Here is a 53789-nt window from a genome sequence, read left to right as displayed (position 1 = left end):
AACGTCATTGTCTTCATCCTCTCCTTTTTCTCTCTTCATCCCAGGTGCGTGGTTTTTCTTATGCTTACCGTTTAAACTTTCTTTAGTTTTTTATCGATTATCTTGTCGTTCAACTAATTAAAATTTTTTTTGTGTTGTGTTTTAGTGCAGTTTTGATCCACTCTTTCGGTAACATAGTGCAACATTCTCCCTTTGCTAGTTTCCTCACTAAAAGAGTGGCGATCTTTTGAGTTTTCTAGTTCTTCCGACCCAAAATGGAACTTGGGTCCTTGTCTACTTCTCGACATCGTAATTTTTTTCTGTTGCGGTTGAATAATTGGAAGTAGCCCTGGACCCAAGTTCGGTTTTGGGTTGAAAGCACTAGAAGATTCAAAAGACGCAAGCTTTTTTTGTGGGGAAACTAGCGAGAGGAGAGTGTTGCACAATGCTACCGAAAGTCTGGATCAAAACTGCGCTAAAACACAAAGTCGTTGTTAGACGTCGGTTAAATCCATGCCCGACGTCTATAACAACATAGACGTCGGTTAGTGTCATTTTAAACCTCTTTATATATTCAAGTTGACGTCGGTTTAATCATAGGTGGACGTCTATATAGAGTAATTCGACGTCGGTGTGAGTATAAGCAGACGTCTATGTAGATGTCGGTGGATATCGTTAACTGACGTTTATATGGACGTCGGTTCTGACGAATTTCGACGTCCCATAGACGTCACCCGTTTAGACGTCGGTTGTGAAAGTGACGTTAAAAGCCCAAATTAACCAATGTTAAACAGCGTTTTTGCACTAGTGATTCTTTCAATAGATAAAAGAAAAAACATACTTCCACACAATTAAAAATCATTTTAATTAATTAATATTTAATTGTTTAAACTAAACACTATAATTCACTCATTTAAAATTTTATTTACAATTATTTATAACTAATACCAGTAAAGAGATTCTTTATATTGATCGAAAAACATAAAATATCTATAGTGTTACTTAAATAACTAATTAAATTGGTGTTTAATTTTAATAAATGTAATTTTGAAATTTTACCTTGTTAATTCATTAAAAATTATTTTATATATTTTAAAAATAATTATCAATTACATAAAAAAATCACAGTTGAATGAGAATTTCAAGAAAATCAACAGAAACAAAAATATTCTAATTATAAATTTAAAATAATATATTAAAATATGAACTGAGTAAATTTGTTTCAATTATAACTTTGAAAACAAATATTAATTTCATTATTGGCATTAATCTTTGCATAAATAATTAATTTGATCATTATTAATTAATTTGTATCATCATTAATTAAATTTTTTATTATTAATTAATCAATAAAATAATAATAGTTATAATAATGTTTAAAAAATTAATAACGTAGTTTTTTTTACTGTATTTTATACATGGTTTGTACTCAAACACAACTGATTTTATCAATATTATAATATTTAAGAATCTACTAAAAATGAACTGTAGTTATTTTAATAAAAACATTCTAAGTACTCTTATTATGTAATTATAATATCATAAAAATAATAAAAAACATTTTTTTTCTGATATCATTTTATAACTTCAATAAAGAATATTTTGAACTTTAATAATTATTGTAATAATTAATATTTTAGTCATATTTTACTCTACTTTTTATTATTAAATGTAGACATTGTGTTTTCAGTAATAATAATATAAAATAATTACTATTATATTATTGTTAAAAAAAAAAAAAAAAAAGTTCTTGGACAAAGGTATGTCCCTACTACCTAACATTTCTCTTGGAAGTAAAGTCTGGTTTTGACTATGGATCTGAACCCACTAATTACCAAACCCCATTTCCGTTAACTCTAATTAATCCATTATTTCATTTCATTGTGTTTTCTTTTACTACCAAATCACACTCACCACTCTACACAAAACATTCCATATCATAACTCTGCATCTCATTCTTCTTCCTCACAACCATAATCCTTCTCCTTCCGCACTTTCTTACTTTGCTACTCTTTTCCGTTTCAACTTCCTTTCCTGCTTCGCTTCTTTCTCTCTCTCTTTCTACCCTAAGCCACTAAATCGATCTAAATTTTTTCAAATCGTAAACCCTTTTTGCTCAATTCACTTAATTCTCCCCCCTGCTGCGCTGTCGGCTCGTGGGTGAGTAAAGTTGTCGTTTTTGTCTTCTGGGTATGGCTGGTTCTGTTGTTTCAATGTCTTCTTCTTCTTCTTATTGCCGTTGATGTAATTTCTGTGTTGTCTAATTCCCGTTCTTATTGATGTTTTGAAATTGGGGATGCTTCTTTTTTGTTTCGGACTGGATTTGGTTTTTCAGGTTTTGAAGCAAAGACGAAGATGGGTGAGGGCGAGCGTTTCCAGCTGGGAACTGTGGGCGCGTTGACTCTTTCAGTGGTCTCATCTGTGTCCATTGTGATTTGCAATAAGGCGCTGATGAGTTCATTGCATTTTATCTTCGGTATATTATCTTCCCTCTTGATTGTTGCAAGCTTGTACCCTTGTTTTGTTTTATATTTTTTCCACTTTTTTTGTGTTTTGTGTCTTTCATTTCTTCCTTTTCTAACCTACTTGTTCCATCAGTATTTGTGAGATTTCATGTGTGCTATTACAACTGAAGATTCATAATTTTAACCCTTCCCTTTCTTTCCCTTCCCTTCCTCTTGCCTCTTTTGTTGGAACTTGGAACTTGGAACTTGGAACTTGATCCATTATACTTGCTGCCACTCCCTGTGATGTAGTCTGCCAGCGATCTAGACTGTGTACTCACCTAGGGTGTGTCTGGTTGGCTGTTTAGGCAGAAATTTTGTAATGAAAATTACGCCATACTTGCTTCTTTCAACATGAGAATGTGGAAAGGGAAATGTTTTTCGTTATCACTTTTGGTTGACAATCATTTTCAACCAACTCAACTGCCCATGCCCTTAGAGAAACTAGAAGTGTTAGTTGGAGATTGGATTTGTCGAATTTTACAATTTGTCATGTTGCCTTTATGTCTAGAATTTAGTTTCCTAGATACTATATCCGGGAATTGACATGATCTTTTGGATTGTTGATATCCCTTCTTTTTCTAAATTAAATATTGCCACTTTGGACGTATCTATTGTTGTCTGTATTGACTAGGCGTTACCAAGTTAAGTATTTTGTTTTCTTTACTTCTTTTTCTGCAATCTATACAGCTGCTTAGTAATGTGAATAATATATGTGTTGCCTGGTAAAAATTATAATAATTGATTTGGTTTTCTGGAAGTACCTAAACATTGCATGTTACTTATCATTATTGTGCTTTTTAATGTACCTGTTTTCTTTCCTGTTGACAAAGAAGGTGAACTTATCTCCTCTGAAATTTGGTGTATGATGATGGTTTAGGTTATTTCCATCAAGTGCAAATTTGAGCTTTCATGTTTACACTTCGATGTATTTTCTGAGGTTTACACGTTTTTTAAATTTGTCCTTTTTGATATGTAGCTACAACTTTGACCAGCTGGCATCTGCTTGTAACATTTTGTTCCCTTCATGTGGCTCTCAAAATGAGATTCTTTGAGCATAAACCTTTTGAGCAGAAAGCTGTAATGGGATTTGGGATTTTAAATGGGATCTCAATTGGACTTTTAAATTTGAGCCTGGGGTTTAATTCTGTTGGCTTCTATCAGGTAGGTTTGTTATGGTTCTGTTTTTCTCACTTGATTATTGTTGACTCTGAACATCTCTGTGATATTCTTTTTCAGATGACTAAGCTGGCCATCATTCCTTGTACTGTACTGTTGGAGACCCTTTTTCTTGGGAAGAGATTCAGGTTCCATTTAGCTTCTTGTCAGTACTATGATTTTTTATGTTTGATTGTTGATATGTATACTAAAAAATGTTACTTATGTAATGGTCAATGAAAGAATTGATTCATTTACTAACCTTCTTTTTTGTCTTATTTGTTGTCTCTCTCTCACGCACACACACATACACACTTACTCAATCTTCTGACCTCAAGTTTGTTTGTATCTAATTGTTATGCACATTTAACCATTTGAGCTTACCTGCCTTTATTATTTTCAATAAATAAATTCATTGTTCTCTTTTCATTGTTATTGCAGTAGGAGAATTCAATTTGCCCTTACTATCCTCCTTCTGGGTGTCGGGATTGCTACTGTCACAGATTTGCAGCTCAATGCTCTTGGCTCCTTCTTATCTTTCCTTGCAGTGATTACAACTTGTGTTGCTCAGATTGTATCCTTTAAATAATTTCATTTGCATTAATGCTAATTATTTTTGCAATATTGTCTGATCAATTGTGATATATTGAATAGAAGAATACACACTGGGGACTTATTTTTGAACCTTTTCAACTTTGGCATATATTTTTATATACTCTATTTTAGCTTATTCTGTATTTTCCTTTGTCACTTATAGCGGTTATCCTCTGCCCGATGTGTACATGAGGTGGTTGAAGAACTAATCGTACCCCTAACTTCATTTTATTTTTTGGGTTTTCTTGTTTAAATTGCGCAAGGCTTCACATGCAGAGCCTCATTTTTGGCCTAGGAGCCCCTGTGTCCCTTGACTTTGGACAAGTGCATTTTCTTTATGTAGAGGCTTTCATTTATGTTATTTGAAGATAGTTAGGAGTAAAATCTAAGTTTTTATTGCGCTTGAAAGCTTTACATAGATGATTGTTTGATTTATTTTCCTGGGATATCAGTGTTTTATCTGGTGCAGTCCTTAATTAGTTGCTTTTAGATGACAAATACTATCCAAAAGAAGTTCAAGGTTTCTTCCACCCAGCTTCTCTATCAATCATGTCCATATCAAGCAGCAACCCTGTTAATCTGCGGTCCATACCTGGATAAACTTTTAACCAACCAAAATGTATTTGGTTTCAAGTATACAACACAAGTAACGGTAAGAGTTAAATTATTAAACAAGTCTTCCAAGATCCTACTCCTCTTTTTAACGTGTTATCAACTGCTTCTTTCTGCCTTGCAGGTTTTCATTATCCTTTCCTGCCTTATCTCCATATCAGTCAATTTTAGTACATTCCTTGTTATTGGAAAGACATCTCCTGTGACCTATCAGGTTCTTGGACACCTGAAGACATGCCTTGTTTTGGCATTTGGTTATATACTACTCCAAGACCCATTTAGCTGGAGAAACATATTGGGAATTATGATAGCCATGGTGGGGATGGTTTTATATTCTTACTACTGCACACTTGAGAACCAGCAAAAAACCGTTGAATCTTCATCACAAGCATCCCAGGTTTGTTCGGAGAACTTTGCAATTTGCACTGTAACAATCATTTCTAGAAGTACATTCTGTGACTATTTCTTCTTAACTTTTTCAGACAAGGGAAGGTGAATCGGATCCTCTGATCAATGTGGAAAATGGAAGTGCAGTTGTGAGTGATACAATTGGACAGAGACAGTTGTCCCCTGTATGGAGCAAGAGCAAAGACTAGTATGTTTAATGGGCTTTCGTTATAGCATTGTCAAAAACAGTTATAGTCCTTATAGAGGGTTAACACCCGTGATCCATTTGGAATTAGGAACTGGAATTGCTGCCAAATACATGTCCCTGTCATTTTTCTCAGTAGCTATAGTCTAATATTTTCAGAACCGTTTGCCGACCAACAATATTAGGGAGGGGAACAAGTACATGGTCATCTCGGAATTCTATTGGCCAAAAGATTTGCCGTATAGTATCATACATTTTCTGCTGATGTTTTCACATCATGTTACATTATAATTTCATATAGATATCCAAACTTTTTTCTTTGCCTGAATAACGTATAAACAGCTACTGGTTATTATTATTTTTTTATTCAGAGTTTTTCCCGTGTGTTTTTTATATGTACTGATGGTATTGCTATACCAAAAAGTAGTCATTTCTTCCAGTCTTTATTGTATTATTTATTTTTTGAAGCTGAACTTATTTGAAGCATGACGGCCACATTATACTCCTGCCCTTTATCTGTTTTTTGTATATTGTAATATAAATTGAATCTTATGCTCTTTTAAGGATAATACCAAGAAAAAATTATTTCTGATTTCCCTGTTGATTTTGCTTCCCATGTTGACTACTTCAGTTAAAGCGTGTGGCAGATACGGTTACGAGTGAATGAAATGAGGAAGCATCTACTTAAAAAGAAACAAAAGAAAAAGGAAAGTAAAATAATTAGGGTCTAGGAGTAGGAACATACTTTGCTAAGCATATATTTGGGTAAATACGTGTTTATCTTGTTAATGTAAGGAAATACTTTTCACTTTTGTAAAATACCGTACTGACATTCAACCTTACTGTACTGACATTCAACGTTGATTAAGGTTCATCAAATCTATTCTGTGAAAACCGACTCAATGTCACCAGGACTCATCAAATATCTTATAAGCTGGAAATTTCGGTATCCACATTTTACTTATGCAACAATGTTATATATAGAAACTAACAAATTATCAATTCGCCTATTTATTGCAAGAAAATAAATAGATCTTCCGCTTGAAAGACAATCAATGGCAGCTGAGGGGGTAAAACATTATTCTAACTTTTGAATACATTGTCAACAACGCTTGAACTAAGAGCATTTACATTATTTATTTTTGTACCGTATGACTCGGACGACAGTATATTTATCTCACATCAAGTTAATCGAACGGGTCTGGAAAGTAAGAAGTAGCCAGCAATGATTGAATGCGGCTGAACTAACAGAGGAGATCGGATGGCCAGTGGCAAAGACGTCCAGCCTTAGTCAAAGAGTAGGTTTTTACCGCAAGGATTAAGGTAAATAGTAATTAGGATATTGGGTTAAGATTGGGATACAATTAAGGTTTCACTAATCTCAAGCTCATGACAAAAACTATAAATACAAGTCAAAGGTAAGAGGTAGGTGATTATATTTACCGTGTATTTATTACAGCAACGTTTATCTATCATGCAAACAATTTACTGACTTAAGCATCAGAGAACCTTTGACAGGTACACCTCCGGACGATAAAGTGAAGATAAGGATCAAAAGTGCAGCTACCGAGTGGAGTCTTAGGAGAAATTGTGCAGGTGTTTGAAGTGACTCGACCTCACACCCGAAACATTTTGACACCCACCGTGGGGTCGAGTAACTTGTCTTAAACCCTATGGTGACCACATAGGCAAGCGAGCAAGTAAGGGACGAACGGGGCAAGGCTTCCCAAGAGGAAAGGACGGAGCAAAACACGGTGCCAGATGAGTCCTAGCGGCCGGTCGAGACAAAGTAAGAGAGAGTGGGACAAAAACCGTCTCAGTCGAAAGTGCCACTAATGGTAGACAACCAGTGGTGAAGATCAAGAATACGTCTGGCATGTTGTCGTTCATCCAGGCCATTATGAATGTTCATATATCTTAGCAGTTTATTCTACTGCAATTTAAGATATACGACGGGATGACCGACCCAAAAAGACAACATCAAAGCATTCACAAACTGCATGGCGTTCCACACCGGCAACGATGTCATCTGGTGTCGAGCTTTCTCCTTGTTGTTGGAAGGAGAAACTCTTGTGTGGTTCAATTTGCTACCTCCCAATTCTATTGAGAACTTCAAGAGTCTCAAGCGTCTGTTCGGCCGTTAGTTTGCGAGCAGTTAAACCCAGGACTTAACCGTTTCGAGCTTGTTAACCTTAAACAAGGGAAAGAAGAATTGTTGAGGACGTTTATCGACCGTTACCCGAAGGTTTTACGGGGGGTAAAGGGCCTTAACCCTGAGTTAGCCCTCCAGCATGTCTTACCGGCCCTCAAGCCGGGGCCCTTCAAAGACAGTGTCTGTCGTCGGGCCCCCAAAACGATGGAAGAATTGAGAGAGCGGGCGACCGATGAGATAAGGGTGGAGGAGATGAAGGTAGCATAGAAAAAAAAGGCCAGAGTGCGAAGGAAGGAGAGAATGATGGTAAGAGGAAGGGTGCAGCTTGACAAGTAAGGAGGGTTCAAGCAAATGGAGCCACCAAGGGGGTCGCGTTTTCAGTAGTACACCACGCCGAACGCCCCCCGCACCAAGATACTACAAGAGGCGTCAAGTGAAGATTTAATTACAACGCCAAAGCGACGTCCAACGTCGCCTAGGGCAAATGGTAAAAAGCACTGCCTATACCACAAGAACATGACCCACACCAACAAAGAGTGTGTGACCCTAAAGGACAAAATTGAGGAGCTGATTCGAGCAGGTCAGCTTAAGAAGTATGTAAGGGTCGAGAGTTCGGTCGAACAATCACAACGGTCTCAGTGCAGTCCGCGACGAAGAAGTCCAAAGAGGCGGGAGTGTCGGGGTCGTCCGCGATACGAAGTGAGCGATTGTCCCCAGACTTAGTGAAAGAGGAGTCAAAGTCGTAATGGGAGCAATGATCAGCCGTTGCGCAGTCATATCAACATGATTTCCGGTGGGTTCGCCGAAGGAGAGTCATCATTGTCGACTAGGAAGCAGCATGTTCAGGCCCTCAAATCGGTCCATGTCGTGGATAGGTTCAAAAGGACCATGCCTCTAATTACCTTCAGAGATGAAGATTTTCATGTCCCCGACTCAGAGCAGGATTTCTGATGGTCATCATGGCGGAGATTGCTAGGTACGGGGTAAGCAAGGTACTGGTAGACCAAGACAACTCCGTCAACATCCTATACTGGAAAACCTTCCAGCGGATGGACTTGACGGAGGATGTCATTGTGTCGTACAACGAGTAAATCATCGAATTTGGGGGAGAACGCGTGGATACAAAGGGGTACGTTGACCTCTGCACATGCTTGGGAATCGAACCAGACAACGAGGAGAAGAAAGTGCGTTATATGTTGGTGGAAGCCAAGACATCTTACAATGTACTCCTCGACCGACCGTGCCTGAACGCCTTCGGAGCCATTGTGTCAACCCCCATCTCACTATGAAGTACCCATCTGAGAGGGGGACGGTCTGTACCGTCAGGGCGGACTTAAAGACGACTCGAGAATGTTATGACGCAGGCCAGAAGTTGTCCACCCACTCGGCCAGAAGAAAGGTGACTCGGTCGGAGGTAGCTATGGCGGATCTTGACCCCCGAAAAAACACAAAAGACTGAGTGGAACCTCTAGGGGAGCTAAAGCCAGTCCAGGTGGGGAAAGACGACTCTCAAGTCACCACAATGGCCAGAGGGTTACAGAGGGAGATCGAACAAGAGCTACGGTCGGTTCTTTAGCGCAATCGAGACCTCTTTGCCTGGACGGCCGTTGACATGTCGGGGATCACCCTTCCGTTATGTCCCATAAATTGTCACTTTTCAAGGAGGCGCAGGTCGTCGCCTAGAAGAAGAGGAGGATGGGGAACGAGAAGAGAAAGACTATACAAGTGGAGGTCGCCAAGCTGAAGGAGGCTGGATTTGTGAGCGAAGTGACATATATCACTTGGCTTGCCAATGTGGTTATGGTAAAAAGGGCCAGCGGAAATGTGCATTGATTACATTGACTTGAACAAGGCCTGCTCGAAGGATGCTCACTCGCTACCTAGCACGATGGTTTAGTCGATGGAGCGTCCGACCACAAAATGTTGAGCTTTTTGGATGCTTACTTAGGCTACAACAAATCTCCATGTACGGTCCGGACCGGGCGAAGGCAGATTTCATCACAAAGAAGGCCAACTATTGCTATGAGGTTATGTCGTTCGGTATAAAGAATGTTGGGGCAACCTACCAACATCTAATGGACAAGATTTTTGCATATTAGAATGGTCAATGTATGGATGTTAATAATGATTGAAAACACCGTTATTTTATACTTAATTTTTATACCAAAACCACCCTTTATGACTTATAAACTAGCTTGAAATAATGTTTTTGCTTAAATTATGAGAATAAGAGAGTTGAAGGTGAATTGTTGGTTTTATGCTTGGTTTTCCTTGTTTTGACAAGAATTAAGATGAATTGGATAAAGAAGTTGAAGTGGCAAGGAGTTGGACTCAGGAAAAGCTGGAAAAGTAGCACAAAGAAGAGTCGCAGAAGGCACATGGGCACCCTTTTTGGGGCGCTGAGTGTCAGGATCTTCTGTTCCACGCCTAAGCACCACCGCTGAGCGCCAATCAAGTGTCGTAGCCACCGCCTAGGCACCCTTTTGGGGCGCTGAGCGCCAGGATCTTCTGCTTCACACTTGAGTGCCAATCAAGTGTCGTAGCCACTGCCTGGGCGCCCTTTTGGGGCACTGAGCATCGACGACGTGAGCTTGGACTTGTTTTATGTTATTTTTATGAATTATTTAAGGATTTGGAGGACCTATAGAGGTATCTTTGGACAAAAAGAGGCGCATAAACACTCCTTTCACTCCTAAGAGGCAGATTTTGGATGCAGAAGCTCCGATCTTCAACTTTTAGGGTTTTGTCTTTCATTTTTTTCCATATTTCATCTAGTTTCACCAAGCCTATGGTGAACTAAACTTCCATTGTTGTTGGGAAAACGATGTAATCCTTTGAAACTCTCATGTATTGAATTTATTTATATTATAAATGATTTACTTCATTAATTGTTAGGGTTTTTCCTCTACACTCTATGCATGCTTTGTTTAATTCATTCAATTGCATGATTATTGATTTTGTCGATATGGACACATACGGAAAAGCAATATTACCTAGACATAGGGATAGGAGGGTTGGTTGCCTTTAAGCTTCTGTGCGAATGTAATGCATAATTAGTTGCTAGGGATACAAGACATTATGAACTAGTAATTAAGAGTAGGCTTTCTTCACTGAAACATCGGGTTTAAAGTAAATTAGAAAGTGGCATTAACATTAATGAAGAAGAAGAATTCATAAATATATGAGAGTGGATAGGATAAGTCGGAAAACCCAACAACATAATCATTCCATATTTTATATACCAATCACATGTGCATTCTTCAAGTCAATTGATCAAACACTTGCATTCATTTTATTTTTTGCATTATAAACACCATGATTTTGTTTCCAAGTCTTAAATAATCAAGAAACCACATGAATGTCTAGGTCGTGAGTCTCTAGGAAAAACGATACTTGGTCTTACTAATTATGTTACTTGATACGATTCGGCACACATGTCGGAGCTTTAACAAGTTTTTGGCCCCGTTGTCGGGGACTCGTGGTTTAACTATTCTATTTGTGTGATTATTGATTAACTTCGACTTGATATTTTTATTTTGTTTTTGTTTTGTTCGAATAATTGCTTTCTAGGGTTTTATTTTCTTATGTATGCAAGGTACAGTTTGCACTAGAAGCAAGAAAAACTCTGAACCTCTTCTTGAAGGGCTAGACGAAAGTAAAAGGAGGAGCAGGATCCGAACATCAAGAGAATTATTTCCTCATCCGGAGACACTTTTACTATCCTCACCACAAGTATTGACCATAGCACTGAAGATAAGGTTGGAGAGAACAATGGTAGACACACTCTGGCGAATTACACCACTATTGTTGGCCCTCATCACTTTAATAGTATTGCAAGACCGAGGGTCAATGCTACGAATATGGAGGTGAAACCGGTGTTGATACAATTGGTGAAGAGCAACCAATTTAATGGACTGTCTCATGAAAGTCCATATGAGCATCTGACCACATTCAATGAAATTTGCAACACTGTGAATATCAATGATGTGCTGGATGACGCAATAAAGCTTAGTTTGTTTCCTTTTTCATTAGGAGGCAATGCTAAGCTATGGTTGAATTCTTTCCTGGAGGATGGCTTTACTGAATAGGAAGTTGTGGTTTCAAAGTTTCTAAACAAGTACTTCCCACAGTCGAAAATTTATGAAGGTTGAAAAACAGTTATTTTCATATGTCATTTTAAACCAAATTACTCCCTTTACTGCTTAGAATGAGCTTAGAATCAAGCAAAACTCAATAAATGAGTATGTAGAGAGTCAAAAGATAGTTTTAACGATATTATGCTTGTTTTGCATTGTTTTGTAGCATTTTTGAGAAAGTGAAGAACGGAGTTGAAGATGAAGGTCGTAGACTCAAGAAAAGGGAAGAAAAATGAAGAAATGAAGAGTCAACGTACCGCCCAGCGGCAAATTACACCGTTGGGCGGTCCAGTGTGAGGAGTTGGCATCAGGCGGTGCAGCCAGGCAGATTTGCGATTAGAGGCAAACCGTCGGGCGGTAGCGCGGTTTGAGGGAAACTGCCGGACGGAACAAGTGTGACGTCGGGCGGTTGTCTGCTGGGCTTGGGCCTGTTTTCTGTGACGTTCCTCAGCTATAAATAGCCCTGTTGCGATTTTAATCTCATTCTTTTGACAGAAGGGGGCGCCCAGACCTAATTTCACTCTGGAGAGGATCTCTTGGATGCTTAGGCTCCATTTCTTCTTATCTAGGGTTTGCTTTTCCATTCTTCATCCATTTTTCATCTAGATTCACCATGACAATGGTGAACTAAACCCTATCGTTGTTAGGGGAAACAATGTAATCTTTTGATACTCTCTTTTATTGAAACTCTGGTTTATTTATATGGTTTCCATATGCTTTGATTATTAATTGTTGGGTTCTCATCTGTGCTTAATGCTTTTATCGTTTAACTCATTCGATAACTGTTGTTTGTCTTTATTGATACCGGGACGTACAGTAATGTCATGAACTGGTGAGTAATTCCTTGATTAAGCAATACCACCTAGGGATAGGGGTAGGACGATCAATTGTTTTTCACTTCTGCTCTATAATGCATTATTAATTGCTAGGGGAGGCTAGGGATAGCAAGCCAGTAATTAGTAATAGGCTATTTTTGCCGAGGGATCGGGTTAAGAGTAGGCCAAGAAAGTTGCCTAACAATTAGTTAATCAAGCAAATAAATCAAGAGGAGTAAATAAGAGAGAGCGGATAAGATGAAATTGTAAACCACCAACAACTCCATTCATCCATCGTTTTCTTCTCGTCAATTGAATCAATCTCTTTTGCATGTTTATATTTTGTTCTCACACCTAATTAATTAATTTTTATTTTCAAGTCTTACGATCTTAATTCACACGAACGATAAGGCCTTTCGAGTCTCTTGGGAAACGATACTTGGACTTACCATTCTATTATTACTTGATACGATTTGGTATGCTTGCCAATCTGTTAACAAAAGTCAACAAGGGTAAGCAAGAAATTTCTTCTTTCAGGCAGGGCATGAATGAAATCTAGGTCATGCATGGGATAGATACAAAAGCTTGCTGAGAAAGACGTCCACACATGGCTTTGATGAACCTGGAGTAGTCCTTCTTTTCCATGGAGGTTTGGGTTCACAAACCAAATTGATGTTAGATGCCTCAACGGGAGGTAACATCAAGTGTAAGACTCCAGAGGAAGTTTTTCAGTTGATTGACAACATGGCTACTAATGATAACGAGATGCATAGTGAAAGAGGAGTTCCACATCAACAGAAGGGAGTTTTACAATTACAATCTCAAAATGCCTTGCTTGCTCAGAATAAAATTATAACTGAACAATTGGAGAATTTGACGAAGACACTTGCTCAGTTGCCAAAGGAGCTAAAGAACGTTTCATAGGTTCAACAACAACTCTATGAATTCTGTGGTGGTGATCATATAAATGGCCAATGTGATTTTCTAGTTGAGGTCCAAGAAGAGGTCAATTATATGGGAATCAGTTCCAATTCCGCCAAGGTAATTTCAACCAAGGGTGGAAACCTCACCCAAGCATGGGTCAAGGTCAAAGTGGATAGGTTGGACAAGCGGGACAATTCAATAGACCACATCAGCAACCATCACTATGGCAATAGGTGTCTGTTTTAAATGATAGATCCACAAAGCTTGAAGACACTCTTCAACAATTTATGCAAGTGACTATCTCGAATCACAAGAGCACTGAAGCTGCTATAAGAAATTTGGAGATGCAAGTCGGCCAACTGGCCAAGAAGATGGAAGATAAAGTGGAAAAGCAATTTGGAGCGAACATTGAGGTTAACCCTAAGGAAGATTGCAAGGCTATTGTGAGTATAAGTGATGAAAAGGTGGAAGAGATCAAAGAAGAAGTTGAGTTAGAGAAGAGAGAAGAAAAAGAAGAAAGAATAGGTGAGGTTAAGACGAAAGAGAAAGAAAAGAATAGGGGTGTGAAAAAATTGATAAAGAGAGGCAATATGAGCGTTTTAAGGAGATCTTCAGGCAATTGGAGATTACTATACCTTTGACTGAAGCACTGCAGCAAATTCCTACTTATGCAAAGCACATGAAGCAGTTCCTCAAAAAGAAGAGATATTTTGATGAGGAAGTTATTGATGTACAGGGTGATTGCGATGCTATTTTGAAGAAAACACTTCCTCCAAAAGTGAAAGATCCAGCGAGCTCTACTATTTCTTGCATCATTGGGAAGGTGAAAATAGGGAAGGCTTTAATTGATTTAGGGTCAAGCATTAAGTTGATGCCCTTATCACTTCTTAAAAGGATTGGTGGTCTTGAAGTTAAGACTACAAAGGTTAATTTGCAAATGGCGGATGTATCTACCAAGACACCCTATGGTGTAGCCGAAGATGTTGTGGTATGTATAGAGAAACTTAAATTACTGGTAGATTTTGTGGTGATGGAGATGGAGGAAGATGAGAAGATGTCAATTATTCTTGGAAGGTCGTTTATGAAAACGGCAAAGTTAATCATCAATGTGGATGATGGGATGATAGTGCTTCAAGATCGAGAGAAAAAGGTGATCTTTAATGGCTTCAAAGCTGAGCAGCAGATTCAAGAAAATAAGACTAGTCATAAAGTTGATGTAAGGATGCAGTAGTGACTGGCCCTAAAGTTGTCAAGCCGGTCATCAAAGGTAAAAAATGTTTCTTGTCATAGGTTAGGGAAGAAGAAAAAGATGACAAAGGAAGGAATGAAGTGATAGAGATTGAAGCTCCATATTGAAGACAAGTCAAGAAGGTGGACCGAAAGCAATTGATGAGTTGGTGTGATGAAAACAAAAGGAACACTAACATTAAAAAAATGGAACTTGAGCCTTTTTGGGTCAAGCTAAGGACGTTAAAAGAGCGCTTACTGGGAAGTACCCCAATGATTTAAAAAAATTAATTTCTTTGGATTATCTTTGTGATGTAATTTCAACTGTAGTTTTTATATTTTGACATTTGGTTATGAGCCTGCTAAGACGCAGCATCTACTGATGGATGTTAGGTAATTGAGTATCTACTGAAGGATATTATGTTGCTAAACACCTACTGATGGGTGATGGTGAGAAGATAGGCACCTACTGATGGGTGTTAGAAGATGCATGTGTCAGGCTCGTGACGTTAAACAAGCGCTACCTGGGAGGCAACCTAGTTGTTTAAACTTATCTTTTTTTGCTTTGTTATAAATCTATTATAGTTGCATTGAAAGTGCTGAATTGTTGAATGTTTGAGTGGTGTGAGAGATTAATTGTTTTGATTGAGTAAGCGTGTGTGAAGTGAGTGGTAAATACATGAAAATTGAAAAATTGAGAATTGAAGCTGAGGGGATTTGGTTAAGAACGCTTATGGCAAGCTAGAAAAGAGGAGAGATTGAACCGCACCTACCGCTCAGCACTAGTTTGGGGCATTGAGCGCGATTCCTGCAGACTTGGGATTTTAGGTTAAATTGGGCTCAACGTGGGTTGGCCCATTAAATACTTTTGTCACCAAAGGACTCGCCCTAGTCGTCACTCTCAGTTTTCACTCATTCTAGCCACTCCAAAGCACTCTCCAAAGGTTTTTTCTCCACTTTCTCTTTCATCTTCCTTCACAAAACCCATTCTCTACCCGTTTTGCACCACTTTTCCATCTAAGTTTGGGGTTTGTTGAGAGTATTGGTGTTAGTGTTTGGTTTCCCCAATTTCGTTTGGCATTCTTCACACATTGAGCATCTCCAACCAAGTAAGTACATGCATTTTACATTCTAGGGCATTTGAAAGCATGATTTTGGATGAATGTGGTTGTCTAAGCATGATTCTTAAGGAACTTTGAGGTTTATGCATGACTTGTTGAAATAATCACTGTTTGGACCAATTAAATTGTTTGGTTGAGGACTGCGATTATGAAAAATGCATGTGAGTAGTGTTTAAGGCTAGCTAAGGCCATTTTGTGAAAACTGATTGGCGTTGAGGGCCCTTTGAGGGGCGCTCAGCGCGACTTCTGCAGAATGATGTTTTTTGATTTTTAACCATTGTTTATGTTGTCTGGTTGGATGGCTTCCTCACAGGTGACGCTGAGGGCTCCTGTTTTGGCCTCAGTGGTGGTAAAAAGAGTGGGTTTGGATTTTTTTATGCTTATATACTAATGCTTAATAATGCTTCTTGTGGCTTTACGAATTGTTTTCATGCAGGGATGGCCTCCTCATCAGGAAAGATAATTAAGACCATGGGACAAAAGAGGAAGGAACCAAAGTGTGTTTATTCTAACAAGTTCCTTTCTCGTAGGCATGAGCAACACTTCCAAACAGTCCAAAACCGAAGGCTTTTGATGGAACAAAAAGTGGGGTGGATACCTACCTTGGCCCTGCATTTTGGAAAGGAATTAGAAAGAAGAGCATAGGAGAATGTAATTGCTTACCCTACACCAGCAAACATAGCAGTAGTCAAGGAATTCTACACCAATGCAAAGGCACTGGGCAACACTCATAAAGAGGACTACATGAGCTATGTGAGAGGAAAGACTATCTGCGTGGGCTGGTGAATAGTGTCAGTTTGCACTGAATATGGAGGAGGGAGCAGATTTTGATGATATAGAGAGGACACTGTGTACCTGGAGGACGCTTCCAGAGGAACAAGAATGATGCGCCCATTCACATTAGGAGATCTCATCTGACTCCTCTAGCGAAGTACTGGATGACATTCACTCATGTCAACATTCACCCATGTTCTCATGTGTCTGATATCACTGTCAATAGGGTCATCTTCCTTTATTGTGTGCTTAAAAGGGTTAAATATTAATATTGGACAGGTCATAGCAAATGAGATTCAGACTTGTGCCAATGCTGCGAACAACAAAGCGCCTTTGGGGCACCCATCTTTGATCACACATCTTTGTGAGTTAGCTGGGTTGAAAACTTCCACACCGCCGATGGAGCGACCATGGAAGGAGATTGATGCTTCCTACTACACCCAGTATTGTGTGCTGGATGTGGTTGCTCAGCCAGTGCCACCACCACATCCTCCTAGAGTTCATAGGAGAGGACCACCACCAGCACAGGCACAACCTCATGATGCAGAGCCTTTTCATATGAGGGACATGTATATGTCCCTGATGGAGTCTAGGATGCAGGCATTGCATAGAGGGCAAGTGGCCACTGTAGAGATGATTATAGGGTTGTATGATACACCTCCTAGACGACAATGGACAATGGATGAGTTTAACACTTTGGTGGGATGGCCGGAGGATTAGGCATAGGCTAGTGGAGCTGGAGCAGCTGAAGCTTCAGCCATGGAAGATGATGATGAAGATGATGATGATGAAGATGGTGATGGAGAAGAAGAAGAAGAGGAAAAGGAAGATGACGAAGAAGAGGAGGACTCCTCGACCGCTTGGTCCCCTCGCACTTGGGCATTTTTCACCCCTTTAGTGCCTCAGCCAGCTCACACCGGGCCTCATCCAATTCAAGCTGGAGATTAGCTTGCTTCTTCTCGTATTCTTGATGGGCGACCTGCAATGCTTCAACCTCGACGCGAAGGTCGGCAGAGGTTTTCTTCTTAGCGGTCAGCTCCGCCTACACTGCTCTACTCCTCGTCGGTAGGCGAACTCTTAGTGGAACTAGGACAACATCGTCGCCCGGGTCGATAATTTCAGCACGATGTTGGTTACTTCCCCTTCGGAGGGTGGTTCCATGACCGCCCGCTCAGTAGAGTTCATGTGAAAATTAGTATTGTGACTAACATTGAACTCGGGATTGAAGACACCGCTCGGAAGGGGTCGAGCGATGCTACCATCTCGACGACTCCTCTTCGAGGAAGATTTCTCCTCCTCTTTGTGTGATTTTCTTTTCCTCTCCAGAGGAATAACCAAAGCAGTAGTCGCCCCCAAGGACTGTTCAAGGACGACCAGAGGCGTGGATTGAGGAGCATCGACCCGAGCAACCCTCGTAGCATCCTTAGAAGTGGACGGACTGGTGCCCTTAAGGGCACCGAATGAAGGGCTGATTAAACAGATAAGTATATACGAAAAAGAAGTCCTCCACAATGGACTCCTTTCCGTGAAAACTCCACTTGTTTTCTGGCTAATGCCCAACCATATTAGTTGGGTGTCCTTATCATCTCGGACAATATGCAAGCAGTCGGCCTGCTATTTCAATTTCGCTTTACTGTCGTATTCAGACACGTAGAGACCTACATCATGAGACGCCCACCCATAGCCCCGGACGGTCGGAAAACCACCCGTCGATACCTCTACATCGTTGTCAATCTCGACTCTGCCCCTAAGAAGGGCGATTGCCACCCCATGGATAACTCTTTCCCCGCCATAAACTAGAGATTGAGGCTCTGAATCCTTTCCCCTCTTAGACCTCGCAAGATAAGAAGACGACACCGAATTTAGAGAGGAAGGTCGACCATCACTGCCTGTCGCACCTCCACCACCTCTGCCCGCTGACACCGATGACGAAGCAACATAAATAGTAGCCATTATTAGTTACCTTAGAAAAAAGAATGAGATTATCAACCGAACGGTAGAAGAAGCACAACAAAGAAAATCTGAGTAAAGAAAGGTGAAAATGACACTACCTCATCCTCCTATTTATAGGAAAAAATTCAAAATCATCAAGACCATCACAACCGTTAAAAATCCCCGTGACCAACGGCCACGATTGAATGACGATACCACTACCCGAGAAGGAGGATGCACGAGCTCACGACATGTGTTTTCCTGCCCAAACGACGTTCCAAAACGAGTCATCCGGCCGTAGCTGAACCCCTCATGTAACCGCAACACCTGCATCAAAACTCGGACGACCGTACATTTATCCCACATCAAGCCAATCGGACGGGCCTAGAAAGTAAGAAGCAACCAACAATGATTGAGTGGGCTGAACCAGAGACCGGACGACCAGTGGCAGAGACGTCTGGCCTGAGTCAAAGAACAGGTTTTTGCCACAAGGATTAAGCTAAATAGTAATTAGGGATATTGGATTGAGATTAGGCCACAATTAAGGTTGCACTAATCTCAAGCCCGTGACAAAAGCTTTAAATACGAGTAAGTGATCGCATTTACTGTACATTTATTATCGCAACATTTATCTACCATGTACTAAATGAAGCATCATAAAACATTTGACACATACACCTTGAGACGGTGGAGTGAAGATGAAAATAAGAAATGCAACTACCGAACAGAGTCTTAAAATAAATTGTGCAAATATTTGAAGTGACTTCACCTTACACCCGAAACAATTTTGAAATGAGAATATTAAGTGATAGATTATACTAGTTATATGCTTAACGCGTGACTTGTTTCCTGAATAAAATAATAGTAGTAAATAAATAGACGCAGCGTCGGCAGGTGGTGCTGTGGTGTAACAAGCCCATTGAAACTGGTGTGCAGTTATGCACGCGTGTACACCCTCTAATATTCAATCACTATATTTAGAAATACCACTAAATAAAAATAAGTTAGTCAATTCAAAACATCAGTTTTAATTAGTAAGTAAACAATGATTTATAGGGCCACAAAAAAATACACCATTTAATTTTTAAATCCTTTTACGCGATAAATTAATTATATAATATGTATTAAATAGGGGAACATATATATTACTAGCATTTTATGTTGGTGAAAAAATATTTGATTTATAATTTCATCCACTCTGCTGTCACCGAATCTCCTCCATTTAGCTGTGTTGCAGAAGCGTCTCCATATCTTTACCGATGGCTGCNCGAGCCCTATTGACCAGAAAAACCCTAGCATCGGTGCTCCGCAATGACGCCAGGCCTCTCGGAATAGGCGCAGCGGTGGCTACTCATTCCCGCGGTTTGCATGTGTACACGCTACCTGATCTGGACTANGACTATGGCNCACTGGAGCCAGCCATCAGCGGCGAAATCATGCAGCTCCACCACCAGAAGCATCATCAGACTTACATCACCAACTACAACAAGGCTCTTGAGCAGCTCCAAGATGCCGTTGCCAAGGCCGATTCCTCTGCCGTCGTTAAGCTCCAGGCCTCNATCAAGTTCAACGGCGGAGGTCTGCTTCCCTTTTCTCTTTCTTTTTCGTTTCTTCTTTTAGTTTTCGTTTATCGAATGCCGAATTACGGCGACTGCGTGATTTGTTCATTGAATTAATATCGAGTCGTGAATAGTGACAGTGGATTATTTAGTTTGTTGGGTTGTGGATGGTAAGNAATTGGCCTTTGTTGATGTAATAAGTCAGGTGTAAAATAGAGGCAGGGGAGTGGGGATTTTCTTAATACGCCGCTGTGATTTTGGTAGTACTTAGTGAAAGTAACATATTGTATTGTATCCTAGAGATGTTTAAAATGACGACCAGTCCGTTTGTATCGTACTCGAACGAACACAATTTTTATTTTACCCAAATGCAGTAGTTGTGTAACATGGATCTTTGAGTGCTTGTGTGTTTCCCAAAATTTTATTGTTGTCATTTTGCTTGGAAACCGAAGGGGGTGGTTGGTGCGTAGCATCTATACTAAGATGGATTGGTTGTATATTTTTTCATATTTTACTTTGTGTGAGAAATTATGCCTGGTTTAAGAATGAACCAAACAAACTTTTGAGTGATGGAGCCAGGATATATCTTCCATGGTTTTTAAAGTTATCTAATTCAGTTCATGTACAACTAAGGATCATTTCTTGCAGGTCATATCAACCATTCTATTTTCTGGAAAAATCTAGCCCCTGTTCGTGTAAGTTTGTATCTGGATCCTATTTTTTGGATGTGTTTGGTCTTTGGTAGTCTTTTACCTAATAAAACTTCTCCCCTTGTGTAGGAAGGAGGTGGTGAGCCACCGAAGGGTCCACTGGGATGGGCTATTGACACGCATTTTGGCTCTTTTGAAGCATTGATACAAAAAGTTAATGCAGAAGGTGCAGCATTGCAGGGGTCTGGTTGGGTGGTGAGTTGATCAGATTCTGAAATTCCCAGAATATTTTCGTTCCTTGCATAAGCTTAATGTCTTGGTCATTTTTTGAAATGTTGCTTCCTTTTTCTTATTCTGTACTGCTTTGCCAGTGGCTTGGTCTGGACAAAGAGTTGAAGAGGCTTGTAGTTGAAACCACTGCCAACCAGGTAAACTGACCCTTCCATCGTCAATGCCCCTCATCATTTTCTACNTGATCCCAATAGGCTTCAGAAATCAGCAGTAACATACTAAAAAAGAAAATAAATGAAAGTAGTCTTTTGGTCTGGCCTCCAATTCTCCCTTTTTGTATTTCTTTTGTATCACTTGTAAGTTGTCACACCTTTCAAGATCTTTTACTTGCTATTACTATTTTGAATAGTCAAAATTCCTTACGTTAAATCGATGAGATTCNACAGTCAAAGATCACTTTANCAAACAATACTTATTGTAGTAAGGCTTTGTAAATTCCTATTTCTCTAAGTAAAGAATATCTTGCCTGGTGGACAAAAATAAAATGTATTATATGCATATCAAACTATATTTACCTGTGTAAACCAACTGTGTTTATTTGTCCTTCCATTCGTTTTTAATCTCTTTTTCATGTTCATTTTCTCTTGTTGTCATTTATTGCTGAGACAGAGCAACCTCTCAAGTTCTCATTTTTTTTAGCTTTAAGTCTGACCACGGGAGGACCTGCAGTCACCTGCCGCCATATCTTATCANTTTTTCCCCCAATTCATCTCTTTAAACTGTTGATTCTCTAGACTTCCTTTTTAATCTTTTTTGATCTGGCTATCAAACTGCTTCTTTCAATTTATTAGTCTAGACCCAACCTCCATAACACCAANAGATCTCAGGTGAACTTTTTCTCNCTAGCTCTATTTAATCTTGCTCTCTCTCTGAATCAATGGTTGACTTATAGTTGAAGGGTGCAGAAGCTATTTGGCCTGTTTTCTTTTTTTTTCTAGATCTGTTAAGATAAGTTTCAGTAATGTCAGTTCAGTTTTAATGAAGTTTTANCAATTAATAATTACAGCGACCTGCTACGACATTTTAAAATAGCCAGGACTCAATTCTAAATTAACAAAAAAGTGTAGGGACCCAATTAATATTGAGTGACATTGTTGGAATGTGGAGGACTTCTTCAAATGTTAATGGTGTTCAGGATGTATAAATATTGCTATAGTGAAAACTATAGATAAGAGAAGGAACTAGTTAGAGTTTTTTTGTCTTTTCTCAATCCTCATACTCATTTTTTTAGCTTTAGTGAACCATGTTTATGCTCTGTGCATATGTCTGTTGATTTTCATATGTACTTATGAACATTTTATATGCAGGACCCACTTGTTACCAAGGGACCAAATTTGGTTCCGTTGCTTGGCATTGATGTTTGGGAGCATGCGTACTACTTACAGGTATAATTGACTTGGTGATCCACTACTGACTGCGTGGTTGCTGTAATATTGTTATTTGAATCCTGTGCATATTTCCAGTTTGGTGGTTATGACTTATGAGATGCAAAGAAATATTGGGCTGTCAAATTTAGAGTCTGTTTGGGTGGTTGCAAAATTTCATTCTTGGTTTCCAAATGGAATTTCAAAATAAGATCTGTTCAGTTAAAATAGAATTGAATTATTTTTATCTCAATTTTTAAGCACTTGTTTAGAGCTTATTTCATCCTAACACTTTTATCTTAATAAAATGCCAATTACAAAGAATTGGTTTACTAACATAGTTAATATTCAGACTTATTTTCATCCTGAAATTCGACCTTCAAACGTTCTTCTAGAGCTTCTATATTTATTTGCATTTTGATAGATGATATTACTGATTGGTTTTAGTGAATAAAAATGTGAATTTAGCGTGGACATAAACTAATAATAGAGACAAGTAGAAAATGATGNAATAGCTTACTCCTAAGNCTCAAATGTTTATGATTAACTGCTGTTAAGATCTGTTATTGATTAGGGATAATANTCCTTATAAGAATTGTGCAATCCTCCCCCGTTCTTGGGCTAGGTTTCGCAATTGGAAGACTTCGTACAATTTTAGTCACTATGTTTTACTTATGTAATTGCTCATATTTAGTCCTCAGTTTGTTTATTTTCATGAAGCACAGTCCTGGTAGTTTTTCAGCCGTCCAAATAAAGCCCCTCTTCCTAAAATTCCGTCCAATAATTAACAGAAATGTAAAGGTATGAAGAAACGTTCATTTGTATAAATTAGCAAAGGAAGACATGTATAAAATGCAGCAAAGCAATTTTTTTGTTTTTTTATTATCAAATTAAAACAAAACCTTAGTGAAGCTTATAATTTCAAGAATTCAGGTAAAGTCACAACTTAGAATGGAATATTCATTTTTCGTCCTTTATGTTACCGTAGATTAGAATTTTCACATACTCACAAGTTTAGAAATAAATTAATTTTCGTGACGTACAATATGTTGAAACTTTTATCGTGCTATTATTTGGCAATNAGGAGGAAAAGGTTACACGCTTTCCCAGGTTCCTCCTAGATGCATATCCGTTGTTAAAAATAATTCTGATNTATGCTTGTTTTTCTTAATGCAGTACAAGAATGTTAGACCAGATTATCTGAAGAACATTTGGAAAGTTATTAATTGGAAATATGCCAATGATGTGTATGAGAAAGAGAGCTCTTAGTCTGAAAGTGCTGCTTTATATGGTACCTGAGATGAGAGATTTCCAGCAAGGTGAGAAAAGTGGAATAAAATGATGTAATGTAGAAGATAACACTAACTATTTATACAGTTGTGACAAAGAACCTCGAGCATTTATGGCTGCATTGCTCATGTCTTATGGATTTTCTGATGCTCTGTTAAGATGCTATTTGTGTCCGTCGATGTATATTTTTTGCTTCTTGGGTGTGATCCTTTTTCTCGAATAAGTAGTATAATTATGAAATCCAAGCCCCGTATTATTTGTCGGATGAACAAGTGGGAGTTGTTATCTAGTTGCGATTATTCATTAGAAAATTAAATTTAAAAGAAATCTNTAGAATTAGGATATAAAATGATTATTTTTNAAAATAAATTATTCTAAAGCATTAAGACAGGAGTGAAGTATCAAAGAGGTCCCTAAAATATATGGACGAGGATCGATAAAGCCTCGGAAAGAAAACTTCTTGCACGTTAGTCCTAAGCATTTTTTATTCGATGAATTCTTCCGTTAATTGAAACTCCATTTTTAGACAGAAATTGCAACTTAAAATAGTGTTGTAGAAGCTCTGTTTATTGAGAGCTTGAATAACATCCTCTGATTTAGATTTTGAATACTTGTTCTTGTAGCTTTAGAACATCGTNTGGTCGCTTCAACTGCCTCCTCCACCGTAATCTAAGCTTCAGCTTTCAATTTCAGTTAACTATCACTGTAATTGTCTTTCCAATAGGAGTGTTTTTCAGCTTCAAGCTTTGCTTGGATATATTTTTCGTTTATCATCTTCAACTTTCTTTTGTGCTTTCTTTAATTCGAATAGTGTTTTTCAGTACCCTTTTATTGGTTGTTGGATTTCGATTTATTCCATTGAGTGAGAAAGTTAAGATTTTCTTTTCTTTTCTAACTTTTTACAGATGTATTTGAGAATGTAGGACTTTGGACAGGAATCGAGTAAGGTTTTAATCATGGTGGAAAAATGATTGAGGTTGAGAAAGGCATTGAGAAAGTTGCAGTTGCTGAGGGAGAGAATTGAAGAAAGAAATGTCACAAACAATCTTATGTACAAGTGAGAAAAATTGTCAATTGGGCAAATAAACGAGGATAAGGTCTTCTGATTATAGAACTATTAATGAAAAGCTAACTTCTCTTCAGAAAAACTTTTAAATCTAAGGTGAAAATTGTTTACTAACTTCTCTTTAGAAAAACTTTAAAATCTAAGGTGAAAATTGTTTTTTTGAAAAATATTAACGGTATACCACTTATGTAATATACACATTTTGACATTCAATAAGACATTGGATGCGAAGAAATCTAAGGTGAAAATTTCAAAAGAAGAAGAAATCCAAGGTAAAAATTTTAAAGAAGAAGAAATCTAATAAGGTGAAAATTTTAAAGAAGAAGAAATCTAAGACGTGAGAGAAGAAGAAGAAGAAAAAGAAATCTAAGCTGAAAATTTTAAAGAAAAAGAAATCTAAGTTGAAATTTAAGACATGAGATAAGAAGAAACAATGGATGCGAAGAAGAAATCTAAGGTGAATGCAGATGGATGGATAGAAAATGTTTGGGGTCCAAGAAGTCAGTGAACCACTACTGCTGGAACTTCTAGAGCTAGTTTCTCCAAAGGAGGCAAATGTTTTATTAAGTAGTTGATACGTCCTCATCTAACATGTTCAGTTCAAAAAACTCAAGAATAATTATGGAAATAACCCATTATAATTTCGATCATCAAGAAAAGAAACAAGAAACAATAGTTGAAATGAAAAAAACATGGAAAAATTTGTGTTTGACTTAACTAAAAAACAATGTCCATGTTGATTAAGAACATCTTGACTAACAAATGACTGAAAAATAACGTTTTTACATTGAAATTTTTGTCTTTTAAAATTTACTTCTTTAATAACATTTTATCTTTAAGCTTTTCAAATTTCCCTATTCAAGCACTACATTTTATTTAGAATGTTCAAGGAATATATTGAGAATATTCTAGAACACTCCTTCGGTGAAAAATTGTAATCTGATGTATTTTTAAACGAACGTTACAATGTCACAAAAATAAGTTTTGTATGGTCTAAGCTATTCTCTTCAATCTCTAATTTGTTTTTATAATTCTTTCCATTCTCACATTAATAATTCTTTCTGTTTATTAAGTTTATTACTTGCATATTAAGTGTAAGAGTTTGATGACTTGGACCAAAAAATGGACCTATCAAAAGAAAAATAATTAAATAAAGATCACATAAAGTTGCCAAACAAGGAGCATAGTTTTCAAAACCTATCGACAAGGAAAATGTAAGCTCAAAATCAACCCACCAAGATTTGCTTTAGTCGCCCAGCAACATGGTCAAAGCACCCAGCACAGATGTTCCAGGAGCTCCCTACATCTAGTTTTACACATCAGACGCCCAACGACCCATTTGCACGCCCAATGCCAGCATCCAAAATTCCTTGATCAGATTTTTTTTTTTTTTGTTTTTCTAAATATGTTAAGTAGTCCTTAAAAAACTGATATCATTGTACCATATCCCTAATCAGTAAGTTTGTCTGTGATTCTAGAAATCAAAATTAACTTACAACATAATTTCATTTCGCCTTAACTGTATAAGGCAACAATTTTCTAAACCTGGGCTGTCTAAAGCTACAGGATGTTGCTTGTTCCTATGTTTTTCTTCCTTTGTCTTTCAAGTAAAAACTGTTTTAATATTCGACACTGGTTGATAATAATAGAAGAGTATCACACCACAAATAAGGATTCATCAGTGTAACCGAGAGAGATGAACCACACATGATTGCTCTGAAGCATAATATTGATCCATTCATAATATTGCAATATCTGCAACAAAGTGCACTACATTTACAGCAGCAAAAAATAAATGCGGTTCATGGCACTGCTACCACCTAGAGTAGAGAGAGAGAGCAAGAAATAAATATTCAAGGTACCAGAGTTTAAATTCCTAAATATAATGTAGAATGCCTCAAGTAGAATTAATTGAATTAAGAACCGCTCGAATCTACATGCTTTCTTTTCTTTTTTTAACATAGAACCTATGGTTCATCATCTAACCCCTCAAAATAACTCCTTTTGATGTAAATAAAGAAAAAAGAGTTAAAAACAATTACAGACCTTGCCGCTTAGTGCTAAGCAGAAATCATATCACTAAACGCCAAACTCAGCGATTAAAATTCTTTGCCGAGACTCTGAGACTTTGGTGCGGAGTTTGAGATATAGGTGCTAAGTGCTGGAGCTAAACGTCAGATGTAGTTATGAATCCTTTTTATGAAAACAATTAAGATAGATCTAACAACGTGCTGTATAGAAATAGATGAAAAGAAAAAGATAAATTACCTTGGAAATGATATTCAATGCACTTCTCAAAGAAATTTGATCTAGTCCAAACTCCACCAAATGTTGAAGAACAAATACGAACTTGCTGTGGCCGTTCCATCTTTATTGTTTCTAGTCTTTTCAGTAGCCATTCATGTTTCCTTGTCCCTCCGCTAGAACCTTTGCTCACTTCGTTACTGGTTAGCAGATGCTAAATGTAAACCGTGGTTGTAATTGTTTTTTAAACAAATGCATTTTCTCTCCTCTGGATTGAGAGTATACACTTTTCTCATAAAAACACACCTGATCTTCCGTGCTATTGAACTGATACAGAACATTACCTGGTTCAAGCAGCAAGGGGTGCAGGATGAACTTGTGGCAATGGATGATTCTAACACAGACCTGCAACTCCAACTTTTCTTTCTCTCACCAGAAATCCCGACAATTGCAGATTCCATTCTCAAAATGATGAAATCGACTTGCATCTCTTACTGTTATCCTCCTCTCTGTTATAAGAGTCATTAACTTTATTGCATTATGGCAGTCAACACATATACGCAAATTTTTTGTAACTAGAATGGGGTTGCTGGGACTGGTATTAAGAATTCCAAACGCAATGGCTATTTTTTCACTATGATAAAGGAGAATTTGTTCCTTCTCCTCTTCTTCAACATCATGGAAAACAAAACCAGAATCTGCCTGATATCCCATTCTTTTCATCTGCACCAACAGTTCTTGTAACTTGTTATTTATGGATACTGACTGTGGATGAGATCTATCACCCCCAATAAATCCATGGATTACCCCGGAGATCTCAATCCAACTGCATCCTGGGCTTTTCTTGTAACCTTGATGCTTCTGTAGGTTTCTAATATGTGCTGCATCGTCCCATCTGCCCACGGAACTATAGATGTTAGACATAAGAACAAAATTTCCAGTACCCTCAGGTCCCAGCATCTGTATCTTCTTTGACACCTGTTCACCTATTTCAACATTATTGCGGGTCCTACATGCAGAGAGCAATGCACTCCATACACGAACATCAGGCTCAATTGGCATCTTTTGAATAAAGGAGTACGCTTCATCCAGATTTCCTGCTCGGGCCAGGAGGTCAACCATGCATATATAATGTGCCATTCTTGGTGAGATGTTGAGTTCTTGGCTCATGCTATTAAACCAATATTTCCCTTCCGTCACAAGTCCTGAATGGCTACATGCAGATAAAACAGCAATAAGGGTCACATCATCTGGCTTCATGCCTGATGCTAGTAATTCNTTAAACAATGAAAATGCTTCTATGTATAGCCCATGAATGCCATAACCAATTATCATTGTATTCCACGAAACAATATCCCTCTTTTTCATTCTATCAAAGACTTGCCGACTGATATGAATCCTTCCACACTTTGCATACATGTCAATGATGGCATTACAAATGGAGGTATTTGCAGTGAAGCCTCTAACGACTGAGTATCCATGGCANCAGATCCCATGTTGTACAGCGGCCAAATGGGAACAAGCTGGAAGCAAACCTATCATGGTTGCAGAATCTGGGTCGGTCCCCGATAACTGCATCTTGCGAAAAATAAGTACAGCTTTTTCTGCATAGCCATTTTGCACACATCCTGAAATGATAGCACTATAAGAAACCGAGTCTTTTATGATCATCTCATCAAGAAATCCAAGTGCATCATCCATGATCCCACACTTGGCGTACATTGATATNAGTGAGTTTCCCACTGTTGTGTCTGAATTAATCCCTGATTTAATCATGTAACAATGCAAGTTTTTCCCCTTATTCAGATCAGTGAGATTTGCACATGCTCGAAGTGTGCTTGCAAGAATGACAGGTGTAGGATTTAAGCCATGCATATACACCATGTCATCATAAAGGGCCAAAGCATCTCTCATGGAGTCACAAATGACATATCCCCCAATCATAGCACTCCAGCATATCTCGTTCTTTTGGTTCAGGGCATTGAAGATCTTCTGGGCATAAGATAAGTGGTGGCACTTAGCATACATATCCAATAGCCCAGTTGCAACAACCACATCATGACTGAAGATCTTTCTTATAGAGTAAGCATGAACAGTCTTCCCCTGGCATAAGGCATTAGCTTGTCCAATTGTGGGTAAAATAGATACAATAGTGGAAGAATTCGGTGATATTCCAGCTAACTGCATTTGGACAACTAAGTGAGTTGTTTGATAGTGAAAAGCATGAAATGAAAAGCCAGCAATGATTGCATTCCATGAGACAATATCCCTGTGGGACAAATTGTCAAATATTGTGCGTGCTTCAAAATAATTGCCACATTTGGCATACATGTCAAGCAAGGCAGTGGAAACGTAGAGATCAGCCTGTAGGCCAAGTGTGAGGACATGGTCATGTATTTGTCTCCCAAGTTCAATTGCTTGGAGAGCTGAACAGGCTTTGAGAAGAAAAGGGAATGTGAAGTTGTTGGGTGTAACGCCTAGTTGCAACATGCAATGGTACAGATGAATGGATTGATGAAAGGGGCCAGTCCATGCATAAGCTCGGATCATCATGTTCCACAAAACAACATTTGGGTTTGGAATTTGGTCAAACAAGTGACGAGCAAGTTCAATTTGATTACGTGCCAAGTAGAGACGAACGAGGTCATGAAGACCACGAGGGTGGTTGTTGATGTTTTGAGAATGGCAGTTATTTTGAGTGTGAGGCAAGCGAAGTTGGTATTTGGGGTTTGCAATCAAAGCTTCTCTACGTTTCAAATATCTTCGCATCTTTATCTCTCTTGCAGGCAGGTAAGGACTAAGGTTCTTTTTACACAACAAAGATTGTATCCTTATATTTCTTTGAATACTGCTATGTCAACACCACTATTTTAAAGAAGACTCATATACAAAGTTCACCCCTCCACTCTTTTAATAGTCACCAAAGCAACACATTCATGCATCCAAAGAAGTGGTTACAGATGTACACTTATCTAGTTACCTCTGTTCATTTTTTTGGACAGTACAAAACATGTATTGATGCCCCCTACAGACCAAACACTGTACTCATAGCATCAAAAATTTATAACAGCACTGAACCATAGTAGTAGAAATGCAACTCAGACACAACCCATATGTTCTTTTCACATGATATATATAATACTATAAAACTACTTTCACATAGCCAATTACCAAAATTCTGCACCAATTTCACGTAATATATATAATATTATAACACTACTTTCACACACTAAAAAAATTGGTTCCCGCATCCATCTCAACAAAGAACAAGCAACAGTTTTCCTTTAAAATAAATCCAAAACAAGGATCTTAATGGACTAGTATTTGCGATATGCACCCAATTGTTTTTGAACAAAAGTTTAATGGCCTAACAAAATATAATTATAATGCACCGCATAGAATACAATAGGCACGACAGCAATACCGCATGAAATACTTATCCAATGAAAAGAAAACTGAATGGGATTAAAGGCACCAAATTTTCTAATTTGCTTATTAATCAAACTGTAACACGACTCCTGCCCATCACTTTATGTCCAGGATTTATCTCAAAAGTGACCCAACCAATTAAAAAAAAAAAAACCACATAAGGTAATTAGCCATTTTTCTTGAACAGCCACAAAAAAAAACCCTCACCTTGCTCAATTTTCAACCTTTTTAAGGCCTTCCTTTTGCTTCTTTTCTCAAACTCTTATTCCACCAGCAAGTTTTCTTATCTCTTGGTCCAAAACCCTTTATTTTACTCAAGATGGCCTAAATAAATAACCTTCCTAACTGTAACTACTTGTTTCATGGATTTATAACTTCTCAGCTATTAGTTTATTACTCTTATATTGTGGGATAAGACTCTCTTGCAATTACCATGTAATCTTTACGAAGCTACAGATCAGAACTCCTTACCACCAAAAGGAAATCAATTTACAACCTCAAGATAAAGAAAGAGCAACCTTCCATAAATGCACAGTCTTTTACTGAAAATGTAAAAGAAAACAAAAAGTGTGCAAGGAGACACTTGGCAATGGCATGCAGTAAACTTTTTCAAAACAAAAGAAACACATACAACCACAAAAATCACAATGTCATAGGTATTCTAAGTATCACCCAACATCATTAACAGACAAATAAACATCTGAATACAAAACAGAAAGAAAAAAAGTGCAAACTTTAGCACATCCGTGTGCACCCATAAGCTGCCCCAACTTACCGAGAATGAGAACACAGCCCACCAAACGAGAGGGAGAGAAACCGCATGGGAGATGAAGAGGAAGAGAAATGGGAGGGTTCCGTAATAGTATAAAACGCTGAAAAGGGAACGCGAGGGAGAGGAGTTGTTGACGCGTTGTGGTGAGCTGTCGGTGGTGAGTCACCAGAGGTCTTTGATGCATTGATGAAGGATTGGAGCCAAATCTAGGGTGGAGGGATGAAATTGTGTAAGTGTAACATAGATTAAAAGATAAATCAAAGTCTAGAATTACCTATTTAACCATTTAATTAAGTCTGTTGAAAATTCATGAGATGTATAATATATTTAAAATATAAATATATATATATTATTATATTAATAGACTTAAAAGTGTTAAATTTAAGTCTGATTGACAGATTTAAAATTATCTTATTTACAAAATTACTGTCACACCTTTTTTAAGTCTGTTTCTGTTTAAAAAATTTATTTTGTACTAGGGATAAATTATAATATTTACTCAAAAGTAGCATGACATAAAACACCACATACCATATAAAAGAAATATGACAAAACCCTAAAGAGCACCGTAAAAAAATATGACTAACATTAAGACAATATTTACCAAACAATCCCTGTATCACACCAAAATATGCCCAAAAGAGCCACTAAACTCACTGCACCAAAGACAAATAATATTTTTAGACAACACAATGACACAAAAAGTGCACCATATTTTTCAAGATTAAAACAAAACATCCAAATTTCACCCAAATAATCTTAAACACATATATAATAATACTTTTACCTTTTATATCAATATATATATATATATATATATATATATATATATATATATATGGGTTTATATATATATGTAAAGGGTTTTCAGTTGGTATATTTTAACAAAGTGTACCAAATTTTAGGTTACAAAAATGTCTTTATTAAAAAAGAAAACCAACTTTAAATTTATGGGTATTTTAATAATTTTAAAATTTAATTTAAAATAAAAAATAAAAGGTAGTTATTAAAAATCCAGAGAGAAGTTATTAACTTTTATTATATATTTTTTAAAAGGTAGTTGTTTTTTTAACCCAGGTTTTATACTATAAACCCAGAAGGTTTTATAAACCCTAAACCATTATATTTTTTTAAAAGGTAATTGTTTTTTAAAATAAAAAATAAAATAAAAGGTAGTTGTTTGTTTTATAAACCCAAACGGGTTCTACAAACCCAGAATGGTTCTATAAACCTTAAACCATTATATTTTTTAAAAGGTAGTGATTTTTTAAAATTAAAAATAAAATAAAAGGTAGTTATTTTTTAAAATTAAAAATAAAATAAAAGGTAGTTTTTTTTAAAATTAAAAATAAAATAAAAACTAATAACTTCTTTCCTAATCAATCAAGATTTTTAATAATTACCTTTAATTTTTTTTATTTTAAATTAAATTTTAAAATTATTAAAATACCCTGAATTTAAAGTTGGTTTTTTTAAGAAAAACATTTTTGTAACCTAAACCTTAGTACACTTTACTAAAATGTACCAACTGAAAAACTTCCTTACATAAATTAATATATATATATATATATATATATATATATAAAACAATCAAATCTGAATTTTAAAATTATATAAAATATTATATTTACAAATTATATAATATGTATAGAAAAAAAAAATGGGTTAAATATGTTTTTAGTCCCTATACTTTGAGGCGATTTTGATTTTAGTTCCTCTTTCAAATTAAAGTATAATTTAGTCCTTCAACTTTAGAAAACTCTGGTTTTAGTTCTTTTTACCAAATTTTTTTAACTTTATTTGTAATATCAAGTAATAAAACCAACAAATAAAGTTAAAAAATTTGGTAAAAAAGACTAAAACCAGAATTTTCTAGAGTTGAAAGACTAAATTGTACCTTAGTTTGAAAGAGACTAAAACCAAAATCGTCCCAAAATATAGAACTAAAAACATATTTAATAAAAAAAATTCACGCTGCAATTGTCTAAACCCAAAACTAAAATATGTATTATTAGATATATTATTAAATAATATATAATATTCCTTACATTATAACATATTTGAATCATCTCATTTATAACTTATTTGATACTAACATGATAACAATAACATATCTAAAACGAAAAAAAAAAAAAAAAAACAGACATATTACGTGAATCAATACCGCATGCAATAATGATTACAACAAAACTCTGTTGCATTAAGTACCCAACCCACCTGCACCTATGCTCTATGCCCCTAGATTATGCGTAATATAAACTCTATACAATCACCACCTAAGCATCACAAAGGCCATAAATAACCCATAAAACATACCTTTAATCTAAAAAATATCCATAAAATAATTACAAATTGTTCTAGGTATTGAATGTAACACAAAGCAACCACACGAATAGCTTCCCTTATCTTACAATCAATAAAAATATTCTTAATCTTCTAATTCCTCCTATAACAACTTAGTTTCTAGATTTCTTCTATGGCAGAAAATATTATTCTCCTCTTAAACCTCTTTCACGACTATTACTATTATATAGTTTTTTATCTCTTTTTATAATGATTATAGCTTTTATAAAAGCTCATTATTTTAATAATATATTAAAATAAAATTATCTTGATATTACTTGATTCTCATAACTTTCATAATATATTCTATCTTAATATTTTTATTATAATTTATTATGATAGATCCACACATAATATATTTTATTTTAATTTTTCTTAAACTACTTTAATTAATATGTTAATATCACTCTCCCCACTTTAATTAACTTTTATCAATCACATCCACAACAATTATTATAAATATTAATATACACCACATATACATAAAACAAATAATAAACATATTATATATATATATAAAGAATCAAACACTTAACCACCAATCCATAACAAGGAACTCTAACCGTTGGTGCTATATTTCGTCACGGCAATACTTATCTGTTATTATTTTAATTAATAATACACATGCTCACTATCTTTCCAGATAATTATTATTCTTGAGTCTTACAAGGAGATCCCAATAAATAATCAAATATTGGTGTAGACGAAGATAATGTAGTACTTGAAGGACTTGTTTATGTGAATGTTGATTGTGATGTAGACAATTAATTGAATGACTACTGTGTAGGTGAATTGTTAACTATAGTGATGAGAGATGGTAACACTATGTTCAACACAATTGTGAATAATATGAGTGAGTGATAAGTGTATATTTATGCCCACATTTTAGTTTTTTTTCTTTCAAATTTTTAGTGGAATAATTGTGTTTAAATGGTTGACAATTGAAGTTATGGGGTTTGGGAATTAAAGAGGCGTAAAATGTGATTTTTAGTGCATAAATTATTCTTGGGTGTTATAATGTTTTTTTATGTTGTTGAAGCCAATGTTTGAATAATTAAAAGGATTAAATTTAAATGTCCAATATACAAAATAGGTCTTCATTGGATGCTAAACTCTAGTCAAAGCTGGTCTAATGTGGTCAACTCAGGGCTCCTATGCAATTTTGAAAAGAAAGAAATGGTTAAAGGGCAATTAAAGGAAATTTCTAGACTTCTGTGCAATTTTGAATAAAATAAAAAAGGTTGAAATGTAATCTTGGGCAAGTTTAAATCTGTTAGATATTTTAAAAGATCATTTGGGGAAAGTATATCTTAATATATTTTATTTGATATTGTTAAATAATTATCTTATTTAACTATAATAAATATTAAAAGATAATATTTGCCAAATATTTTTGAATCTAGAAAAGATATAAAATAAAAGATTTTATCAATAGAATATATTCATAGTCCAAGCCCAATTATAAAGAGACCCAAGGGAAGCAAAAATCATGACACATTCATTCACTTAGACTCCTCCAGTGGAAACAATCATCCACCACTCTTCTCATTTTATTTTACCATGTATTATACTCTATTTGTGGAGGGCTAAACTTTTATGGTTATTCCACTGTAATTTAATTATGGATTCTGAGATTAAGTTGAACTAATGAATTGGATTCTTTTGATTATTGATTTGAGTTATTCTTCTTTTATGTCTTTCCCCCCTCAATCATATTAAAAGCAACAATTTTTGCATCACAAGATGTTTGAATCTACATGCATATTAATCATATGAGTTCAACGGTTTCTAGGTTTAATTGATAATTTATTTTGATTGAATTTAGAACTTTCATATGATTAAATGTGTTCTTGCTATTAATTGAAAATGTACTTTAATTGATGGTAAGAATTTCAACTATAATTAATTGAGAATTTACTTTGATTAATTAACTTTTAATTTGGTTATGAGATTTAAGAATAAAGATGATTAAACATAATAGGATTTGATTGAGAATGTACTTTGGTTGAATTCATTATGAATAATCTAGAAAGGTCTTTCATTTGATTGAGAATCTATTTTGGTTAATTGTGTGATCACCCTTAAGTTAATTAAGAATGTACTTTAATGAATTTGAAACTCGAACAATGATTTGTGGATAACCGATGATAAATCTATCTTGGAAAAGTATTGGAATAGCTTATTTCATTATAATTATTTTAAAGTTTCTCATTTGTTATTCACTTAAACTCACGACATTCTTCAACATCAAATTCATCAGGATAGATTTTCATTCTTATTTTTAAGCATTGCACAACATTCACTGACCTTTTCAAAGTTTTCATAATAGTCAAGTATAGAAAAACAATTTTGTATTCGTTGGGAAACGACTCAGGGTTACTTTAACCATATCTACTTTCTTGACTACTAACTTGACAATACTGAAGTTGTCTTGTAAAGTATAATTAATTTGATAGCTTTAACAACAACGTATCAATGAGGCTTTCAATAATGTCATTATTTGTGCAAGGGTTAAACTCGTAATAATGATGTTGAAGGTCATTAGAATTTACATAATGGAGAGATGAACAAAAAATATATTGAAGATAACTTCCTTTGAAGCTTCTTGATGGAAGACGCCTGAGGAAGAACATCGAAGTGCGACGCGAGTTCGATTTGAAGGTTCCTCAAAGCTTCCTCTAGAGAGAAGACGCAACGAAATACATATGAAACTCAAGATAGAGATAAAATCAGAGTTGAATCGTTGAAAACCCTAAATAGACTGATAAAAGTGAAAAAGAACGGTGAAAACCTTAATTGGACACAAAGGAACCCTAGAACGGTGAGGAAACACTAATGAAGAGGACACAAAGGAATAATGAGAGTAAGATGCTCGAGACTAGAAAATGAAGATGTGGCGTGGAAGGCGTTGACGCATCAAAGAGCAAGAGATGTGGCAGTTGATGCAAGCATTTGAAATGGAGAGAATGAGCTACGCGTAGTGAAGGAGAGAAATTAATGGAAAATGAAAAATGGAGGTGTGTGCTTGGAAGGTGGCTAGAGGCGAATCCTTAGGACTCTTTAGTTTAACTTTCAAGGGAGAATTAATTTTGGGTTTCAAAAATCTAATTCTCATTCATCTCAAAAGTGTTAAATACAATGGTGGAGATGTGTACTTATAGTAACCCATGCTCCATGAAAACTAAAAATAACGTGTATAATAAAATGTAAAATATACGAAAAAGAGGACACGGTTAGGCAGGATTCCATCACTTCTACATGTCCAATAATTAAAATAGACTACGGAAAGGAATTAGAACAAAGTTTTAGTTACTAAGGTAGTTATATATTTTTTACATTTATTTGGATTGTCTTTATATATTGATGTGCAACTTTTATATGTGTAATAGTTGGTTTGCAAAATAGTTGTTTGAGGTTAGACACATTATAATGATTTGAGATAAATTTATGATTAACTTAGACAAAAAGGAATACATATGTAGAAAATGGATGATCGCTGAAATTCATTATTTACTATGAAGTTTTTGAATTTGAATGGAGTTAACTACATACCTTAAAAAAACAACATATGAAGAAACATATAGTTCAATCATCTACCCATTAAATGGTTAACATGTATGGGAGATAACTTCATTTCCAAATGTGTTGTTCCAATTCAGAAGAGATTGTCTAGAAGTCCTAAACAAAAATAGAAGGATGAAACTTTGGGAAGGGATTGGTCACAATAGAAAATTTTCTCCATAGCTTGCTCAACATACAACTCAATGAAAACAATTTTGTTAGCCATCTAAATCAATAACTTCAACCTCCTAACCAACAACCTCAACTAACCTGGCATTCTCAATTGTCATCCTTACAATCTCAACTCCCCACTTCTAAATAGACTCATGCTAGACATCACAACCATTACATGAAAAATTTATTAAAAAAAATATAAAAGCATGGGAGACCACATCAAATCCATAACAAAATTATAGACAACAAAAAATCTATTATGAAAATAATATAAATACATGAATGGAAAATAACAAACCAATGCAACACCAAACAATAGTATTTTAGCTAACCCTAACACATTCAAAAAAAGGCATTTATTTTAGAAATTCTTTCTTTAAAAGATTTAAGATTAACTTTTTTTTAACCTACTCCTACTAGGTTTTATTGTATTTTAAACTAACTTATCATCCTTTTTAAGTATTCAAACAATTCATTTAATTAAGTATATTAATTTACTTAGAAGTTAATTTCAATTCCTTTATAAAATAAGCTTTTTTTAGAATTACCACAAGATGAATCTAAATGATATATTATCAACATCCAAACTATTGACAAAAATTGTATCATCCTCCCAAAGAGACATATAAATCAATAAAGCATATTTTATTGATATACCACCAGTAAAATATTTATACTTTTAACGAAAAATTATTCATTCACACCACAAATATTTATTACATTTATAAAATATATAAAACTAACAAAATTTCATAATTTTTCTATCAATTTTAGCTAATAATAGAGAGTATTTAATATAAAATGTTAAGTAATATATCGTCATAATTTTCCTAAAATACATTTAAAAGTATAATTTACAGGTAACAATTATTAAATAAGGAATGATTTTATTATATTAATATATTATTACAGTTAATAATCAAACTATATTTTATACTAAAAAGTAATGTTCTTAACATTTTCCAAATAAATACTATTATGTGGGAGGGGAGAGGAAGGAACACGAGAAGACGCTATATAAGAGACTCGCTCACAAACTTCGAATATTCGGAAACAGAACACTGAAGGAAGAGTGAGAGAAGACGCTTCTTCTCCGTACTCTCTCTTCTTTGCTTCCGACCTTCTCTGTAAGATCCTTTTTTTTTCTTACTCTCTTTTTCTCACTTCCCAATTCTCTCTCTCATTCTCTGTTTCTCTCTATCTCTCTCTCTCTCTTCAACTCTCTTTCTCTTCTTCCCATGTTCTCTCTAACGCATTATCGGTTGCTGATTCGTTTATGGCGGGAACTCGCGTTTTTCGCCGTTTTCCTCCATTCTTGTCGTTTCCTTTTCCCCTTTCTCGTTAACGCTAATGTCACGCTGTCAGTTCCTCCGATATTCTTTTTTTTTTCTCGACACTCCCATGGCTGCATCGCCTACGTGTTTCATTACCAAACTTCATTTGTTCCGAAATCGCCAAAATACCACATTCTAGGGTTTCTCTTTTTCCATCCCCAATGCCCCATTCGGGCCCTGCAAAATGCTGGCCGTTTTGATTTTCAATGTATCACCATTTAGTCGAAGTTAAATATTAAACTAATAGTAACAAGCATTATTATTTTAATTGTTGTTATTCGATCATTTTGTTTTAACCAAGAAAAGACTAAAAGTCGAAACTTTTCCTTGCATTTTTTTCCTATGACATGCAACCTCAACCTGAGTACCGTTTCAAGTGGTTTCTGTATTGCGGTTTCTTATATGGCTGAAAGAGTATTGTTGTGTTGTGTTGAATTCTCGATGCAGGGTTTCTCTGATTGACAGGACCTGCGGGATTTATATCCAAATGCCGCTTTTGAGGAGAAAGCCTTTTGCCCTGGCTGAACCACCGAATGATTTGGAGCCATGCGAGAGTCTTTTTCAAATTCGATTTACTAAAGAAGTATTTCGAGATTATAAGTATCTTTTTGTCGTTCATTTATCTCTATAACGTTTTACCTGTCTCACTTAATTACTTGGAATACACCAAAAGCATAGCGTGATTTTTAAGTTGGAAGAGGTTGAACAGTGTAACGAATTTTTGCACTTTTTTTGCTTTTTTGACCTTTTCTTTAATGGTTGGTATTCCTTGACACGAACAAGTGATTATTTGAACCGCTTAAATCAATACCGCAAGAGGGTTTGGACGTGCAAAGTAACGGGAAAAACTGGCTTGACTTATGAACAGGCATTGGTGTCAGAGAAGCTTGCTACTGAGAAAGTTCAACAGATTCCGGAAGAATTAATGGCACCGGCACTTAGGATTATTCAGTACAGTAAGTTCTATTTTTGGTCCAAAAGGAAAAGAAAAAGTTTATTTTGAAGGAAATTGAACTATGTTTCCTTTTTCTTTGTGGCTTATTATTGGTCATACTCATTTGTTTTGCATGGGTAATTTGAAAATTTTCGTTTTTTCTGCATTTGTTGAAATTAAAATATATAGTTTGAAGAGCCGTCTATTAATTTGCTTTGTCTACAAGGGTTTGTTATTGTTAAAAGCTTATAATATACAGTATTATAAGCACCTTTGGAGGAAAGTAAGATGATTGTGAAGAAGCACATTTAATGGGATGTGCATATTGAATCTCGCAGTAGGGGCGGTGACTTTAAGATGGGACGTTACTTAATTGAATGATCGAACAAAAGTTATACCGTGCTACCATCCACACTGTTATTTGAGAGAGAATGTTTCCTTTGTTGTCTTGGAGTTGTTTTTAAGGGCCTACCAAATGGTTTTAGATTACTGGTTCCGTTTTTCATGACAGGAATTAGTCCATCAAGTTAGAAGTTCAATGCAAGTATTTCTTTTTACTGTTTATTCTATAAATTGTCCTAAGCCTCATGTCTATCTCCTATGTTGGTTAGCTTGAAGATGAGTAAGTTTTGGCTAATTAGCCGGTATAAGAGATTAAATTATTGCTGGTTAAAGCAAGCCATGCCAAATATGGTTTTAGGTAGGCAGAAGTTTATGGGAGGACAACTTGCCTCATTCCAAGGTCTGGACACAAGACTCAGGGAGATCTTGAAATGGTAGCGAAGAGTTATAGATGATCCACTAATGAAGGATTAGCTAAGTATATATGTCTGCGTCCTAACATCTTGTGACTTTGAGGCAATTATGAACTGTGGTTTTGATGATTTTTCCCTTCAGATTGCTTAAATCGTGAATCATCAATTTCTGCATGACTCTGACTTTTGATCAAACAATGCTATATACATCAAATGAAGGAGTTTGCTAAATTCATCTTATGTATTATTATGAGTGTTTATGAAAATTTCTCTTAGAAAAATTCGTAGGCTTTGCTTGTTTAAGAATTGGTATGAAAAATGTTTAGGATATATATCAGATGTGGTTTCAAGTTATAGTATGCTTTAAACCTTTACCTGATATAGACGCTTCACAATTTTTCGTTCTGTACTTTTTAGTGGTCTTATGCTATTGCAGGCATGCTCCCTTTGAAGGACCTTGTTGATTCTATTGCTGATAAGTTGAAGGAGCAGTTGGTTGCAGGCTCTCAATTGTATGGAAAAAAGAATGAAAGAGTGTGTCCTTGCAAAATATTGAGAGTGATGCAGAAAGATGCTGAAACTGTCAGCTATGTGGTGGCTTGGCTAGATGAAAGCAATAATGTAATTGAAAGAGCAGAAGTCAGTTCTCAAGATTTGGTGCAGAAGAAGCCACCTTTTAGTAAAAATATTTTGAAGTCTTTTGTCCGTGAATGTACATATCGAAATGCTCCTTGGGTTTTACACGATAAACTTGCAAAAAGTCATGGAATCTCAACTGACATTCCAGAGGAGTTAAGAGGAAAGGTTTCCTTTAACAATGGACTCGTGGTCTTCACCAAAAAAAGAAAGCATGAGGTAGGTAGACACAAGGAGGTGGTAGTTTCAGCTTCTATTTTGTTTCCTACAAAATTAAAAGAAAAGAGTACAAGATCGTCCAAATGTCAAAATTTATAGATTTATAGCTTACAGACTTCTCATTGGCTTGTTTAATAAATTTATGATTTGTTTATGATTTGTTGTTTCAAATCTATCATGTTCAGGAAGAGTCTATCAAATATCCAATTGATGATCTATTAGTGAAGCCTAGTCCAGATGATCCTGTTTTCAGTAGTCGTCCTTCTCCATCAAGAGACTTTAATGTTCCAATTCATTGTGTAGGGGATCTCTTAATGGTTTGGGACTTTTTTATGTCTTTTGGTAAACTGTTACAATTGTCACCGTACTCTCTCAAAGATTTTGAAAATGCAATCTGTCACAAGGATAGCAATGTCGTTCTCCTGGTGGAATCTTTTGCAGTACTCTTTCGTGTGCTCATCAAAGGTGACGAGGAATACTATGCAGCTGTTCAAGATAAATTACCGAAGAAGGTTCGTGTCTGTCGTATATATTCTTTTTGTTAGTGCTGTAATGGATAAAGACAGTTGCTCTCAATTATGTTTTATTTTTAGTATTCATATATCATCCTTGGCTTATCCTGTTACTGAATTTCATATGTAAATATCTCATGCAATATCTTTTTTTCAGATTACAATGATTAGTTGGAAAGACTATTTATGCAAGTTTTTAGAAATGATCAAAATTCCCAAGCTGCGGCAGTATGAAGCAACAATTAAAAGGGGACGTTATAGTTATGTAGATGTCAATGCTAAATTAGAAATCTTTTGCGAATTAGTCAATCGAGCTCTTGATACAGCTATTGTCAGGGAAAAATTGCATGAGTTTATTGAACAAAGGCGGGTACTGGGGGCTGCTAAAAGGGAAGAAGCAATTGAAGCTTCTGCAAAGAGAAGAAAAGAAAAGGAGCAGTTGAAAGCTGATTCTGGAAGCACCTGTGGTGAGAATGGGCATGATCTTGATCAGGATGCAACTGCCTCAGCAGATAATAATCACAGAATACAGAATGGTAGTATTAGAAAGAATAGAAACAGTGAGACAGAATCATCTACGCAAATATATGCATTGGATAGGTTGGACTTGTGTGCTGTATCTTAATGTCTTTATGGAAATCTAGAAAACACATTTTTCTCTATTTCTGGGTTATTGTTGTGTTTAACCTTTTTTTTTAATAATATATTAACAGTGGTATCAAGCATTCAAACCTTGCTTCAAAAATGTCAGCTGAAAAGTTTGATTCTGAGCTTAATCAATCTGCAGTATGCGGAAAAGTATACAACAGAAAGGAATCACAGAAACAACCAATGGGTGATAAGGATCAATCAGAGAAAAGCTACGAACAAAGGGTGCAAATTGTTTCTCTTATCCAACTGTTTTATGTTACTTATGTTTAAGTTCTTATTTTAATGAAGTTATTTATTACAGAGACAATATTTTGATCGGGAGATAGAGAAATGGTGTGTTCGTACAAGTTTCCTAGGTATGGACAGATATTATAATAGGTATTGGTGGTTTTACCGTGATGGAAGGATATTTGTTGAAAGTCCTGAATCCAATGAGTGGGGATACTACAGTAGCAAAGGAGAGGTACTTGGTACATATGCTATACATGCATTTTATACAAATAAATATTTTCTAATTACAGTTGCATGCTTAAATTTGAATAGCTTGATGGATTGATGAGTTCACTGAATTGCAAAGGCGAGAGGGAGAGGGCACTGCTAAAACAACTGAAAAAATATTATGGTAGAATATGGTGAGTTAGATTTGCTTCGGTTGATTTTCAGTGAAATGCACATTTGTCTCTCACCCCTCCTTGATTTCGTTTCGCACAATGCTTAAGTCATTTCATGATTTTTCTCCAGGAAAAAAGCCTTACGTAAGGATTTTGTGGTCCTAGCCCAATATTAATATTTTACTAATAAATAGAAGGAATAATTCAGATTCTTAAAGTTCTATTATGTAAAAAGATCTTCAAGTTTTGCTAATATAATGGAATTATTGGCTGACTGTAGGAGATTTTAACATGAATACAGTTAAAATAAAATTATAATCTTTCTTTGCTATGTAACACAAAGTGAACTATAGATAGATATACTTGATTTGGAAACTGAGAAATTGGGAGTAAATGGGTATTACTTGATTTGGAAACTGAGAAATTGGGAGTAAATGGGTATTATCTTCAATGAGTAATTTTATTACATAATTATCTTTTATTAGTATTTTGACAATATTTTGAAATAATTAATATTATTTTAAAAAATTTGGAAGAAAATGAAGATTAAGGTGTCTATGTTCACACTTCTAATAATGAAGGATTTATATTTTATCAACATTTCTCCCTTGACTTGTGAGGTTCTTTCCTTTTCATTGTATGTGTTTACAGCTCGGAATTGCAGAAAAAATCAAAGGATTTGTTGCATAAGACTACCCTGGATGATTCTGTGGTCAGAAGGTCTACCCGTGTTCGCGCACCACCTAGGAAAAATCCTGCCAAGGCTTTCATTAGATATGTAAACAAGTGGAAAGAAGAGTAAGTGAATCAAGGTGGTTTGACATTTGGGGAAGCTCTTCAAACTTATGAAGTTTGAAACTTTTGAGGTACTTGGATTTTTATACATTCGGTGGATACATTTTTGGGGAGGTTCAGTCAATCCGTAGTTCATAGGTACCGGGTTCGTAGTCTTAGGGAATAGGGATTGTTTTTCAATCCATTTTTGGAAGATGGACAAGCATTCATTGATGCTTGTTTTTGAAATTTTTCACATAAGGTTGCATGATAGTAAAATCTAGTATGAAAGTGTCGTTTGACTCTAGTTTATTTATGTGCCAAGTTTAGCCGTTTTGGTTCTAGCATTGCTTATATCTTAATCTTAGAGTGAACATAGAGATAACTTAATCTTAGGTACCATTTTGTGATTATTTGAAAGAATGTGGGATGGTTTTAGAATTGCTTATACATTGTCTACAAATAGTAATTGATTTTTTTGTTTTGAAATTTAGTTATTTGTTATCAGGAGTATCGAATATGACAATATACACGTTAAGTTCAGTTCTTGTATGATATCTTTTAGTTATTTCGTCTTCCTCTTTTGTCATAAATTGATTTGGTTATGGTCTGGACCTACAATGCCTCCATGATTTGAGATCATGGAATGTTCATTAAAGGTGTGTGTCTTCAATAAATGTTTTTTACCAATCCAATTACTGTTTGATTGAAGATGTTGTCTTGCATTTCCTCCGAACGACCTGAATGTCTTTAACACTAATTATAACAAACTTTATTATAATGTGAGTATTGTGGTCGTGTTGTTTCTAGATATCCAAATATTGGAATTATCGGAAATATTTAAAGAATGATTTCGTGTTCATATTAATTTTCTCCTTGGTTAAAAGGAAGAACCTGTAGTTTTAAATTCTATATGCAACTTTTAAGCCTCAAAGGTTGCCTTCATATCCTGGAACTTCCAAAATTGTCCCTTTTTCTTCAACAAAACAAAACCTAAAAATTGACTAATTCAAAGTAAATTGTTCAAACACTTGTAACGTGATTTTCTTCACAATAAAGGGATGGTGTGTGTATGGAAAAGAAATGAGAAATGAAGATTTGAATTTATATATCTATTTATTTATTTATTGTGGTGGGGTTGGAAAGGAGTGACAGGTGGAAGAAGGAGCAGAATCTGAGAGCAACGAAGCATCATCATGTTTGGTGGTCGACTTTTGTCCCCATCACAACTTTTTCTCCATTTTCATACTCATTTGTATTCAAAGGTTCAACTAATAAGTAGTGTTATGTATTTAAATTTTATAATGAAAAAAGTAGTTAGAATAAGGAGTCTACACTAAAATTAATAAACCAATTTCCCAATAAGAATACATTATTAATAAAATTTCCATATATAATAAAAGAGTAGTTTAAATTTCCCTAAAAGAAAATAAGACGAAACAATTTCATAAAAGGTAATTGCTGTAAATAGTTATTTACTTTGAAATGGTTAGTATATTATTTAACTGCACGGATAACCCTTCCATCAAAATACAATCTTACTGAACTAATTTCGTCTCTCAAATATTAATCTTTGTTGACTGAATAAATAACAAAAATTTCGTTAAAAAGAGAAAGAAAACGATAGAAAAAACTATCCATGCAGGAGTGAGTGGATGCAAATCAATACAGGTATATCGACCTGTACAAACTTTATTAGTATTTTTATATAAAATAAATATATTACATAAGAATTCAATATATTAAATATTTTAAATTTTAAAATTATTTAACGTTTATTTGTTTAATAGATAAAAATATAGCAAAAAAATAAAAACATAAAAAAGCTTTATTAATAAAATTATTAAAATATTTCATAATTGATAATCACAAAACATACAATTATAAAATATATAAAATATTCATACTGTTACCATCATCATAATTATAATAATATAATATGTACACATCCACTTAAAACTACAAAAGTTTACTAGAAAGAAAAAACTTCTATACACAATAATTAAGGAAGGCTATAGCCTATTCAACTGCTTCCTCTCCATCTATCAAAGGCATATCTTCACCTATTTTGATAATTATAAAGTGATCATATAAAAAACATAATATACCAGTTTATCAATTAAGTATGCTTACATTGTAAAGTGATCATATAAAAAACACAATATATGAGTTTATCAACTAAACATGTATAATATCACAAATAACTTATTCACACAAATATTTGACACTAGACTTAATTATCGAGATACATGCCTTTGACATAAGATTTCACTATAGGTGTGCATTTATAGTAGTATTTGATGGAAGAGAGCCCATTAGTGGACCTATCACAAGAGTTATGAGAAAAAGAATGCAATAAGAACTTGAAGAAGTAACCTCCGAAAACTCTAAGGTCTTATGTCTTTAGTTGGATTGGAAGCTAGAAGCTCAAGGAGAAGCCCACTTCAAGATAAAGTAGCATGAAGCCTAGACATGGAAATCCCTACTTGCGGATTGGTTGGCACCCAACAGTAGAGGGCTTGAGCTCAACGGATGCGAGGAAGTAGCTTTGTTTTTCAACACGTGTCTTTGCTTCTAAAGCAGAGTAGCACGCATAAAATATGCATGTACGTGGCACCTGATCCATGAGTTGCAGTCGATCATCAACTAGCTATGCATACATATTTTTCTTACTCTATAAATTCAACCCCTTCTTCATTGTATTTTTCTTACCTTTGTTGATATAGTCGATAAACTCTGTTGACAAAACTCCAAACTCTCTTCTTCTTAAAGGTCACGATTAGGAGAGTGATTCACAACCTTCTATAGCCACCTTCTTTAGTGGAACCCTGTTAGAACCTGCCTTATGATCAATATGCATGTAGATTCAAACACCTTATGATGAAAAAATCATTACCTTTAATGTGATTGAGAGATGAAAGACATAAAAAATAGGATAACTCAAATCAATAATCAAAAGAAACAAATACATTAATTCAACTTAACCTTAGAATCTATAATAAAGTTACAGTGGAATAGTCTTAGAAGCTTAGCCCTTCATGAATGAAGTAGAATAAATGGTAAAATAAAATGAGAGGAGTGGTGGATGATTGCTCCCAAGTCGAGGAGTCTGAGTAAATGAATGAGTTATGATTTCTGTCTCCCTTGAGTCTCTTTATATAGGCTTGATTGAACTTGGATTCTAAATATTATGTTGATAAGATCTTTTATCTTATATCTTATATATTTCAAATATTCAACAAATTTAACCAATTTTTAAGAATATTTGATACATATTTCCTGTTGATATTTTCAAATTAAATTAATTATCTTTAAATATCAACTGAATTGTCTCTAAAATTCTTTTTATGTCCTTAATTTTCCAAAATTGTAGAAAACCCCTTCAAATTTCCTTTAATTGCACTTTAAATGAATAAAATTGTATCTTCAGTTGCACAAATAAACATTAGAATATCCAACATAATTTATGCAACCAAAAATCACATTTTAAGCATCTTTAATTCCCAAACCCGATAAATCCAATTGTCATAAGTTCACTTTAAATCAACCATTTAAGCAAAAGAATCTCATCAAAATTTTGAATTTTAAAGCATAAATGTGGACATAAATATGCACTCATCACATCCTCACACTTATCCTTTTGCACTCCTTGGCAAAATTTATTAATTCCAAGACTTTATTTTGGGTCATTTTATTCCATATTTGCATTTGGATCAAAAGAATGAAGAACACTAGATATATATCAATCATCTAGAAATCAAGTTGTCATGAACATGCAAATGAAATCACTCTATTCATCACACATGAGTTGACCTTTTGAATTCCCAAGAAATATATTATGATATATATCACTCAAGTCAAAATGTATTTATTTCTCCCCAACACTCTCAAGTGTTTTTGGCTTGTGTTTACGCTCAAAATACCCATGTAAGTAGACACCTTTGATATTTAACAAGACTATAATATTCACATACTTCGGAAAAACATGCAATTAATGATCACGATGACTTTTTAAAGGTTGTAATGAGGCCAAGGCAAAGGTAGGAAAATTTTTGGAATTCTTGAGTTTTTGAAATAAATATAGAAAGAGTAATGACACTTGATTTCAAAAGCCACTTTATTATTTGCTGCTTTCTCAAGGAAGACTTTCCTTTTCCATTTCTTTCTTCTTCTCATTTTAATTTGATACGCTTTCATTGGAGCTATCAAATTAATACTATTTTACAAGGCAACTTCAGTAATTCCAAGTTAGTAGTCAAGAAAATATATAAGCCGTTTTCCAACGAATACAGAATTTCTTTTCAACACTTGATTATTATGGAGACTCTGAAAGATTAATAAATGTTATGCAATGCTTAAAAATAAAAGTGAAAAACTATGGTAATGAAATTAATGTTTGAAGAATGTTGTGAGTTTAATTGAAGAACAAGTGAGAAACTTAAGAACAATTATAATGAAATAGGCGAATTCCATTACTTTTACAAGATAGATTCATCATCGATTATCCATAAATTTTTGTTCAATTGATTATTGTTCGAGTTTCAAATTAGTTGAAATACATTCTCAATTAATTTGAGGATGACCTTACAATTAATTAAAGTAGATTCTTAATAAAAAAACAAGACCTTTATAAATTATTCACAATGAATTCAACCAAAGTATATTCTTAATCAAATCCTATTGTGTTTAATCATGTTTATTCTTAAATCTCCTAACCAAATTAAAAGTTAATTAATCAAAGTAATTTCGCAATTAATTATAGTTGAAGTTCTTACCACCAATCAAAGTACATTCTCAATCAATAGCAAAAACCCTACATTCTTAATAAAACTAGAAACCCTTGAACTCATATGATCAATATGCATGTAGATTCAAACACCTTATGATGCAAAAATCATTACTTTTAATGTGATTCAAAGATGAAAGACATAGAAAAGGGATAACTGAAATCAATAATCAAAAGAAACAAATACATTAATTCAACTTAACCTTAGAATCCGTAATGAAATTAGAGTGGAATAACCCTAGAAGCTTAGCCCTCCATGAATGGAGTAGAATACATGGTAATCTAAAATGACAGGAGTGGTGGATGATTGCTTCCAAGTGGAGGAGTCTGAGTGAATAAATGAGTTTGATTTCTGTCTCCCTTGGGTCTCTTTATATAGGCATGATTGAGCTTGGACTTTGAATATTCTGTTGATAAAATTTTTTATCTTATATCTTACTTCTTTCAAATATTTAACAAATTTAATCATTTTTTAAGAATATTTGATAGATATTTTCTATTGATATTTTCAAATTAAATTAATTATCTTTAAATATCAACTAAATTGTCTCTGAAATTCTATTTATGTCCTTCTTAATTTTCCAAAATTGAAGAAAAGCTCCTAAAATATCCTCTAATTGCACTTGATTTCAAAAACCACTTTATTATTTGCTATTTTCTCAAGGAGGATTTTCCTTTTCTATTCTCTTTTGTATTTTTATTTATTTATTTTTTCTCAATTCTAACTTTTTATCTTCCTTTTTTCCATTTTTATTATTTTGTAGGTGAGTCTCCCACACACTTATTTATCATTTAATTCTAACAAAATCCATTACTTCTTCTTTCTTCCTAAGGTAAGGAAAATATATTTTTTCTTCTTTTCTCATTTGACAATGACTGAAAACAAGGAAAATAGGTTCAAGGCTCAAAGGGGTTTTCACTGGATTAATGTTAGGACAAGTTTATTTGGCCAAGTAGCTAAAATAAGAAATGTCTCAATCATATCAAATCATGCATATTTACCTCAGTCGCAAAACAAAGTATCAAGATAAACATTAGATTATTAACAAAACATTAGCAAATCATTCGAGAAAAATAGGTATGACACATGGTAGTCCATCTTTAACATTTGGCCTAAAACTCACACGGTTCAAATTTCTTTCACAAAAGATTTAATCAAGAAATTCTCAAATCAACTCAATCAACAAATCATAAAAGCAATCCACTCATATCAACATGACTCATTTGTTTTCTTATGATCATCCTAGTTATTGATTCAAACTTTCAAATCCATTGCTAATACTTATTGAAAATAATAATATTATTGTTTAAAAAAATAAAATAGTAAACAAATAAAGTTGTTTCCCGATACCTTCACACTTAATTTATGCATTGTCCTCAATGTATGCCTTATATATAGAATGCAAAGAAAAATTATAAGAGTACTTACCTCCTTCAAGTTGGAAAGGATGCTGGAGTGGTCAAATTCACCCCATCCATCGTCTTGTTCAACATGTCTTGATTTTCATTGAATGTCTGCAAACGATGACCATTAACTTTAAAGATTCTGTCAGAAGATTCTTCCTTGATCTCCATTGCTCCATAGGGAAATACTTATATTACAATGAATATGCCTTCCCATTTGGAGCGTAATTTACCACTCATGGGCCCTACCCTAGACTTGTACAATAACATTTTTTGACCTATGTTTAAATTCTTTTTGGTCTCAAGCTTTTGGTTAGGGAATTTCTTGGTTTTTTCTTTGTAGAACTTGGAGTTTTCATAGGCTATGAGCTTAATCTCCTCTAGTTCTTGCAATTGGAGGTTTCACTCTTTCCCTGCTCCTTCCATGTCCAAGTTAAGAGCTTTCACAGTCAAATAGGCCTACTGTTTAATCTCCACAAGTAGATGTCAAGCCTTTCCAAAAATAACCCTAAAAGGTGACATGCCTATTGGTGCTTAATAAGTCATTCGATGTGCGCAAAGTGCATCATCCAATCGGGCGGCCCAATCCTTCCTATTTGGCTTTACCAACTTTTGCAATATCTTCTTGATCTCTCTGTTAAAGACCTCAACTTGTTCATTAGTTTGTGGATGATATGGTGTAGCAATGCGATGCGTCACCACATACTTTTTCAACATATTCTCTAACAACTTATTGCAAAAATGGGTCCCCTGATCACTAACAATGACTCGTGGTATTCCAAACCTACAAAAAATGTTAGACCTGACAATACTCATAACAACTCGAGCATCATTAGTCCTTATAGCTATGGCTTCCACCCACCTGTAAACATAGTCTACAATAAATAAAATATAAGAAACCCTAGAAGAAGAAGGAAAATGACCTATAAAGTCAATACCCCAAATATCAAATACCTCACAATGTAACATGGGTTGTCGAGGAATATCTTCCCTTCTGGTGATAGATCTGGCTACCCTTTAATATTGCTCACCATTTTCATATATTTTCCCTGCATCTTTAAAGATGGTAGGAAAATATAATCCACAATCCAACAACTTCCTACATGTCCTTTTCGTGCCATAGTGTCCACCAAAAGATAATGAATGACAAAATTTAAGCACATAAGGTATCTCTATGTCAAGGACTCACCTCCTTATGACTTGGTCACTACTAATGCGTGATAACTTTTTGGCAAGTATACCAAATCGTTTCAAGTAATATAGTGAAATAAGTTTCGAGTATCGTTCTCCCAAGGGAATTCAGTTATGTTATCAAACAATAATTATTTACCAAAATCAATTTGATGACAAATGAAATTTTGATTCAACAAACTAAAAGTAAGAAGTTAACACAATATTAAAAATTGAAATTAAAAGTTGGAAGAAAGCTTCGTTGGAATTGAGTTCATGGCTAAACTTACAGTAACTTATCTGAATAATATAATTTGCATTCAAACATTAACATCACTGTATCTTGATTTAATCCCTTAAAACAAGTTCTAAAGAACTATGTTCAGTTATTAATTCCTTAAGTAATTAAACATAGCCTTTGCATTAAGATCTGATGTTTATAAATGACCAGAAGAATTGAAACTATTCCTAGCATCATTCCTTTTGGTTGCTTTTCTTACATTCATACTCAAATTTACTTCCCAGTACAACTTGAATATATAAAATACATCATACTTCCGTATAAAGACAAGTAAAACAAGCAAAGCATATGAACACAACATATATTGAACAGGAAGATTACATAAAATGTCAGTCATTACATTCAATTCCAACGAAAGAGAGAATTAGCTACTCCTAGTCATCTAGAACGTACACAGTTTTGCAATCCCTTGCATACAATTTTGTCCGGATGCCTTGAGTAGTCTCCTGAAGTCTGCAATATTCTACAGTTCTTTTCTCTCTGTCACAAGTTAGTTTCTCTGTCTATTCGCTCTGGTGTTTATTCGCTCAGCGAGTTGTGTCGGTGCGCTGAGCGAATAAAACAAATATTAGATGAGCGAATTAATTTCTGGCTTAGCGAGAAACGTCTAACAGCACTTCACTTTTATGTATAACTTCATGTACAATTTACTACAAATTTCCTACTTCTAATTACAACTTTCAATGAGGAAATACATGAACAATTACAANTTTGAGCTCATTTATAAGTGTAAAATCAAGTATTTTTCACACTTATCANCTNCCCCAAACTTGAATTATTTCATGTCCTCATGAAATCACAAAAATGAACAACAAAACAGAATTGACATTTTGATGAAATGAATGTGCACATAAAAAAAATTATATGAATTCCCAAAGACTTGAAANAAACATGACATGGTGCATTCATCAACAAAAAGTTCACTTGTGCATAAAGTATGAACAACCAAACCAAAGATTAAAATCACTCAATTTCAGTGTTTATCCTCACATGTATCTGAACAAATTTGTTTAAGAATTTCATCAAGTTTTGCACATCATCTAATTCATACATTTCACACACATGTGGTTAAGTCAAAAGGTCTTTTAACGGTGAATGCTTGGAGTGCCTAGAAGAATCATGGTTTTTCTTGGATTCAAAGACACCTAAGAAGAGAACATAAGTATATGTTTCAAATCTTAAATCGTCAAAATCCCAATATATTTATCAATATTTCGTACCATATTCTTTCTCAATTCAACCTTCTTTTTCACATCATGTACCCTTTTTTATCAACTCTTTATTTAATTTTATTGACATTTTTCTTCCCCCAAACTTTAACTCAATCATACCTTCACTCAAAACATATTACTTGTTCTCTTCTAAAGTGTAAGTTAAGATAAAATGTAATTGGCTCAAGGTGGAAGAAAGAAATCAAAGCTCAAAAGGGTTTACAAATGTATCATATATGATGTATGAAGGATGGTTATTTGCCAAAGAAGCTATACAATCAACAAGAACAATGCCTTTCTAATTCTCAACCAAAAGTGTGTATGTAGAATCACAATATTGCAAAAATCAATTCCATATCCAAAACAAATTCATCATCTCATCTGTTTCACTCATTCATGATCTCAAACACTTCTCAATATCTGGTCATAGTTCAACTCATGCACAAGATCACAGTTTAAACACATTGCACCACAATCATACCTGTTCCCATCTTCTAAAATCATACCACTTAATCAAAACGCACATCATTCATTAAATGAGAATTATACCAAATTGTTTCAAGTAATATAGTGAATTAAGTTTCGAGTATCGTTCTACCAAGGGAATTAAGCTATGTTATCAAACAATAATTATTTACCAAAATCAATTTGATAACAAATGAAATTTTGATTCAATTAACTAAAAGTAAGAAATTAACAAAATATTAAAAGTTGAAATTAAAAGTTTGAAGAAAGCTTCGTTGGAATTGAGTTCATGACTAACATTACCGTAACTTATCTGAACAATATAATTTGCGTTCAAATATTAACATCATTGTATCTTGGTTTAATCCCTTAAAACAAGTTCTAAAGAACTATGTTCAATTATTAATTCCTTAAGTAATTAAACATAGTCTTTGCATTAAGATATGATGTTTATAAATGAACAGAAGAATTGAAACTATTCCTAGCATCATTCATTTTGGTTGCTTTTGTTATGTTCATACTCAAATTTATTTCCCAGTTCAACTTGAATATATAAAATACATCATACTTCCGTATAAAGACAAGTAAAACAAGAAAAACATATGAACACAACATATATTGAACAGGAAGATTACATAAAATGCCAGTCATTACATTCAATTCCAACGAAAGAGAGAATTAGCTACTCCTAGTCATCTAGAACGTACACAGTTTTGCAATCCCTTGCATACAATGTTGTCTAGATGCCTTTAGTAGTCTCCTA

General features: G+C 34.9%; 4 protein-coding genes across 15 annotated transcripts; 3 read left to right on the top strand and 1 right to left on the bottom strand.

The window, feature by feature from the left end:
• The first annotated feature begins 1844 nt into the window (after positions 1-1844).
• LOC106752775 (UDP-xylose transporter 3) lies at positions 1845-5834 on the top strand. 3 transcript variants are annotated; one of them, XM_022777233.1, is made up of 9 exons: positions 1845-2169; positions 2315-2455; positions 3463-3647; positions 3723-3790; positions 4083-4215; positions 4726-4887; positions 4972-5244; positions 5330-5442; positions 5599-5834. In XM_022777233.1, coding segments are annotated over exons 2-9 (1056 nt in total). In that variant the 5' UTR covers positions 1845-2169; positions 2315-2334; the 3' UTR covers positions 5600-5834. The 3 variants fall into 3 exon arrangements, with proteins under 3 accessions (XP_022632954.1, XP_014490026.1, XP_014490025.1); XM_014634540.2 differs by having other exon boundaries at positions 1846-2139; positions 5330-5834; XM_014634539.2 differs by having other exon boundaries at positions 1847-2169; positions 5330-5834.
• Positions 5835-19679: 13845 nt separating this feature from the next.
• On the top strand, positions 19680-23919 carry LOC106752768 (superoxide dismutase [Mn], mitochondrial). Its single transcript, XM_014634528.2, has 6 exons — positions 19680-20098; positions 20728-20774; positions 20859-20984; positions 21101-21157; positions 22328-22405; positions 23561-23919. Exons 1-6 carry the CDS (start codon positions 19780-19782, stop codon positions 23651-23653), a joined length of 720 nt encoding a protein of 239 aa, XP_014490014.1. The 5' UTR covers positions 19680-19779; the 3' UTR covers positions 23654-23919.
• A 2234-nt stretch (positions 23920-26153) lies between these two features.
• On the bottom strand, positions 26154-31412 carry LOC106752767 (pentatricopeptide repeat-containing protein At3g16610). Of its 7 annotated transcripts, XM_022777218.1 has the most exons (3): positions 27009-31412; positions 26787-26907; positions 26154-26560 (listed from the first exon to the last, which is right to left on the bottom strand). In XM_022777218.1, the coding sequence occupies exon 1, from the start codon at positions 29751-29753 to the stop codon at positions 27414-27416; it is 2340 nt and encodes a 779-aa protein (XP_022632939.1). In that variant the 5' UTR covers positions 29754-31412; the 3' UTR covers positions 26154-26560; positions 26787-26907; positions 27009-27413. The 7 variants fall into 7 exon arrangements, with proteins under 7 accessions (XP_022632939.1, XP_014490010.1, XP_014490011.1 ...); XM_014634524.2 differs by having other exon boundaries at positions 26787-31412; XM_014634525.2 differs by having other exon boundaries at positions 26154-26495; positions 26787-31412.
• Positions 31413-38281: 6869 nt separating this feature from the next.
• LOC106752737 (DDT domain-containing protein DDB_G0282237) lies at positions 38282-44441 on the top strand. Of its 4 annotated transcripts, XM_022777247.1 has the most exons (11): positions 38282-38390; positions 39045-39197; positions 39381-39553; positions 40723-41141; positions 41327-41483; positions 41583-41653; positions 41811-42253; positions 42367-42526; positions 42606-42767; positions 42848-42936; positions 43567-44441. In XM_022777247.1, the coding sequence occupies exons 2-11, from the start codon at positions 39085-39087 to the stop codon at positions 43715-43717; spliced, it is 1938 nt and encodes a 645-aa protein (XP_022632968.1). In that variant the 5' UTR covers positions 38282-38390; positions 39045-39084; the 3' UTR covers positions 43718-44441. The 4 variants fall into 4 exon arrangements, with proteins under 4 accessions (XP_022632968.1, XP_022632969.1, XP_014489965.1 ...); XM_022777248.1 differs by having other exon boundaries at positions 39045-39180; positions 39466-39553; positions 41327-41653; XM_014634479.2 differs by having other exon boundaries at positions 41327-41653; positions 43567-44440.
• The last annotated feature ends 9348 nt before the right edge of the window (positions 44442-53789 follow it).

Source organism: Vigna radiata, unplaced genomic scaffold, assembly GCF_000741045.1.
Source record: "Vigna radiata var. radiata cultivar VC1973A unplaced genomic scaffold, Vradiata_ver6 scaffold_43, whole genome shotgun sequence".
NCBI lineage: Eukaryota > Viridiplantae > Streptophyta > Magnoliopsida > Fabales > Fabaceae > Vigna > Vigna radiata.
Note: the sequence above shows the minus strand (reverse complement) of the source record. Positions and strands in the feature narration are given on the sequence as shown.

Coding starts and splice junctions, on each gene's coding strand:
- LOC106752775 (XM_022777233.1), top strand. CDS start 2,335: ATGGGTGAGGGCGAGCGTTTCCAGCTGGGAACTGTGGGCGCGTTGACT. Junction 3,791..4,082: donor TTTCTTGGGAAGAGATTCAG/GTTCCATTTAGC, acceptor TTGTTATTGCAG/TAGGAGAATTCAATTTGCCC. Junction 5,245..5,329: donor CTTCATCACAAGCATCCCAG/GTTTGTTCGGAG, acceptor TAACTTTTTCAG/ACAAGGGAAGGTGAATCGGA.
- LOC106752737 (XM_014634479.2), top strand. CDS start 39,085: ATGCCGCTTTTGAGGAGAAAGCCTTTTGCCCTGGCTGAACCACCGAAT. Junction 41,654..41,810: donor AAGATAAATTACCGAAGAAG/GTTCGTGTCTGT, acceptor TCTTTTTTTCAG/ATTACAATGATTAGTTGGAA. Junction 42,768..42,847: donor ACTACAGTAGCAAAGGAGAG/GTACTTGGTACA, acceptor AAATTTGAATAG/CTTGATGGATTGATGAGTTC.